Here is a 72,089-nt window from a genome sequence, read left to right as displayed (position 1 = left end):
ATTTATCTGTTTTTTTTAAATAATTGTGTTACTTTCTAATTGGGACTTAGGCTTATCTTACATAGAGTTTTATTAGCGATGCCAGCAGCACATAATCAGTTTCAGCCAATAAATCACACTGCTTTACATGCAGGAGGATTTCAGTGGACTTTATCATCCATTTAATTAGAGAGAGAGAGAAAGTTTGTTGATTTCCATTAACTACAGCGCTCGTAAACATGTGACTTTTCTAACTCTGCCATGGACGTCCAGGAGGAAATCGATAGCTGCATAAAACTTTATTTCTAAAACATGAGCTCGAGTATTGATTTGCCAAGCGGCGCTGAACGGAGGGAAAAGTGATTTACTGTGTATTCTGACGCTGTTTCTCGAGTTTGATTTATATTCCTTAATATGATGTAATGCTCTAATTAAATGTCTGTGCTGTATTTCTGTTCGTGCTGTAATCTGTTATTTAAAAGTTACATGAACAGGCCTGAAAGTTCTCCAGAGTCTAGCCTGCATCAGAACAGGAACAGAAGGAGGAGCTGAGTTTGGTTACTGGGAGCGAAACACAACACCACCTGGTGCAGATTTATTATGTTTAAATTGACTGATACACATCCTTACTATAGGATAACTCTATCCATCCATCCATCCATCCATCCATCCATCCATCCATCCATCCGTCTGCCAGTGCATCTGTTTGTTCATCTATTTATTGTCTTTCTTTCTTTATCCCTCTATTTCTTTGTCTGTTTTAATCAATCCGACTGTCCATGATCTATCTATCTATCTATCTATCTATCTATCTATCTATCTATCTATCTATTTTTAAACCATTTAACTGCTTCAACTCTTCAATGTACTCTCCATTTATTCATCCATCAGGTCATCTATCCATTCATCAAACTGCTTAAATGTTTCTATCTATCTATCTATCTATCTATCTATCTATCTATCTATCTATCTATCTATCTATCTGCCTGTCTATCTGCCTGTCTATCCTTCTTTCTATCCATCCATCCATCCATCTATCTTTAAACCATTTAACTGCTTCAATGTTTCGGTGTATCGGTCTTTTCAATGTATCGGTCTTTCCATTCATCCATCCATCAGGTCATCTAGCCATCCATCAAACTGCTTAAATTTTTCTGTCTGTCTGTCCGTCCATCTATCTATCTATCTATCTATCTATCTATCTATCTATCTATCTATCTGTCTATCTATCTATCTATCTATCTATCGTATGTCTGTCTGTCTGTTTCCGACATTCCATCTGTCTGTCTGTCTATCAAACTCCTTAAACTCTTCAATTCATGTGCTGCCTAAACTATTCTGTCTGTCTTACTTTCTGTCCATCTTCCTTCCTTCTATCCCTCCATCTGTCTGACCATCTGTAATGGTTTCAATAGAAGTGGACTCAAAGGCATTTTTGAATATTGTAAAAGAAAAACAATGCAGAAATGTTCAAGCAAGTGGAAGACGAGTAGCTGAAGTTTCCTTGAAGGCAGATGTTCCAGGATAAGAGTTATGAGTCAGAGGACCCACGCAGTGTAAACAGGTGGGACTGAAAAAAAACCGAGGACGCTGTGGGAAACCAGATCACAGAGACTCGGTGCTGCAGGTGACTTTAGGCACGGCTGAAGGTTGGGACATTTCACAAGGATCTGATGCTGGGGTCTCTCTCTCTCTCTCTCCCTCTCTCTCTCGCTCTTTGACACAACCGGATCAAAAACCAAGACAAACCAGTGTCTTATGTTCTCACAAGGCTGTTCCCTAACGGTGAGCCCTGGTGGTGAGTAGCGGGATGACATGAGCTGTAAAGTCGAATGCTATGACTCAAAAATCAGAGAGCATTGGGTAAGAAAACATCTAAAAGATGTAAGTGTTTATTTCACATTTTAATATTAAGTAAATGCAACATCCAAAAAAACAAATCAATCTGCAGGAAGCAGCTCTAAAAAACCCCAGGCGTGGGGCAATTACAGTTCCAATCTTGTCCGCTGTATTCCTCATAATAAATGTCCCACAAGGCTTTCTGTTCCTGTGTGTGCACCAAGAAGTAGCTTTTAGCTAAGCAGAGGTGACAGGAGAGGTCATGTTCAGGCTTGCTCGACACAGCACGTTACTCAGCAGCGAGTTAACGTTATCGCGCCATTCATCAGGGTTAGCACAAGAGTGGCATTTTACAACGTTATGAGGAGCACAATGCAGGTTTTCAGGGACTAAATCAGCGAGGGCACGTACAGTACACTTCTCGGAAAACTTTATCACTTTTCTCGTTGAATGTCACCATATTTTACACTTTAAACTAATTCTGACAAAATGTCACAATACGACAATATTCTAGACCTCAGATTATAAATAGCTCTGAAAGGACAAAGCTGTCCGTCAGAAAATAAGTGCTTCTGCTATTCGGCTTTGCTTCATGAAATTTATTCTGTCCCGATAAAAATATCTGGAGCTGCTGCTGATTCCCATTCCCGGGCGTTTATTAAGAGCATCTCGCCTCATTTGTCTCCGAGGGCACGATTCAAGGCCGACCCAGAGGAGGTAATGTGATGCCTGTCGTGAGTTTAAGATGGACACAAACACCCACAGATGAAATTATTAGTCCCCTGAAGACACTCAGGATGACAGGGAGGAGAAGTGGTTGTGGACTCCATGGAAGATGGAAGATGTGGAACAGCAACAACTCGCTGGCACATTGGGTAGTTTCAGCAGGGATCAGACTCCCAGATTACTGTTATGTAACGTTCAAATTTACAGGAAAAAAAAAAACTGAGTAGCCTGTAATACTCTCAAAGAGACAATAACTCTCAGGCGAAGTCATATTGTGGAGCTGTACATTCAAAATATTCATGCTTTGTCCTGTATACAAGGTCACAGAGGGCCTGGAGCCAATCTTTTAGGGCATGAGGCAGGCTACACCCTGGACGGGCGGACAATACATCGCAGGGCAAAGACACGCACACACTATGGGCAATTTGGTAACGTCAATCAACCTAATCTGTACGCCTTTGTACTGTGGGAAGAAACTGGAGTACCAGGAGGGAACCCACCAAGTACAGGGAGAACATGCAAACACCTGAGGCAGGAATCGAACCCATACCCTGGAGGTGCAAGGTGACAGTGCTAACGCCACCATTCCGCCATATTTTATTTTATAAACTTGTAACTTTGAATTGTTTTAACTTTCTATATTGCCTGTAGTGCCTATAATCAGAAGGCAGTGTGCACTTTGTCACTAGTTTTGCATTTAGACAAACTCCTTTCTGAATTTATTATAAAATCCTGGGTTGTTTTTTTTCTTATCATCCCACTATTTTTCCAATATTGATGTTAATTATGGACTTGGACAAAGTTAGGAATTATGGACCAAGGAATCGCCAAGTGCGTGGTGAATATTTTCATAATGTTCATATTATATATATATATACCAATAAATATACAAATAATAATATAATGATATAAAACATTTTTATATAATATATTTTTATAATATATATTTTATATTTCATGTTATTTTATTATCAATATGAATTTTAAGTGATTATTGTTTAAGGTGAGACTGTATAACGCTGAAAAATTTCCATTTTTGGGCCGCATATAAAACCATCTCTCCAAAAGAGCTGAAGTTAGCAACTTGAAATTTTAGGGAAAGCAAGACTGCCCACTTCCATGTGGCATAAACTTCAGAAGTAGCTTCTTTGGCTCATACATTTTCTGTTTTACAGTATATATATAACATAAAAAAAAAAGACATAAAATCAGCACCAATACTGTGTTTTGGCCGATGCAGCAGCTCATCACCATGCTTCCCACAATAAATTAAATGTTTTGCATCTCCATATACATACTATCTTCAATTTAAATACAGAAATGAAATGTAACTTGTTTAGAAAAAATTAAAGCAAAAGGAACAGGTGCAATCACCTCCTCAGTGCCAAACAGCCTTCACGCAATTACATTCCTGGGCAGCGTGCCCGAGTCGAGCGGCAGTGTGGCCTTGGAGATCAATATTAGTGTGGATTGTAAGGTCATGTGTTTCTGTCTGCTCAGCCCTGACCTGCTTTGACAAGCACAGCTGTGGTTATTGAGGCTGTAATGATGCATGCTTAATGGTGGCTTGTTGGCAACAGCACTGATGATGAGTGATCACCGGCCCCTCGGAGCAACTCTGTAGGAATTATTTCATCTCTCTCTCTCTCTTTCTCTATCTCTCTGAGTGGGACTCGAACAACTAGTGTTGGACATCATCACAGGGACATTACAAATATATAACAACGCTCATCCAGTGTTGGGGTCCATATTGTGCGGTAATTTTCTACAGTCTACAGTTGGAGACTCGCTGTTTGAGCCTCGAGCTAATGAAAGTCTGGGAGGAGATAATGTCTAATAAAGTGTCTTGTTATAAGAAAATAATGCTGGTCAAATATTTTAAATAATTATAAATAAAAAATCTTTTTTTTTTTCAGTTACTTTATTCAATGTCGGGTACGGTAAGTCAAAAGTGGTTATAAAGTTCAGTGTGTTGAGGTTTTGAATTACTGAGCAAAAGGTTGGTGGCACGGTGGTGTAGTGGTTAGCACTGTCGCCTCGCACCTCAAGGGTCCGGGTTCTATTCCCGCCTCAGGGTCTGTGTGCATGTTCTCCCATGCTTGGTGGGTTTCCTCCAGGTACGCCAGTTTCCAAGGACATGCAGATTAGGCTTATTAGCCTTTACAAATTGCCCATAGTGTGTGAATGTGTAATACAATGGCCTCCACGTCTTGAGTTGGACTATAAAGGTTCCTTGATGGATGGATGGATGGATGGATCAGAAGGTTGGCAGTTGGAGCCTCCAGCTCCATCAAGTTGCTGCTGTTGGGCCCTTGAGCAAGGCCCCTAACCCTGTCTGCTCCTGTGCTGCATCATGCTTGCCGAAGAACCTACAGGAAACCCATCAGAACAGATGATAAAACTCCACTTAAACTTGAATTAGAGACCCTGAAGCTATAAGGCAACACACGCCGAGACTTTCCATGAAACATTTGTCTAGTCATGCATTTATTAGCATTAACTCTGCTGCCTCCCAAACAGAATGTAACAGATGCTGAAATCCATATTATTCTTTTTTAATTACGGAAAGTAGCGACTAGACAGCAACCATGCTGCTGTTTACATTCATTGGAGCTGCTGGAAACATCTGGAGTTTTTTTTATTTTTCATTAAAGTCTGAAAACTTAAATATAAAACACTTTAATCATTGTGGATGATGAATCAGTAATGCTGCTCATGCGTACAATCATAGTTGTAAATCTTTGTAAAAGGAGTAAGACGAGACTACAGTGCGTCTGTCTAAATGGCACGTGTTATATAAATATTGTCCAGCTATAATTGAAAGCTGATGGATAAAATCATTTTTTCGTTACATACTGTAGATGTTTGTGCTGCAGGTTTATTTTTCTTAAGATCTCATTCAGATTTATGTTTGCAGACATTTATCAGGAAGCCCCAACTCCTTGACCTCCTTGATCGCGTATACAAAGAGGTTTTACTCGCGATATACAAAGGAGTGAAGTTGCTACTGTAAGAGAATTTGCTCTGGAAAATGGAATCGTTTTGAAGAATTAGTCTCCAGAACCAAAGTGGCAGGGTGTTTGAGATCTCTCCCGGCGATATATAGAGCTGAGTAATGGGAAAGGAGCACAATCAGGAACTGCTGAGGATGCAATGTCAGCTTTAAGTCGAGTAGTTAAAGGTTAAATGCCTTTGCTTAGGGGTGCGGTGTCGGCTTTCCCTGGCAGTTGTCCAGTTTTCGATGTGTGATCGCCCACTCAGAACCTCGAACACTGAGCCGAATGCTTTTTCGGTTTACAAAGGTGGGAAATATGCAACCAGCTGCTTCTGACGTTGGACTTCAGCCATGCAGTTTAACATCTAAGAGGGTGAGTCAAAAAGTGATCCGCACTTTGGCTGTAAAATTTACTTTAATTAAAGTTTGGAAAAGACAAATATATATATATTTTTTCTACATAATCTTTTTGCTTTCCTATACACTTTGTCCATCTGTCAACAAGTGTTTCATATTCCCTCATTAAAATGTTTTATGCTGAGCTGCGAGCCACGAATGCACCGCTGTCTTCATTTCTTCATCAGAATTGAGTCTCCGTCCCCGTAGGGCTGCTTTCAGGGGACCGAAAAGGTGAAAGTCTGACGGAGTGAGATCGGGACTATAGTGAGGATGCTTTAACACCGCAGAGTGTCAACAGTGTGGGCAGAAATATGCAGATGTGCGTCGTCATGCGAGATCATCACGCCCTCGGATAGCGGTTCGATACAACGGGAGTGCGGATAATAATTGACTAATCCTCATCGTTATATTAAATTGCATTTTTGCAAAATGCATTTAGCCTATTTAAGACTACTTTCTAAACTATGGATACATCAACCTATTTTTTTGGGGTCTGAGTTTGTGATTTTTGTTACTTGTCACTGCTTTTAAAAAAAGTTTCAATAAATCAGTGACTTCATTTTACTTGTCTCTTGTTCTGCCTTCAGCTGTACCATTTGCATAAATTCATTTGTTTTTTATTTTCTATTGTATTTCTTTTTTATTCATATTTATCTCCTATTAATAAGCTTTTATTCTTACGGTCACGGACGGTCGTATAAGCATTTCACTGCATATCGTACTGTGTATGACTGTATGTGATCAATAAAATTTGAATTTGAATTGTTTGCAACAAAGATGCAGCTGTGTATCACAAATATATTAGTCTAGAAAAATCAGCAAAGTAAAAACACACAAAAATGTTATACTAATCATCAATCAGAGGTGGCACGATGGCTTAAAGGTTAGCACTGTCACCTTGCACCTTGAGGTTGGAGGTTCAAATCTCATCTTCCGTCTTTTAGAGTTTAAATGTTCTTCCTGGGCCTGGTGGGTTTCCTCTGGGTACACTGGTTTCCTTACAGTCCAGTAGTGTATCCTTGTGCCCTGTAATGGGTTACCTTTCTTTCTATCTCAAGTTCCCTGGGATAAGCTCCAAGCCCCCTGAGATCCGCGATCAATTACTGGATCCATGTTTTCATTCTCATTGCACAGCGAGACCTTTAAACTAAAATGGAAGTTTTCTTTTCCCCTGGACGTCTGTTCAGAAGGGCGTATAACAACCCGTAGGTGTGAATAAAGTGGTCAAAAACATCTGCGGTAAACATGTCAGGTTGTGCTTGTCACATGATGAAAGCTGTTTACATCCCCTGTTCCGAAATGATTTGTTTAGTTTGACAAGATCGGCTTCTTCACTCTGCCAAAATGTTTTTTTTTCTTCACACAGACAGTCTGTTGTTCTGGAGGTTTAGGATGAATTGGCTCTCCGTTTCTCAGACATGCCCTCACAGAGCCTTATTCTCTTTTCCTATGTCTCTTTTGAGGTGCGAACCGCTGATCTTTTCCATCTGTATTTCTACACTCAATATTATTATTATTATTATTATTAAAGGCAGAGCGCTCATTCACAGACACCCATATGACAAAAGAATCAGTTTTAAGAGCTGTGTTTCCATTAATTCACGATTAAAAGAACTTTATTAATCCCAGAGGGAACTTGCTTATACTTAGTGACAGTTGCCTACAGTCATTTACAGGAGAAAAGGAAAAGAGTAAACACTAAACATAATTCTGTATACTGATATTCCCTTAGTTGCACACTAAACTATACAGATATTGCACATGTGAGGGAAAAAAAAGTAAAGATATTGCACTAGTTATACTGTATGTGCAATGATTATATATGCAGTAGCAATATGTGCAGTTATACTGTATGGGTAATTCATTGAGTGGTGTGCCCAAGGTAAATAAATATTGCACAGGTAAATTATATGTATAAATAAAATCAGAAATTGCACTTTAGAAGCTGCATGAAGAATGACCTTTATGTGTGTGTATGTGATAATACTGTAATATTGTCACTAAAGGCGGCTCTCTCTATAGTGTCCACGTACAGGGAAGGGTTGTATAATTTTATGGCCATAGGGACAAAAGATCTTTTGTGGTGCTCCGCAGAAGCCTTGGTGGTAATCAGTCTCTGGCTAAATTTGCTCTTCTGGTCAGAGAGAACACCGAATAGTGGGTGGGAAGGATTGTTCATGATCAATCAGGTCATCAAATTAGTTTTCTGCTACTGAATGTGTCTCAATCTCAAACATGCTCTCTGATTTTATATTCTCAGCAATAGATTTGTAATACACCCAGGCATTCAATCCATGCTTTGTATTAGAAACACTTACTGCAAGAAAAAAATATGTTGATGGTATGTTGATACAGTATACAGTATGTATATATATTTATATATATATATGTGTGTGTGTGTGTGTGTGATCCAAAGCTGTAATTTAGCTGTCAATCACATTACTTAAACAGCTGCTGTCTAAACAAGCATGTGGGAGAGATGGATAAACTAAATAATTGAACTGTGAATGGTTCAAGGCTTAAGACTGCCTTTTATTTTTGTTGAATTTTTGTAAGTTGTATTTTTTTATTTACTCTCTCTCACTGATTCTTTACACCACTTATCCTGTACAGGGTCTGGAGCTGATACCAGGGGCCTTGGGGCATGAGGTGGGGTACAGCCACTCACTCACAGAATTTAAAGTTGGAAAATGTCTGTCTCAGAGTGAGAAAAATACAAATTGCCAGTCCACTGCAGGGCTTAACCTGTACAGGGTTGCTGGACCCGGTCCCAGGTGACTCGGGACATGAGGTGGGGTACACCGTAGATTGGGTGTCAGTCCATTGCAGGGTTGTGGGAAGTCTGGACCCAACCGCAGGCCACTTGGAGCATGTAGTAGGGTACACCCTACTGTAGATGGGGGGTCAGTCCATTGCGGGGCTTATACTGTACAGGGTTACAGGAAGTCTGGACCCAATCCCAGGCGACTTGGAGCATGTGGTGGGGCACAGCCACCCTCTTACACTATTTAAAATTGGAAAATTCCAAGATTCCCAAGAACCCATCAATAGAAGTAAATATGCAAGCTCCAATCAGACAGACCCAAGGCAAGAATCAAACCCTTAACCCTGGAATTGCCACAACACCACCATGCTGCCTCTGTTATTATTTAGTTTGGTCTATGCTTCTGCTTGAAAGCAGTGATGGCTCAGTTCAAACCCCACCAAAGCCAGGTCACCACTGTAGAGTCCTTGAGCAAGACTCTTAATCCTTTGTCCTGGTTGTGACAGGAAGGGGATCTGAGGATCACATTTGATACGGTAAACCCTAGGATATAAAGGACAAAGTCTGAAAGAGAGAGAGAGATGAAACATCTGCGGCAACATCTGAAACATGCAATGCTGTTCAAAAGTCCCGACAATTAACCTTAGGACAAGTCTTTAGAATAGGAGCTTAGAGGCTTCTAATGTCTGCGTAACTTGACAAGCTGTGTATTTTATCTTATTAACTTCAAAAGAGAGAGAGGCATCGGTGCAACTTAAAAACTTTCAAATCTTTATCTTTGGCTTTTACAAAGCTCTGATGCCAGAGACATTTTCCATCAATGTTAAATAAACATCTTACAGAAAAACCTGAACGCTTTGTGATTCTTTGGTGAAGGTGGACAGAAGACAGGTGGGCAGGAGATCTCGCTCTTGTAGGGGAGCTTTAATTAAAACACAGCAATTGCATCTTTTTGCCTTCAGCTGCAACTGAATACACAAAGCCTACTGTGTGCAGAAGAAATGAAATTCAGTGTCTCAGACATGAGAAAATTGCAATATTTATAAACTGTGCAGCAGCAAAAACTAATAAATAACACTCATGAGTTTGAAGCCTGTCTAAAAAAAGTTTCGAAATAGATTGTAATACTATGATTTATATATTCCTTACACAAGTACACGGTTTCAGCTTAAAGTGGTTCTAGGCTGCTTGCTGTTTCGCCTGAGCTGAATCCCTAAACGAGACTGCAGTGGCACCGGTGTCACGCTGTGTGGGCTTTTGTTCTTCTTGGAATATTTGGGTGGATGACTAATTTTTCTGAAATAGAAAATAAAGCCTTTCCTGCTGTTTGTATCAGCGCAATATTAGTAGACAAATTCTACATGGATACTTGGGTGGAAAATCAACAACCCTGGCAACACTGGCTTCAGGAAACGTTGAAAAAAATCTGTCAAAGAAACTAAGTCATAAGTATGAGGGGGAAAAAAATCATACCTTGCATGGTGTGTATGTATACAGGCTAGCCTACTACTATTTGGGTTTTTTTTTTTTAGCAAGACTTGTATAACAAAATAACTTGTCGTTATGATTTAGTATCCATCCATCCATCCATCCATCCATCCATCCATCCATCCATCCATCCAGTGTCCATGTTGGGTCAAAAGGGGGCTTTGAACCTATTCCAAGGAACTTAGGGCACCATAGTTTATGTGGCTTCATAGTTAGTTCATAGCTTCATAGTTATAATGATGATGTAATTCCCTGGTGGATTAGCGGCTAGTATTTGGCACTTTAAACTTAGTGCACTCTTAATGCTTGTGAAAAACTTGGGCAGGGTTACGTCAGGGATGACATCAGACGTAAAACTCTGTTTGCCAAATTTAACAGAGGTGGGAAATCCTGTACTAGAGTAAAAGTAGACGTTCCCTAGGGCTAATATTTCTCAAGTAAAAGTAGACGTCCTCTATTTACCTGTGTACTTGAGTAAAAGTACTAAAGTACTCATTTTCAAGTGTGAAAAGTACAGGGCCCACAGTACCCTTTTTCACTCTCTCTGACTCTAACTCTTTCATTCCTGATTGTAAACATGCTGTTTTTGTCACCGTCTGCAACCAGGTACACTTCTGATAAAACACCTGTCACGCTATTATTAATCTCATAATTTTGACTTACTGTAGTAGGTAACAATGAATCTGTAGGCGCTCATTGTGTTAAACAGTTTCCCTATGAGTATTGTCGTTTTGTCATCGTATGTTCAAACTCGTCCTCGATCCAAGAGTTTTTCTGCTACGTTCCAACACAGGATAAAAACTATTTTAGCATCTCCTTTTGTATTACACGTCCACACCATTGTGTATTTAAGATCACAAAGGTAAATCAATTCAGGTGGATTAATTGTGCTGTTTTAGCCTCCACACATTTATAAATGTTGTGTCCTTTTTGCTCTGTCCCCTGAGAAAGAGTCCATACCACTCTGATGAGATCTGCTCTGTGCTTCTGTGTGCATCTACTCCATACTGAAACCCCATAGGTTTCTTACTGCTCGGCCAGTTATGACGGCCTCCGGGGTTCTGATGCTGGTTTACTGACTCTCATTTATTTTACAACAAGCTAATTAAAGCAACAGAAGGATTTTAGGACAAAACCCCTGTGGTGTATCTGTGATCCGTAACACAGACAGCTTTAAAAAAAAAACACACACACACACAAGAGGAATGAAGTTATTAGAGAGGATATTCGAAAGGTGATTTAATGTACCTCTAGTGTGCAGTGTGTGCTGTTTAACATCCTGCATGCAGTCGATAATTTGTATTTTGCATGTAGTGTATGTAATTTACAGTATGGGATTAAGAAGTACTGTATGTAGCACGCACTATGGGCTGTATGTACAGTATGTAGTAGGAAAGATAAAGCAGTAAATATATGTATAGTTGCATGCAGTATTTATAGTTATATGTACAGTAGTATGCAATGTATTAAAAACATAGTGTATAGTATGCGTTATCAATACTAAAAAAGATCATGCAGTATATTAGATGTAGTATACTGTACATTGTTTTATGTGTGTTATTACATGGTACAGTAAATGCAAGGAACTGTACAGGCAGTATGAACTGCACTGTGTTTATTAGGCTGCATGATTTATTTTCTGCAATACCATATGCATTGGGTAATATACCGCACGAGGTGTCTCAAAACGTAAAGGAAAATTATCATAATGAAGCAATTACATGCAAAGCACCAAATGTGTCAACATGAGCTCGTCATGAGTGGGAGACACGATTCAAATAGCTTGTTTACCAAGAAGCTCAATCATGTAATGTTTTAATAATGCTTTAACAAAGTGTTCATTTCCACAGCAGTACACATCCAATGTACAGTAGTATGACACAGACCCAGATACACTCATTGCATGTATTGAAATGTAGAACATTATTGTATACATTATTCATTTATAAGGCTTGTGTTATATAGTTGGCATCATAGAGTATTTACTATGCATTAGAGTGTATTGACCACAGTGCTGAATATGTATTTTATGTATCTATATTATATACTGTATATGTCACCATTTCTGAAGGGTCAAATTATTAGGCTGTATTAAGCAAAGAAAACATCTAAGGAGACTTTTAACCCTCGATAAGTTCTTACTGGAAAGGATAGTGATATCAAATCATATTATATCATATCATATCATATTAAATTGTATCATATTTTATAATATTGTAGCACACCATATCATATCGTATTGTATTGTATCATATCACAGCGTATCGTATCATATCATATTGCAGCATATCGTATATCGTATTGTACCGTATCATTTCGTATTGCAGCATATCGTATTGTATCATAAAATTGAATTTGCCAGGGTTAACCCCTAGAGGATGCTTGCGCCCAAAGACCTTTTGACTGTTGAACTTGCTAAAATGCTGTTGTGTTCGGTTTGTTGAAATACTCTTGTTCTGTTTTATTTTTTGCAATTTGTAATGTTTAGTTTGTTTCTGTTTTCTTTATTTTATTAACCTTTGCACCTATGCCTCGCCTACAAACATACAAACGGGACAGAATTGTATTTTATCAAATCACATTGTATCATATATCTTATTGTATTGTATAATATTGTATTGTATCTTATACAACATATATTATATTGCACCGTATCATATCTTATTGTATTAAGTTGTATCATATTGTATACCATTGTAGTTTATCATATTATATATTGTATTGTATGGTATAGTACCAAATCATACTGTACTCTGTTGGAAATAGTATCGTATTGTATCGTATCGTTTTGTATTGTAGTAGTATTGCATTAGATGTAGTGAAAGTTCAGGACCATGGACAGCCATCTTGTGTCATTCTGGCTAATGAAGGATGTTCCTACAGTATGTTCCCAGTGTGTCCCCTCATTAAAAGTGGGATGGGTTTAATTTGGGCTCACTAAAACCCTAGGGCAATTTGAGCCTGCCCAGAAGCCAGACAGGAAAGAATTTATAAATTAAGGTAAAAATAATTTTAGACGTCCTTCAGCATTTAACAGAGGGAATGTCCTCCAATCCAGACAGGTTTGTTATTTACCCAGCTATAGATTTTACCATACAGTGGACTCAATGTTCAAAAATGCAAAGTTTTTTGTTTTTTTTTATGATTTATAGGAAAAACAGATTATGTGATTCGATATATATTCACTGCAAAATTAATCTGGTTTGGGGAATGCAACTACAATATGTCTATTTTCCTAATTATTATCCAGAATGTGCAACTTTTTAATTTTTATTTTTACAGTATAGTATAGTATGGTATGCATGCATATAATTTGCTTAAGGTATGTGTGTGTGGGTTGGTTATTAATCAGAGTTGGCTCAGTTGTGATCATGTGACGCAGAGTCAAACTATTAATGCATTATTAAACTAAAAGCTGAAAGGTTATGGTGGTTCATGGTTAGAAGGCTAAATGTAGCAATGTGTTAATAGTCATGCCATTGCAAGGAACTGCGAGTGTGTGTGTGTGTAAGACTGTGTGTGAGGGAGAGAATGAAAGAGAGATCAAGAGAGCATGTGTGCATATTTATATCTTGGTGAGGACACAATGCAACAACAGTGATAATTTTATCTGTGACATTGTGGTGACCTTGCGGTGACCTGCACATGAGGAAAACTGCTTAAAATCAGAAGCAAATACAGTGCAACCTCGGATTGCGAGTAACAGCGTTTTGCTCCGCAAGACAAGCAAAAATTTTGTCTTGATAAACGAACAAGTCTTAATATACGAGTACCAAGTATCATTGAGAATCATGTATCACGCATGCGCTCCTTGTTTTGACACTGATCGTCTCCAGGTACCTTGGTTTCCTTCCACAGTCCAAAGACATGCAGGGTGTACTAAGCCTATCCCAAAGATGCGCACGTACACCCTTTGGGATAGGCTAAGTCTCCTGGGATAGGCTCCAGTCCCAGCGACCCTGTAAACGGGAAAAAGTGGTATAGACAATGAGTGAGTAATGAGAGAGATGTGTGTCTGTGTGTGAAAGAGAGATGTTTGTGTGAGAGAGAGATGTGTGTGTGTGTGTGTGAGAGAGAGAGAGCTATTTGTGTGTAAATGTGTGTGTAAGAGATGTGTGTGTGTGTGTGTGTGTGTGTGTGTGGAGGGGGGGAGGTGTCTAAGCGTGAGAGAGATGTGTTTGTGTGTGTGTGTAAGAAAGATGTGTGTGTACGTGTGTGAGAGAGAGGCAGAGAGGGAGAGAGAGATGAGGGGTCCAGTCACCACATGGTGGAGCAGATTCAGTTCGAACTTGTCATTAAAACACAATCTTCTGGGATTTTCTTCCACCTCACTTACACACACTGATCCTTCTCTTACATCCCGAAAAACATAGAACTCGGGTATCTGTGTGTGTGTGTGTGTGTGTGTGTGTGTCCAATGACCGGAGATGGTTTGGTCGAACGGGAGCGCGAGCTGCGGATCCCTGATGAACGTGTCGGACCCCGGCGCTGCGCGCGGCTCCCCTGCCAGCCTGAGCCCGCGCGGACACTCCGTGGTGGCCGCCTGCCTGGGGCTCATCTCCAGCTTCGGCATGCTGAGCAACCTGCTCGCGCTGGTGCTGTTCGGGCGGCACCGCGCGCTCCGCTCTCCCATCAACCTGCTGCTCGTGAACATCTGCCTCAGCGACCTGCTCGTGTGCGCGCTCGCTACGCCGCTCAGCCTCGCCGCCAGCGCGCGCGGACGCTGGCTCGCCGGACGCACCGCGTGCGTGTGGTACGGATTCGCCAACTCGCTCTTCGGTGAGTCTGCGGCTTTATTATAAACAGTCTTATTAATAGTCCAAATATATTGTGCACTTTATTATACGAGAGGAAAGTTGCGCGTGCGCTCTCACGTGCGAAACGGTACCGTTCCTCATCACAGGCATATAACCCTGACATATCTACATGTTTCATAATTCATGTGAAATGCGTATCGCAAAGGCAAAACATTCACAGTCATTGTATCCTCATGGGTGCACATTTGGTACTTTTTTTTTTTTTAAAAAACCTGGAATTAGTGCAGCATCCACATAATACCACACCTTTAGTGTCTGGGTTCGATTCCCGACTCTGGGTCTGTGTGCATGGAACAGTTTGCATGTTCTCCCTGTGCCTGGTGGGTTTCCTTCTTCTTCCCACTGTCCAAAAACATGCAGATTAGGTTAATGAGTGTGTGTGTGTGTGCCCTGCTAGGGATTGACACCCCATCCAAAGTGTACCCCGCCTCTGCCCTAAGTCTATAGCATAGGCTCCAGCCTGCACTCCCCCCCCCCCCTCACACACACATATAGACAATGAAGTTGGGGTAAAATGTCCTCATATGAGGTCATTCTGGTCTCAAGAGGACATGCAGTGAAATACTAAAGGATAGACGTAATACAATGAGAAGAAAAGAAAATGCAAATTGCACCTTTATACTGTAAAATATTCTATCTACAAAAATACAGTTAGAATGAAATTAAATTTAAAATATGTATAAAATGAGGTGGTGTGTTAGCACTGTGACCTTGCACCTCCAGGGTCAGGGTCGATTGTCACCTTTCAGGGTCTGTGTGTGTTCATGGAGTTTGCATGTTCTTCCAGTGCTTGATGGAGTACTCCGGTTTCCTCCCACAGACCAAAGACACGCAGATTAGAATAACTGGCGATCCAATTGGCAGTAGTGTACAGTATAAATGACCTTGTGAATGTTGACCGGTGGTTCTACTACGGTTGTAAAAATGGGAATAAATACAATGGTCACCACTAGCCTGCACATTCACTAGTGGACTACATGATGAACGGCACCCCATAATACGGTTTATTTACCAGTATCTTCAAATGTACACCATACATCATTTCCCAGTAAAATGTACATATTAAATATATCAAATAGATGTGCTGAATCAGAAACAAGAAATGGTGCAGTGAGGTACCTCTTTTTTTTGAGGTACACATTTACATAATGCATAATAATAATAATATACAGTATATAATAATATGCATTATTCTGCATAATGCATCACCGCTGACTTTTGGAAATAAGGGTATTAGACAGTACTGTTTCTTGTTGCTGGGTTAGTACTATCATACACCTTTAGTACATATAGTACTGTACCTTTAGTTTATTAATATTTCTTACATAAAAAGTTGAATGTAATGCCGGTTGTCGTTTTTCCTCTAAAAAACTAAATTCTGTTCATGTTTATTCGTTCGTTTATTTTAATGGCACTATAGCCACATTTCCAGGTGGAAGATTAAAAAGGGTTAAAGTTAAAAAGGGAGTAGTGTGGATGGTGCCACCTTAGCTGCAAAGAGGAGTACAGCTCAGTACCATTTTTAATTAGGCTTTTAATATCTTTTAATAAGAAATAAACTCTCAATACATGTTGCCATATAAACATATAAATGTTTATATTTTGTCAGTGCTGTTTAACCATTAATAGCTTAAGTATGTATGTCTTAGTTAGAAAGTAGGCCTACCTGCAGCAAGGAAAAGTATAATTCAGTACCTATTATGAAATTGTTGTTGTTGTTGGTCTCTCGGCTGCTCCCGGCAGGGGGTCGCCACAGCGGAATATCCGGTCCGCACTACACGTGGCTGGGGGTTTGGGCACTGGCTGGGAATCGAACCCAGGCCTTCCGCATGTCAGGCGAAACACCTACCATATAGGACAAATAATTAACTTAAAAGTGTTAAAAGTGTTTCTTCAACCCAATTCTTGATTAGTTTCCTATAACAGATCTAAAAGTCTTGATGAAATGTGAAAAACAAACAGTATTTACAGTTTTTAATTAACTTCCCAAATACTTCCTCAGGACTTGACTTTAATTCATTAACCTCCCTTTATGTTTGCTTTGCTCCCACATGCAAAACGTCCATCTGCTTCACCCTTCACCCACCGTTCTCTCTTCCTGCTTTGCTTAAGCTGAATTCTCCCTCCATCAAGCTGCATTTGAAACCAGACGTTGGCGCATGTAGGATCAAGAGCAACATGCTTAGCTAGATATAAACATACGCAATTAATCTCTTTGCTTCAAATGTAATCGATCAGCCAAGAAAATGTGTTTCTTTAGTTTCTAAAAGAGGCTTAAGTCGATAAGCTTGATTAAGCTGATCAGTTGATTACGATGTAATCTGCACGTTTAAATGATTAACACACGCTCAGATGCAGTGTCGCCTCGCACCTCCAGACACACCCCATCCAGCTGGTTCCCTGCCTTCTAGCCCCAAGTTTCTTCTCCTTCATGATACAGTAAAAAGCATGACATGTTGTTCTTCATAAAATCATCAAATTGTAATCGCCGGCATAGTGCTGGAGTATAGGAGGAATTAAACACTTCAGCATATGGTGGTGTTGTAAAATGATCAACTTTTTGCATGGATGACATTAGCTCTGCTTCAATTCACAACCTCATCACCTATTTCAGAGTCGATACAACAGAATTTTACATTGCTTTGCCTAGAATGTCGTACCAAAATGAGAGTAGTTTATTAAAATATTTTTGTTTTGTTTTTGTTCTGCTTGCTCATCCATGTCTATAAAGTGGGGAAAAAATAAGAGGAAGAAAAGTAATATTTTAACTTAATATTTCGAGTTTTAAAATAAAGTGTCAATACAACAGGAGGAAGTTCATTCTCCGAAGACCCCCGTCTTAGCACTGAGATTTTACCGCTCTAGCCGTTCAATTTGGCAAAAAGTTTAATTAGTCAAGGTTGTTACTTCTAGCAAGCTGAAAAGAAGGATGTTTTGTTCAGACCCAGCAGAAGGAGGTCAGATGTTCAAAGAGGAAATCTTTAGTTCTAATCACATTAAATTTAATGAGCATGAAGTACCCTGTTATGTTCTCACTGGATGTCATTTTTCCAGCCTCGTCTTTTCATTTGCATTCGATTAACACCGTTTTTCATCAATAGAAGCTCCAGAGATTTTCACACCACACGCTCCAGCAGTTAAATGCTTAATGGATTCGTAACAAAAAATAAATAAATAAAGGTAGATCACGTTTCAGGTAGAATAATCATTAAAAAAAAAAGCATCATTGTCAATAACAAAATTTATTTATTAAAGTGTTGAAGTGGGATTCGGAATCGGAATAGAATGCCAAAAAGCGTGTAGGTTTTTTTTTTCCCTGAACAACAGGAACATTGTACTTTTTTAATTAAAAAAGTTCTTCATGTGGAATTCTTTGTTATGGAGGGTGTCTCCAGTGACGGTGCTGTCAGTAACAGTGATGTTACTACACTCCTTAGCAACATAAGCTACTTATTATTATTATTATTATTATTATATCTTATTTTTATTAACTTCAACAGAGGAAGCACTGATTACCAAACGAACTTTGCTTTACAGACATACTACGACATTAGATGTAACAAGAAACCAATGACAAACGTGCCATTTTATTTCCTTAACTCCTCACTGAGAAACAAACAATAAAAAACATTTTTTTCATTTCCTTAAGGCAATAATTAAAACAACAAATAATGTTTTATGGGCTGTTTCCAAATGGTTAAGATGTCACTTCACGGCAAAATATATTGATATACAATTACCAGTACCAATACTGTACAAGTACTCAAAAATTTAATATATAATGTTAGACAAATCTTTATTAATTCTGAGGGAAATTGCAGTTCTGCAGCAGCTCAGACAAAAGCAGAGACAAAAAATTCATACAGTAGTACTAAAGGGTGGGATTTAACAAAACAAAAACAAAAACAACAACAACTACCTTAAGATTTAGCCTTAGATTATTTCTCCTGGAAAACTCCTTAAATGCAAAAAAAATCTTGAGGATTAAAGATAGTATACAGCAACCAAACGGTAGAGATGGCTCAATCAGGTTACATTTAACATATCTTTATTAACATACCGTGACTCTTATAGGATACAGCGTGATTCAGGATCAATAAGGTAGACACCAGACAGCCATCGCTATCTTAAACATCGTACCCAGAATATTCGGGGCCTCTTTTAAGTGATTCACCTGCTATAATATGCTCTACCAAAAAGTTGAGCAGAACATGTTGCTCATCAGGGACGATCTGACCATTTTGATTCATACACATTCACATTCCATACAAACTTAAATAATTATTTTGATTATGTAAAGCTGCTTTGCGACAATGCCAATTGTTAAAAGCGCTATACAAATGAAATTGAATTGAACATTAACGGGTTAAGAAATATATTACTTTGGATAAATTTCTTTAATATAGGAAGTATAAACCACTATGTGATTTCGTGTTGCAGAAAAATATAAATTTTTGTGTGGAATCAGAAGAAACGCTGCTTCATCACACTGTTATGATGTTGATTATGTTCACGAGTTTTACTTAGATAAAGTACTAATTCTCTAAATTAATACTGAAACAGAGTAAGAAGGGATTACCGCTTTAGTGCCTTCCATATTCAATTGCTATCATTTCGTCTGGTTTGAATAACCCTTTATTTCTTCAGCAGACACGTTAACAAACCCGTCTGCACTGTGCGGTGGATTTATTTTCCATTTCTTATCGGTCTTTTTATTTGTCCAGATTTATTCGCACCAGATAAGGAGGCGATTCAGCAGCGAAAACAATAACAACAACAACATTACCGAAGTGGCAGCCGAGTTAATCTGCATTTAAATACACTAATTGACATAAACATGGTAGTTAAGTACTACGGGATCTTTTGTTGTCGGCTAACGAGTAGCTGTATGTTTGAAGCTCTGTCTCTTCGGCAAGCCTTCAGTTCAATCGATCAGAGCACACTACAGAATAGTTTTGCCTCCGAACCTCGGCTGATTCATAATCGCTGTGGATTTGATCGAGACTGTGCATAAGCCAAACGAAACAAGCTGAAGAAAAGATTTGAAGCATTTGGTGACATTTAAAGGCTGTTTTTAGCCATTTGTATATTATTAAAACAGCCTTCCATGTTATACAGGACATCATTATCAATTCAAGTGATTAAGCTGCATTAAAACTACTGTTTGTCTGGTATTAGAAAAAAGATAATAATTGTTTTGATCTTATTGTTCGACTCAAACGTGGGCAGGCTCACTATTCCCCCCCTGCTTCAGGCATGTTAATTAAAATGCAATCATTAAAACTAAAATATTGATAATTACTTTTCTATACAAGCCATAAAAAAAAAAAAAAAAACAGATCCATCTGTCATCCAAGTGTAGTTACGGTCCTGGATAAAAGAAATTAAATAAAAAAAAGGCTTTCATCTAAAGCAGTGCACTGATTGTGGGCTCGAGTCCTGATTGCTGCATTTGAATAGAAATAAGCCCATTTATCTGTGCCCGTTTTCTAAAGGAAAAAAAGTCTAAAATATTTTACGTTGACTGAAACTGTTACTTGAATTCAAACTGAAAATTTTTATTTCACATCTCGACTTTAATGTTAAATAATTTAAGGTCATTGACCCCGTCACGGTTTACCCAAGACTGTCCCTTTTTTATTTACTGGGAAATATTTGGCATTTTCTACGACGTGTAATGCCCTTTATTTTATAAAACAATTATATTTCATACATCTACACTTATACATTATATTTTATACATCTACATTTATAATTATGACACAAGCTATCCTGAATCCTAAACACAAGAAAGCCCAAAGCCCACTCATTGAAAGAGCATAATTAGACTTCACTCTGAAGGTGAATTTGCATTTTTGTACCTTAAGGGTTAAGAACAGCTGTTCTTTTAAAAAAAAAAAACTTTTGGTAAGATTTATGAACTGCATTTTTTAAGGGGCGATCAAGTTAAACCGGGACTTGTGATCAAATTTCTAGTGAATAAAGGGGGCTGTACAGTAATTGACAAGCACATCACGATGATGAGAATCTTAGCCGTAAAACGTGAAGATAATGTTTCCCATCATGCATTTGTGCAGGCATTGTGTCGCTCATCTCACTGGCCGTCCTTTCCTATGAGCGTTACTGTACCATGATGTGCCCGGCCGAGCCTGACGTCACAAACTACAGGAAGGTCATCTTGGGAGTCCTGCTGTCCTGGGTCTACTCCCTCGTCTGGACTCTGCCGCCGTTTTTCGGTTGGAGTCGCTACGGACCCGAGGGACCCGGAACCACCTGCTCGGTTGACTGGACAACCAAGACGACCAACAACATCTCGTACATCATCTGCCTCTTCATCTTCTGCCTCATCCTCCCATTCCTCATCATTGTCTACTCTTATGGGAAGCTGCTACACGCGGTAAAACAGGTGAGGCGCCTTGTTTGGTTCAGGAAGCCTGAAGGTTGTGCTTTTTAATGATGTGTGAGTTCAATAATTCAAAAGGTCTAGACGAGATGGTCATATCACTGGAAGCATGCTGGCTTCTGTTTACATTTAGTATTGAAATCTCTGATGAAAATCAGCATGTAATACTCAACCCTAATATGCAACCTTTTATTTCTTAATTATTCCATCCGCATGCAGTAATACATTGTCAGCCGGTTTTGTCTCCTGTGGAGTCCAATAAAAACAGTCTGAAGTCTCCGTCTCTGCTTATTAATAACACCCCCGCTGTGCTTTTTCCCTCGTGCACTGTCGAATGTGCGCTAATAAAGCCGAGTCAAATCTCCCCCGTTTAATAATAAAGCAGCACTCGGGCTGTTCGACCAGGTGAGATCCGTATCAATTAAATCTCCTTTACACCCTGACACCCTTGCTAAGCAATAACCGATCATAGCAAGACGAACAACATGGGGTGCGAGTCAGGACGAAGCCGTTTCCCTGCAGCCTTCTGTTCTGTTCTGTTCTGTTCGTGGTGCCGTGAGTTATGGGTCCCTCTGCTCTCGATCCAACAGCTGCTCTTGTTGTGAGGTGAGGAAATGATCAATAAAACACAATTTGAATTACAACCAAAGCCGCTGTCATGGAAACCCACGACCATCAACCGACCATCTTCTAACCAATTAGAATCGGATTTTCAATAAAAAAAGCCGGGGTGTTAAATGCTCCTTGAGAGCTTCATTCTGGGTTTCTCGCTCTTTCTGTCTCTAATTACTGCCGTAGTAATAACTCTCAAACCCTCAGAGTCTATAACGCAAGCAGATTCACCTACTGTTGCTCGAGTGGAGAAAATATAATCTAGTCGTAATAATCCGAGGTGGGTAGAGTAGGCAAAAAATGTACTTAAGTAAAGGTAGCTGTACTTCAAAGTAATATTACTCAAGTAAGAGTAAAAAAGTATTTGGTAAAAAGAAACTCAAGTACTGAGTAACTGTTTCATCGTAATGTCTGATTTATTCTTCTTATTATTATTATTATTTATTATGTAAGCAGTCAGACAAAATGATAAAATAATGTACAAATTCTGACATTTCCAAATAAAATGAATGAAAGAAATAAAATAAATGAATAACAATTAATATCTTTACAAAATAGCAAATTAAGAAACACAAATTTCTTAATCTCACTTTTTTCACAACATACAGTACTGTAAAGCTTTTAAAACAAACACTTACTGTAGGTAACATATGTATGTTAGAACAGTGTAAATAATTAATATTATTCAGTTAATGTATAATATATTCACTTTCCTCCAAATGGCTCAGCAGATAACAACATTAAAGATAATAACATTAGGCATACACTATGTACAAGAGGTCTCAGTCTCACTTTACCATAAACTGTATTCAGTAGAACAAATATAAGAAACTTGTATTAGCCTTTAGCTTATTTGCTAATGATATATGTTGACATGGCAACATTAAATAAAGCAGCTAAACTAACCGCGACGTTTCCTCAGGTTAGATTACTTTTTTCCCGCTATGCAGCCAGTTTGTGTGTGGTCATGTGACTACATGTGCTCATTGTTATTGCGGCTGATTGGTCAAAGGGAGTCATGTGATTATTATTGCTACGTCTGATTGGTGAAACACGGTCAGTTACGTGGTAGATCCACCGGCTGCATTCCTCTGGAATAAGTAGAGAAAATCTAATGTGTAGAATAAATTGTTAAAAAAGTAACGAGTCGAGTGTAGAATGTTACTTCTACTCATAGAAGTAATTTTTTTTTCAAAAAAGTTACTTAAGTAAATGTAACTGGCTATTACCCCCTCTGGTAATAATGTGCACTTTGTTGTTTTCTGTTTTTAGTTTAAAGTCAAAGATAAAAGCGTTTGTTGTTTGCAGGTTTGAGACAGCGGGATGAAGGATGAACGGAGCAGATGTGAGTGTTTACTCTGGATTACGATGTCTAGCTGTTCTGGATGCAGTACCGTGTGTGATGAAAGCTCCGGGTAATGTGTTTAACGGATGTTCCTGCTGTGGTAGACATCCATATTTCTGTTACCTTGAATAAAGCACATTTTCAGCTTTCTACAATCCCACAGCAGGGTCGCAAACATTTTATAGGCGTACATTTTGGATAAGTTGCTATGGCGATATGTCAGGGAGACACAATGATAAAACAGTCGGCGTATATATAGTATATATATATAAGGGGAAAGGACATGAGGTGACACCTTACTTCTAGTAAAATTACTTTCATTTAATGCCAGATTTTTTGTGTGAGTTTATGAACCTTGGTCTTGTGATCCAATTGAAAACAAGTAGACTGCCAGTCGGACCTTCCCCATGGTCGTTCCTGATTGTTATTTCTCGCTACACTTAAACAATGCTGAAGGCGTTTATCCAAAACACACAATAATCTCCTTTGAAGAGTTGATATTGAGATGTATATCTGCTACTTCTGCTCTGTAAAGCTTCATAACGGCTCTAATCTGAGGTGCTGGTTGTTGATTTGAGTAATTTGAGGTTTATGACTCTAAATGAACTTCAGTTTTGGTCTTGTTTTCCTGGGAAGGTCTTCATGAGAGACAGTTTCATTATGGAGCTTGATGGGTTTTGCAAATGCACTCGACACAGTAGTGGTCCTGTAGGAACTGTTCCAGAACAGCCGAGCTTCATGTCTTCACTGTTGTTGTTACTAAATTACCGGATGCCGAATAAGTATTGTTCTAAAAGGTAGAAAATAATTACATCGTTGTGTCCAAACTTTTGACTGGTACTGTAGGTGGGACTGTGTTGTCATGAATCAATGAAAAATGGATCTGCTTAGAGTTAACCCTTTATAGTGCACTCAATAAAATACTTTGAAGTTCAAAATGATTTTTTTAAAGGCTTTCCCCAAGCTTTTTTTTTTTTTACTCTGTATCCCTTAATTAAGTGAAGAACCACATTTGGTAAAATCATTTTGCATTTAAAATTGTTTTTTGGGGAGGATTTTGTATTTTTGCATATTTTTATGTTTAAATAAATTAAATAATATAAAATTGTAAATGTTTAATTAAATGTTAATTTAAGTGTATTTTTTATTTTTTATATATATTTATACTTTCATCTATCTATCCTTTAATATCATCTGCAATACAGTTTAACCAGTTGCTACATTACTATATTCTGCATCTATTTGAATTTTTTTATTTTATGTTCAGTTTGTGTATTTTTTATTTTAATTTTATCTATTACTTCACTTAATTGCATGTGTATTCTTTTTACTCTCTGGCAGAAGAATTTCCTTCGGGATTCATAAAGTTTTATCTTATCTAATCTTATCTGTCGAGGGATATGGTTCCTTGCCCATCTAGGCTAATAAGTTTTTAGAAATTAATATATACATACAGTGTTACAGACATAACACGTTACAGAGTACTGTGTTAGAGTACTTGGATTACTTTTTGGTAGGGATGCATCGAAATGAAAATTCTGGGCCGAAAACGAAACCGAAATTTTTGGATGCACTTGGCCGAAAACCGATACCGAAACCGAAAATGGCTTCATTAAAAAAACATGTTTAAAATATTTTCTTTTTGTTTGTATTAAAAAAATGTTGCATATTGCAACTTTGCTGTCCTCATCTGAAACTTTGAAGTGCTTCCAAACCGCCGACATACTCCGTGTTTGATGCGTAATGACAGCGCGAACGAGACGGGAGGATGGGAGAGGCGTGGCGACAATTTCGGCTTTTATTTTCGGCGCTTTCTTACGTTTCGGCCGAAACCGATAATGCTATTTCGGCCGAAAATTTTCGGCGGCCGAAATTTCGGTGCATCCCTACTTTTTGGATGTACCGAGTAATCTAACGCGCTAAGTCCGCCATTTAAGTACTCAGTGATTTAGTTACATTTTCAAAAATGTAATCCGTTATTCAGGCAATTTTTATAATCCGTGAGCCAGACAGCAGTCATTCCTAATTAGTGTTAGTGCGGGTGTGTGTGGGTGTGAAAGTCGTCCTACAAGCCCCGCCCCGCTGTTATTCCTGCTGTTATACCCCTATCTCACCTATGCGGTTTGACTATGCGAGGGCTGACGCGCGGAAAGATGCAAACCTAATCACAGCGCCAAAACTCGCGGGGAATCGTGATGAACCGTACTTACGGCCACCGTGCGAAACCGCGTAGGTGAGATAGGGGTATTAGTAGGTGAGATAGGGGTATTAGTAGTTAACAGATTATGGGCAAAACTTCGCTGAGTGATGATGGTAGAATAATTATAAAGGTCTTGACTAAAACAACCTGCATGAGGAACCACAAAGGAGTTTTCATTTTTTTGCAGTGGAAAAGTACTCGGAACTAGTTACTTTTAACAGAAAGTAACGCTGTAATGTAACTGATTACTTTTTAATGACAGTAATTTTGTAATGTAATTAGTTACTTATTTGAATTGTAACTTTGCCGTGGCATTGCTTGGTGCACATAAAATAGGCCTCTTTATTGAGCTGATATACTGTACAATCTCTGTTTTTGTGTCTTCTCTGTTCAGTGCGAACATCATACATTATTGAAAAGCAAGATACTGATCAACACATTAAAGGATAAATAATTAAATATAGAATCTTTTTATAACACCATATGCTTTTAACCCTGGGAACGCTGGGTGTGAGGTGGGAAAAACCCTGCGTAGGACTCCCTTTGCTTTTCGCGCTCCGCGAGTTAGTTTGCGGTCCGAGGTTCTACAAGATGTATTGCAATGCTGATTGTCAGTAATCGGAATTCTAAACATTCTTAGACGATGACATCATGACACATCTGACATATTCAAGCCTTCCATATATATGTGTAATGTACACATTATTCACCTGGCAGCAAAGCAGAATCATCATACTGTACATGTTTATAGGTTTAGAGCTTCAGGTAACCGACAGTACAACATGAATAATCACAGTCACTCAAATAACTACTTGCTGAGCTGAAAAGCTTCTCAGAGATGCATAGGCAGGAATCCGATCCTATAGGCTACTGTATACCTGGTGCACGCAAACTAGGCAGCTTCAGCTCCTGCCATGTGATTGGCTGATTGAATAAAGTGCTCAGTAAGTGTGTATTCATTGTTGCTACAGAAAAGAGACTCGTCTGTACTCGGATCATTTGCCGAGAGAACGTCTTGACTCCTCTGCTCTCCATCTGCCCTTAGAGTGAAGTTGTATCAGTTGTCGTTTATATCATTGCTTTTGTGCAAACGTTATGCAGACTGTGAGTCTTTTTTATGACTTTAAAGGCAATTCTAATAAGAAAACTTTAAACCACACAAGAGCTGCGAGAGAATTTATCAGCCCTGCTGCTGCGGTGTAAAGGGCGATGGGATTGGCTGTGCTTCTGAGCATCCACACACACACACACACACACACACACAGTCGGAAAATGTGAGCATCTGCTTTCTAATACCTGCCTTTCTAAACAAGAAAATACAATCAATAATTTATAGTGTTATTTATAGCTTCGTAGGAACAGCAGGATGAAAAACTCTTGCAACTTTCACTGTGATTTGATTTCAGAAACGATTCTCAGTAGGAAAATATTGCTCTCTAGTTTATACGTATCTTTTATAGACCCGGGGCTGGATGTGCGTACGCGAGGAGGCGAATTGATGCAGTGCACGTGACATGAACATTTAATCAACTGCGTTGTCTGCATACAAACACCGCAGACCTAGAGTGTGTTTTTTTTTTTTTTTTTTTTAAGGCATGTTAAAGCCTTTTATAATTTCCATTTTGCTCAAGATCAGATTGATAAACAGCGCACAAACAGGTCTCCACATCACAATCAGCTTTACTTCTAGAGCTGAAAACACCGAACTCCTCTCCCTTTTGCACTTCCTGTCCACATCCCACACTCCCGCCACGGATCATCCACAAACAGCTGATTAAATGTCATGCCATTATGAGGTGATGGAACTGCTGAACCACAGGACCGCCATTCAGACTCCTGGTACTAAAGAGGTTAAATGTGATTAAGCGCTTTAATGAGTACTTTGTTCTCCCTCCTGGTGCGCGGCGTTCTCCGGATGTACAGCGACCCTGTCCAGGATTAAGTGCTTACTCAAGATGAGGTTTAGGAGAGAATGTTTAACTGGAGTTGAAGCAGTTTATGGAAGTTCTGTTAGGAGATTAATGTGGACTTCAGGAACGTGTGCTTAATGGTCACAGAAATGTATGGAGTATTCAACACAACAGTTACAGAAGTTCAGGTTCACTAATTTGATTGGACGAGCGACCTTCTTATGCCCCTTTCACACTTGGACAAAGACCAGAAAGTTCCTAAAAGAACCCAGTGGGAACAAGGTCAAAATGGAAAACTGTTCCTAGCTCGTTCCTGTCAGGTTCTCAGTGTCCCAGGTTCTGTCATGTTGTCACAAATTTCCAATCACCATGTCCGATTAGATCAGATCAGCACCACACTCTTACCAGACGCTTATCACCTATCAGTGGGTTGGTATAAATACCACGAGATGCCCAGTGTTTTTCATCGTGAAAGTGATGGTGTAAGAAACTGGATTCAGTATTTATACTAAAATCATCCAAACATAACATGGACGCGCTGATAACCTGCCGCATGCGTACCATAAACGTTTAAAGCGCTAGAAGAACGTCACATTAACCTAATGTGGTCTCCTACAACGTGGTTTGGACCTACCATGGTCATAGCACAAGCCTGAAGATGGTGAACTCCAGTGATGTAACAACAGCGCAGTGACATCATGATAAAAACTCCAAGAAGTAAGAACGCCATCCAGTCTTTCCCGTCTGGTCCGTGCTCGCCTGTGAGAGGTGTTAGTCGTCCATTTACAATTCAGTGCATCTTGTTTTAACACCACGTCCTCACCAGGGTTGTCCAAGTCGTGGCATGTCAAGGGAGACAATACCGCACCATGACCGGTTTCTACTGTGTTGTTCAAGTTCTTACTGCGTTCACTTAATTTTTTTTTTTAACCGTAGTAAGGGCGTGGTCAGTGTGATGGGTGTTATATATTTATTTACTATTTTGTTTGTTGATGCAAATAAACACATACAGTTCGCCTTCATCGATGAACTGTGCTGTTGTACCCAAGTGCTTACTGATGACTGTAAATCTAGTTCTAGTTCTAGTCTAGTCCGTCCCCACTTCCTTGACTGGTTAGCACTGTGGCCTCGCACCTCCTGGGTTGTGCGTTCGAGTCCCGACTCGGATTCTTGAGCCAGGAATTTGCTTGCTCTCCCTGTGTTTGGGGGGCTGATTGGCTTTTCCAAATTGCCTGTCCTTAACTGACCCGGCATGTTGAGGCTCCAGGCTTCCTGTGACCCTGTACAGTGTTATGGAGGATGGCTGAGTGAGTATTTTAATGTGATTATTTCATTTTATTTTTTTATCTATTGGTATGCATTAACAAGTAAATGCTGTCAGTTCTAATTTATTATTTCATCTGTTTATCGCTTCACTTGCCTCTTTTTCTCATGTACGACTCCACTTATAACAACAATCCAATTTAAACAGTTACTATAGCAGATCGATGCATTATTCATGAATAAAATATGAAAGCAGTCAGAAGAAAATGAAAAAGGGAAGAGAAGGGAAGTCATTTTCACCGGAAGCACCTTTTAACAGGAGCGTACAAATCACTGTGAGCTACAGCAGCTATAAATGAATTATTTAACATACTGCCTCTGAAATTACAATTACTCAAAATGAATTTCTTATTTGTAAAAAGTCTTATATTAAAGCAATACCTCATATGCGCCGTTGTTCTGAATATCAGCACAGCTTTGCTTATCTACGGCGCCGACGCCCGAATCACAGCTGCGCTATATTCCATAAATAACCAGTTGGTGTAAATTGAATGAGTTGCATGCTGGGAGCAGTGTCACTGGTCACTGCCAGCCAAAAGCCCTAACTGTTGGTCAACGCTTGTCCAGCTGCATTAACAGAATACAAAAGCTAAAATAAAAGCAAGAATCAGAACACAAGACGCTCTCCTTGAAGTGATGTGAAAGTTACACATCTGTAACAAATCTTTCTTGGATGTTTTCACCGTTGCATCATGACCCACTGGACATCTCCAGGCATTTCTTCCCTGTTGTGAGTGATTGCTATTAAACCGCAGGCTTCTAGAGTTTAGCTTTTGAAATATATTCAGTATGAAATGTGTATCGTGATGCAACGTGGTTGACTAAAACTGTTTTTGATTGTTATGTTACTGGGATTTGTCAGTTATTTATTGCAGGGTTTTTTTTTTTCAGAATAAGATTCAGGTTTACATACAGGTAGAGTTACACACACAAGGAAAGTGTCTGGGTGAAAATGGAGTCTAACCCAGGAGACTTAGGGGACAAGGGGACCTGGGTACACCCTGGACAGGGTGCCAATCCATCACAGGGCACACACATATACACACATAAATACATTTACTCGCACACGACGGGGCAATTTGGGAACACCAGTTAGCTGGTGTTCTAATCTGCATCTTTGAACTGTGGGAGGAAACCGGAGTACCCCGAGGAATCCCACCAAGCACAGGGAATCAAACCCTGACCCAGGATGTGCAAGGCGACAACGCTAACCACTAAGCCACTGTGCCACGTAATAAGAAGCCCTACAAAAGAATAAAAATCATGGAACACGTTATTCTTAGCTAATTATAATAGACTATAGAATGATGAATACATACATGCAGTATATACAGTATGGGTATTTATTTGACCCTATATCATCATATAATATAATTATTTGCATTTGTAGGATTATTACAGTATTGTTTTATAAGGAAAAACAGAACGGGGAGCAAAGTGTTTGCCATGTGTGTTTCTCCGCCGGTTTCATAACAGAGCCGCGTCTCCTAGCAATGCCATGTGCTGAGATCAACAGTTCGGGCTTTCGGACAAGAGTCCGTCTGTCGTGCTCAACATTTTGTCTCCTGTTACTGCAGGGATCGCACAAACTTATGCCATTTCAGCTGGTGCGCTCAGATGACTGCGTGATGAGATTGAATATTTTCTGCATTGTGGGTGGCGCATGGCATTAGCATAGATTTGCCTGAACCGGGTCCTGTGTAGGCTGCAGGCTTCTCTTTGTCTCAAAGAACAAAAAAGATCCATTTTATGAACATCGTTAGAGACTCTCTAGCTGTATGAAGTTTAGTATAATTTCCACCTTCTCAACATGACTTCTGTCACTATTTTAATTTCCGGTCCTTTTGCATTTAATTCGTTTAGCGGTATGATCTAGCGTTAATAGAACCTGGTTAGAGTTTTAAAAATGCAAAGAAGAGAGAGCAGCCGTCCGCCAAAACCTACATTTAAAACCAGTTAGCAAGGAAACACATCTGATAACGTTGATAACATCATCTTAAACAAGTCATTAGTAATTGCTTCTAAGTCGTCCTGAACCGTCCATACTGTACATATATACATGCAGTGGTACCTCGGCATCTAAACAATCCACTGTAAGGCCCGAAATTTCGCACCTACATCCAGCAGCCGTTCAACACCTGTTTGTGTCATTGGAGCCAAGTGAACCAAGTTTATATATATATTTTTCTATTTTGTGCAAGATTAAGTGAAGACAAAGCCCCATGATTCCCAGGACGGTAGCTAGTAGAAAACAGAGCCGTTTGGTTCTTAAAGCAGCCGCTGTAGAGAAGAATCATAAATGAAGGTTAAGTGAGGTTTAATGTCTATTTATTTCGTATTTTATTTATTTGACATGTCTTTTCTAAATGTTTTGATTGGTTTTATATGCAAAAAAAAAAGGTTAATAGAGTTGGAAATGGGGAATATTAGTAAAATTTTTCGGTGGCTGGAACAGATTGTCTGTACATGTATTTACATTATTTCCTATAAAGTTTGAGAAAAATGCGCTTCGCTACAAATGACATTTTTTCCCCTCATTCTACACACAATACTCCACAATGACAACGTAAAAACAGGTGTTTATTTCTTTGCTAATTTATTAGAAAATATTGACTGAAATGTCCCTTTTACATACACAATTATTCAGAACCATCACTTAGTACTTGGTCAAAGAACCTTTGGCAACAGTCGCTCCTGGCAGTTCCAGAGCTAGTTCAGAGCCAGTGCCCAATTTTGAATCAGACAGGGGGGTTGGGTGTGTGTGTGTGTGTGTGTGTGTGTGTGTGATGGCAGCACCGACTTAAAGTGTGTGACAGCCATCTTAATAAAATGGACTGAAACTGCAGTGAACAGCACAAATCCTTTTTAGTTGTAATGTTTTGATCCGAAAGCCAGGAGAAAGCTATGTTGAGGTTAGCCGTTGTTGTTGTTGTTGTTGCTATGCTTGCCGCTAGCATTTTTTCTGCCATTAGCATTGCTGCTAGCTTTGTTGCTAGCATTGCTGGCAAAGTAAAGATAGACACAGCCTTTAGCCCAGTGAAAAAACAAAGCCAGTTCTTAAAAGGTTCGCTACTGAACTGGGTTTAAACCGACACTAACAGGAGATCTCTGGTTAAATGTGCTCCAGTTCATGCTTAGGCTGATTGTGTGGGTTCTCGAGTGAATGTGTTTCCCATGCTGTGTTAATGACTTTGTGAAATAAAGTTCTCCCAGCCATTGCATGGCGCAGCAATCAAGCTCACTTACTTTACCGGCGGTAAAATGCTACAATGTATTGGGTCATATTAGTAACAAAGAAACAAACGAGAGAACATCAAGACCAACAACATATAAATCTATAAAGACAATATTTTAAAAAGAATGGCAATAAAACTGAAGAGGTACAGTAAGCTGAAATAAAATCAGTAGCAGCATTAGCTTACGCTAGTAAACTAGTTACTTATTTTAATTATTATGGTAGTCAATATTAATTTGAAATAATGCTGAGAAACTTTATTTTGAATTAATATTGATTACCATAATAATTACAACACGAGTTAATGCTGCTACTGATTTTATTCCAGCTTACCTGTTCAGTTTGATTGACATCCTTTTCACTTGGCTGTTGGTCATCATCAGCAGGCACAGGTTCATCATCACTGACCTCCTGCACATCCAGCTTACACTGATGAGCGGTATATCTTACACTGATGAGCGGTATATCTTACACTGATGAGTGGTATATCTTAAACTGATGAGTGGTATATCTTACACTGATGAGCGGTATATCTTACACTGATGAGTGGTATATCTTACCCTACATCATGATGATACCCCCTACAAAATGTTCATGATATTTCACAATCAATAAGGCCAATTTGTCTTTTCTTCATAAAGTGTTTAGGTGAAATTCCACCCATACAAGTGTGACAAATATGCAAAGAAAAAAAATCTGAAAGGGGCAAATACTTTTTCATGGCACTGCACATGTAGTCAGATTGTTCCACTGGGATGAAACCGTGCCAGGTGGAGTTATAGCACTTACAAAATCATACTAACTTTACACTGATACTGTATGAATAACTTTGAATGATGAACTTATTGTTCTTTTCTTTGTTTTACAAATATGACCCTATATATGTTCAGTGATACTTTTTTGTTTAGGTTTTTGTTTGTGTTATATTTTTATACTAGTATGTGGTTTTAAAAATGAATCTCCACTTTAATGATCCAGTGTATTATAATGTTGGACGTGGTGGCCTGCTGGATCCGGCCTCGCTGTCCCTGACCGTAATGTTAGAGCCGTCAGAGCGGAACTGGAACTTTCCTTCACACTAAAGGCAGAATCTGTTCATTTGAAGCATTTCACAGCATTAACCTCTGAAGCTTTTTCTTATTTCCGTGTAACTTTCAGCTTTCACCTTTTCTACTTCCTTCTTTTCATTCATTAAAATTATTATTAATTTGCTCAAAGAAATTCGCTGCATGGAGAAAGGATCAATACAGTATCTCTCCCTCCGTAAATTAAAAGTGAAGGTGTCTAATTATTATTATGGCTTTATTTTTAATGTTGCTTGCGGCAGCGTAACAGCTCGAACAGTTAATTCATGCTGGTGTTTTGATGAGATGGACAAACGTTCTTTTATTTACTGCATTGTCAGGTTATAGTACAACCTTTCGGGTGGATCCTGCACTTAAATCCAACAAAAAACTACTAAAAAGAAAACAAAACTCAGGCTCTAAATCCTAGCTTACATCTCGCATACGCGTTCACACACACCGGACCTCATTACCCACAATGCAATGGGAAAACTCCCGGCGCTCCAGATGGCCAGTCCGCCACTGCTCTTGGGTGCGTTCAGAAAGTTTCCTGCAACCTTCCCCAGATCTGTGCCTCGACACAATCACAATGGATAAAAAGATTAGAAATAATCTGAATTTTAATTGAAAGTCTAATAATAATAATAAATAAAAGAATAATTGACTATAATCACTTGTAAGTTACCAAAGCAATAAATAATGATGTAGAAGGCTGGGTTCAAATGCTCTTTCTGCTCTTCACTTGCCCCTGACAACATTTTGAAATCTGTTTCATTTTAAAGGTCATGTTATGTATCCTACTGTAGATAGACGTCTCCTGATCCAACACCTGCCGCTGTAATTCTCCCAGAAGGAGACGTGATCGAATCTTCGTCTAATTCTGAATCTGATCATGTGCCTCGGAGTCTCGCAGGCCGGCAGGAATGTTTACGAGATGAGCGACACATGTCAGTGTTAATCCGCTACGGCTCCGTGTTCGGCTGTGCCTCTGCCACACGCGCTTCGTGCCGCAGCCTGGTCCTGAATTGAAGATTTAATTCCGAGACATTCTGTTCACGGTGCATCGGAATGCTAAGGAGTTTTTTTTCTCCAGCAGCGAGACAGGATAATGACTTACGGCTCTCGTAAATATCGGGCAACGGGGCCGGCGTGTGAGAGCCTTATGAATCTTACCTGCATCTCCTGCTCCGATTATAAACCTTGATCTCGGTGCTGAGAAACTGCTTTCACTTTTTTTGCACAAGGATTTATTTTTCCATGTATCATTAGGTCCAGATCAGGCAAAACTTACTTTTAGAATTACTTTTGCCTTATTTCTGCGAGCCTCGACTTGCCTTGCTTTATTTTTCTTTGCGATAGTTTGGGGATTTACACTTTTATTGGAGTCGTATAAGAGATGCTGAGACACTTCTTTAGCAGAATTTGCATCCGCTTGCCAAGGCTTGTTCAGCATCAGTCTGTTTTATTGTTCTACTACAAAGTCTCTTATTTGTTTATTTATTTATGTATTTATTTATTTATTTAATAAATGATCTTTTGCCTTTATGGACCGGGTTTGCTGATATCACTTTGCATTTAGTGTAGGAGTCAGTCCAAGGCTGTTTTGAATCCCACTTCTACCCACTCCTCAAGGAATTCCTCTTGCAGTTATTATTTGTCTTGCTGAATAAAATGTAAATAAAACCCCCTGAGCTGCGGGTTGCACATCGCCAATCCCACGCAGCTAGCTTTGGCATCCGATCTCAAAAATTGCGCGGTCCTGTCCTGCTCTCGGATTCTACCGAGGCTGGAACTGAACATCCTGAAAAAATTTCTCGGATGCTGTTGGAGATATTCCATCCTCCATCCAGCGTTAATCTATAAACAGCTTTCATGCTGCAGTTTCAGAATCATCAGTTTCTTTTAGCTAGCTCGTCAACAGGATTGATGAAGGATTGGTATTACGTGTACACATTTTTTTGCAGGTGGTGGCACCTTTAGGGTTGAGGGTTCGATATCCACCTCGGGGTCTGTGTGTGTGTGTGTGTGTGTGTGTGTGTGTGTGTGTGTGTGGAGTTTACATGTTCTTACCGTGCTTGGTGCTAAGACATTGCTTTAGATAAGGTTGATTGGCATTCTGAAATAACCCGGAGTGTGTGCACCCTGTCCAGGGTGTCCCCCGCCTTGTTCCCAAAGTCTCCTGGGATAACGTAGAGGAAGAATTGAGAGATGTGTATCATAGGCATCATGTCACCTGTCCGCGAAGCGTACTGTAGGCAAGACTTAGGGATCGTAATGCATCATCTCGCGTCGCCTCATCCTTGTTTGCCGTCGTCACGCTTTTGTTCTATCCGCAAATACTCCTTCAGTGTCGGCTCCCGTTTAAAAATTAGCGAGTTAGCTATCAGCTAACAAGCTTTCACATTCTGAAAAGCAAGACTTCGTTTTGGAGGCGTCTTCTGTCGGTCTACGTTACGTCCCCTATGCGGTGAACTTTGCAGTCTAGAAAGTTGGAGCGGTATTTAGTTTTATAAGCAACAATTTGCGGGAAATTTTTTTACGCATCATTACTTTTGCACTCGTAACATATTTTAAACATTGAACATATTAACTCGTAACATGTTTTAAATCTTTCTGTCACTTTTAAGTTGCTTTAATGTCAGATTTGCTTTGGTTTACACATCTGATTGCATTCGAAAAGTGACATCACTCCAAAAAAATGTTTTAACATGAATGTCTAATCATTTAACAGCAAGTTTAATAAAAGTCATTGGCTTATCACTAATAATCCCGGGCCATTGAGCTTGACTAGAAATCCGATCCGGACCTTAGAATATTAAGTTTAAGAAACGCTGGTTTATGTAAATGAGCTGCTGCTGAGCCACGCCCCCTGAGACTAGCAGAGCTGAGCAACAAGCCAGGGGAGGGGTGGAATCTTTAATGAGGTCACAAAAGGGGGAAAAATATTTTTGTTGTTGTTTGTGCACACACTTTTGAGGACCATCTAAAGGTTTAAAAATCACTTAGTTTTGCATAATAAGTCTGCTTTTAATTATGAATTATGAAAAAGATGACTCTGTGGCTATTAATAGAAATAAACAACAGTAACTTGCATGCTTTGGGGGCATTGCACAGACTAACTTAATATAAATGTATTATATGGTAATTTGTAAGTCATTTTCAGATGAGAGTGCCTTGCACGTTTAATTAAATATGAAATATAACTCGACAGTTGGTTGATTCCGGCGAACAGACCATTTGTGAAACATTTACACCTCATGTAGAAGATTTAAACCCACGATTATGAGCGTCCAACCCACACCAGTCATGAAGGTTTGCCAAAACTCATGGAATGACTCATTAGAATTTAGCTTCCTGATAATTTATTAATCCGATGCCACATTGCGGTGGTGAATAATAAACAGAGTTGAATGAGAGCCAGATGGAGCTGAGATTACTGTGTTCGCGAGACCGCGTTCATGTCTCTCCTGGCTTTTACTCTGCTCTTTCTGAACTGCGACGGCGAACAAAGTTTGAGTAAGATTTCACCCACTAGGCTGCTGTCACAAAGTTTCCATTAGCTGGTACATCGTTATGCTTTGGGCTTTTTGCAGGATGTGTGTTTATGGGTGATTATTGATGTGACGAGGAAATTGCTTCATTTACAAAACGCCTCGGTGAGAACTGCTGGTGTTGGCTGTTCTTTTGTAGGGATGTTTTGCTGTATACTTTATGTAGGACTTAAGGACAGAACAGAATTTTATACACATACAGCACACACACACATGCCGATGCAACACACAAGGCCCTAACTAAAGTACCCATACCATTGGAACTTTTTCACATTTTGTCACATTACAACCACAAATGTGAATGTATCAACACAACCAACACAAAGTGGCACATACAGTAATAGTGAAGTGGAAGGAAAACGATGATGGGTTTTCCAATTATTTTTACAAATAAAATCTGAAAAGCATGCATTTGTGTTCAGCCCCCTTTTACAGTACTTTGATACCCCTAATTAAACTCCAGTGGAACGAATTGCCTTCAGAGGTCACCTACTTAGTAAATAGACTCCACCTAAGTGTAATGTAATCTCAATATAAATAGAGCTGTTCTGTGAAGCCCTCAGAGGTTTGTTAGAGAACATTAGTGAAGAAACAGCATCATGAAGCACGAGGAACACACCAAACAAGTTATTAGTTTAAAGTCGGGTTAGATTAGAAAAAAATATCCCCAGCTTTCAGACAACATCTCACGGAGCACTGTTAAATCCGTCATCTGAAAACCTACCAAGACATGGACGTCCACCTAAACTGACATAATAGAGCATTATTCAGAGAAACAGCCAAGAGGTAACCCCATGGTAACTCAGAGATCCACAGCTCAGGAGGGAGAATCTGTCCACAGGACAACGACAGTATTAATCATGCACTCTGCCAAATATGGCCTTTATGGAAGAGTGACAAGAAGAAAGCCATAAGAAGTTCTGTTTGCATGGCATGTGTGGGACACAACAAACATGTGGAAGCATGTGCTCTGGTCAGATGAGACCAAAATCTAACTTGTTGGCCTAAATTCAATATGCTACAGTGTGTGTAGCGGAAAACTAACGCTGTCCATGGTGGTGGTAGCATCATGTTGTGGGGACGCAGTTTTTCAGCAGGGCCAGGGAAGCTAAAGATGGATGTAGCCAAATACTGTACAGGCCAATCTTAGAAGAAAACCTGATAGAGTCTGCAAACGAAACGTGAGATTGGGGCGGAGCTTCACCTTCCAGCGAGACAACGTCCAACAGCCTAAACACACAGCCAGAGCTACAGAGGGAATGGTTTCGATCGAACAGATCAAACCTTATCATTGCATGTTTTTCGAGTTTAAATGGCAGCTTCATTGTGGATCAACAAATTTCCATTTATTCAACATTTTTGTTCCAGTATCAGCAGGATCTCACATGTTTGGAGCCATTGACATTCTCCTCACATCTTTTCAATCCTTAATAAAAAAAAAATTAATAAAAAAACTGAATGTTTTTCTGAGAAGCAGTACCAGGCTGATGCATTCATCTTCAAAATGTATTCAGCGAAACGCCACGCTGTCAGACTGTAATTCTTACGATATCGAGTCACTAGAGCTTGAAAACCTCCCCTGATTTAATATTTAAATGTTTACATGTGAGACATTCAAAGCCTTTGCCTACACACCTGATCCTTAGGACCTCGGTAGTGTGTGTAGTCACTTTAAATTTGTCAGGTTGCTACTGTACCAGAACGACATGAAAGTGTAATATCTGTCATTTGATCTCTTTGCTCCTTGGGAAAAGTTCGAAACTTAAAACGAGAAGTGCTTGACAGTGTGATCATTTCCAGCTCCTTTAGTGACTTTTAGTAACGTGGCTTACTGATGTATTTTATTACGCTGCCCAGAAGGATGGAGGCTTACTGTATGGTGATGTTCAAACAGACTTAAGACCAATAGTCGAGTCAGGTTACAAGGATTTCCTCGACTCGCCGTTCAGACTATTGAAATGACCTGCGTGAGGTTTACTGGCTGAAGGTGCCAGGTATTTCTTGTAAAGATGTTGCATGAATGAAAGGCCCTCGATCCATCCTGTTTCTGAGTAAAATAGTTGTTAGGCTTTACTGAGCCTGCTGGAGAATGTAACGTACGAGTTCTTTACAGGAGAGTGCATCAAATTAACAGATTATTTTAATAAAGAAGTGTAAATTTTGATGCACACATTGTGTTATCGTGACTTCATTTTGGATTTTATTCTGTATATTTTTGGCAAAGATGAATTTATCCGAAATGAGGTCATGATCTCATAATGTGTGCATCTTTTGAAAACATTTCTGCACATAAGAAACTTTTATAAAGAGCAATAAAGAGTAATAAAATAAACAGTCAATATTTGAAGTAAAAACTCGTTACTTAAAATCAGGAGTTTTAGACACTGTTAGGTTTTACTGAGCATGCTGGAGAATACGAGTTCTTCTGGTAACTTTGTCACACTCGCTCCTTTCTATTTTTATGCAAATCCCAGGAGCGTACATTAGGTTTCTTGTTTCTATCTGAAAACTGGTCGGTCTCGTACTATATTTTTTTCTTTACAGCCATGCATATATTCTCCTGTAATGTTATTCATATTAATTTATATAAATTATCTAATATTATATAATTATATTTATATTATATTAATATTTAAATTATATATGGGAATACTGAATGATTTGGCACATAATTATGCAGACATGATAAACATATATAATAAAATTGTTACAGCATAAAATATGGTGCCTAAGACTTTTACACAGTACTATATAATTCGGAAAAATACTATTTTCGAAACTTGTTCTAGATGGAGCGTTCCAACACTTTTGCCACTTTGTGTTGGGGGTTTTTCTTTAATTTGTCACCCAAGTGGATGTTAATTAAAACTCATGCAGCATAGATCAAAGACGATTAAAATATGTGCTTACAGTATATAGAAGTCTTGCTGGTGTGTGTTAATGCGGAGGCTTCAGATCTTCAAACTGTGCATTTGGGTTTTCGATACGTTAGGTAGAACAAAAGAAATCACTCACTTATCTTCTATACGGCTTTATCCTGTATTCAGAGTCACTGGGACCAGGGTACACCCTGGACAGGTCCCAGTCCATCGCAGGGCACACACACACATACACACACACTACAGGCAATTGGGGAACACCAGTTAGCCTAACCTGCAGGTCTTTGGACTGTGGGAGGAAACCCACCAAGGACGGGGAAAACATGCAAACTCCATGCACACAGAGCCGGTAATCGAGCCTGGCTGGGAATCGAACCTAGGTCCTGGAGGTGCAAACCGCCCGAAAGATATCATTACTTTGATAACATAAACATGTAAATGTAACCACTACAGAGATATGGAAATGACATCGCTAAAATGTAGAACTCGCAAAATTAGCAGATTATCATAATTTTTTTGGTCATAGAAACAATTTTAAAAAACCCAACAATGTTTGCTATTTCTTTGCTTATGTGACTTATTTAAAATTTTTTTTTGCTTAGTCATGTTTGTATATTGAAATAATATTCAGTTCATCATATGACCTACTTTGTGCTGAAAAAAAAGGTATGTCACTCTATACTGCACAATCCTGAGCCCCCTATATATCACTCTCTCTCACTCACTCACTCACTCACCCATCGTCTATACCGCTTTATCCTCTACAGGGTCCCAGGAGACTTACTGTAGGGCACGAGTCGGGATCTCAATCCATCACAGGGCGCACACACGCAAACACACTCTCACACGCTTATTCACACACTACGGGCAATTTGGGAACGCTGATTAGCCTAATACGCATGTCTTTAAACTGTGGTAAGAAACCAGAGTACCCAGAGGAAACCCACCAAGCACTGGGCAGGACATGCACATAGACCCGAGGTGGGAATCGAACCCGGACCCTGGAGGTGCAAGGCTACAGCACCGTGCCGCCCTGAGCTTATATATGTTTATTTAAATAAAAAACCCGCACAAAAGTAAAACATTTCAGAGAAAGTTCAAAGAAAGAAGAAGCATATGAGAGAGAATAAGAGAGAGAAAGAATAAGAGAGAGAGAGAGAGAGTCAGTGGGGTGAGAAAATCTATTCTGACAATATTTAACTGACACCAGACACCTTCTCGGTTGCCGAACTGCTATCGTAAACAGTTATAATTGAAATGGAAATAATTGAAATGCAGCGTGCTGTGGTGCCTCATTACCCCAGAAATGAGGCGTCAGGTATTTTTCTGCCCATGCACGAGGGACGATGAAATTATTTCTGCAACATATGCGTAAACTGAGTATTGAGAGGTGACAGATAAAAACTGCATCGCGTCCGGGTTCCCGTACAGAACTTTAAATCTTGCTGAATTCACACTGTGTTTGTCCCGTTTGGTCCTGAAGGTGAGCGGCTTGAAGTCGTCCACCGTCCGAAAGCGGGAGCACCACGTCCTCCTCATGGTCATCACTATGGTGGTGTGTTACCTGCTCTGCTGGCTGCCGTATGGCATCATGGCGCTGCTGGCTACGTTCGGGGCGCCGGGTCTGGTGACGGCCGAGGCTAGCATCGTGCCCTCGCTCCTGGCCAAGACCAGCACCGTCATCAACCCCGTCATCTACATCTTCATGAACAAGCAGGTGAGGAACAGGATCTCTCATTAAGCTCCAGTACATTTCTGCTTCCACAATGCTTTCGATGACGTTTCCCCAAACACAATGACACTGAAGCACAAAAACGCTTCATAAATCAGAAATAATGCAAAAAAAATTCCTTTATTTTTTGTGATTTTACATTTTTTTTGTTTTGTCTTTCTAACCAGAAAGATTTGTTTTATAATATGACCTGTATTAGAGAGACTTTTTCAAGCTCATGTGCTGATTATTATAATTATACAGTACAGTAACTAAGCTACCATGTTATCATAGCAGTAAGCGCCGTCGCCTTGCACCTCCGGGTTCCGGGTTCGATTCCCACCTCGGGTTCTGTGCATGTTCTACCTGTGCTTGGTGGGTTTCCTCCCACAGTCCAACGATTGGGGTAATTGGAGTTGATAAAATTGCCTGTAGTGCATGAATGTGTGTGTGTGTGTGTGTGTGTGTGTGAGTGTTGACCGAAGGTCCTACCACAATTGTATAATGGGAATAAATACAATGATCAGCATTGGCCTCCACGGTCCCTAGTCGGACCGCAGAGATTCCTAGATGGATGGAAGGAAGATTATTATATACTGTAGGATATCATATATAGTTTTAAAGGTGAAATTTTGTGTATAAAATGTTTTCTATAGGAAATGATGTAAGTGCAGAAAATCCGTTCCAGCCACACAATATTGTTACCAATATTACCCATATCCAAGACTATAATTGTACTTTTGTATATAAAAACAATCAAAACTGTGTATCAAAACTTTAATTGACTGCTGGACAGAATTTAATGAGACACATTTGCACGTGCAGTTTATGTTGTTTTTTCCTGCCTTTTTTTATAGTATTTGGACAGTTTGGTTAGTTTATGGTGTTCATTTTTTGTCTTAGCTAGTCAGCTAATTAAGCGTCGTAGCTAGCTGGTTAGTTTTATGTTTATCTTGTACTGTATGTGGTTAAAATGACAATAAAAGCTTCGACTTGACTTGACTAATAATCTACTTTAAAATAAGCTACTAATGCGCTACTGTCTCAATGTAAACAAACACCCGCACCAATAGATATTAATTAGAAAAGATAAATTGAATATTTTTACTGGGATTAGTTCATATTTTCACTTTGGCTGAAATAACAGCGCTGAAGTGGTACAGTATAAGTGAACTTTTACGTGAGTTAAAATGGAGTCGTTTTACGACAAAACTTTATCTTTATTCGATCTACGTTTAGCTTTAGCGTTTTATAGTACCTATTTCTACTAATTCTTTTCCCATCACCCACAAGTGCTTACACTAGTGTATACGGTAGCTACGTATAATAACTAACCCCTATGAATAAATTAGCCATGGGCGGAAAAAAACGTAATGCTAGCGTTACTAAGTTTAAGTTTTCTCTAACTCGTGTAGTAGAAATGATTCTCAAGCTATAGGACTCTCGAGCTCACTGTTTATCAGACTGTGTTCTTGTTCTACTTCATTTTTATATTAGAAAACACCACTTTTTTATTATTTACAAACATTGGTAGCAATTTGATTTCCAGCTTTTCTCATTTCACATATCCGCGCCTGGGGAGGTGCTCCGACAGACGGGAAGTGTTGTAAGATATTGTACTCTTCAAACATTACATTACATTACTAGGATTTAAAATCATTCTTTTTTTATTTGCATGGATGTGTGACTCTGGTCTAAGCCACACAAGGAATTATTCAGCACAAAAAAACAAAAAAAAAACCCAGATGCAACCCTGTAGTGTCGAGTATGCTGTAGTGTCGACCCACAGCGACCAATTTGCTCGACACTGCAGTGGAATGATGACTGACAGAACATAGCAAAAACTTTTCAGGTGCATATAAAACCTCCTGGGAGTAAATGAGGATTATGCGCTAGCCTTGGATGCTCTTGCACTCCGCATTAAGATGGATATTGTTCTGGTAATTTATCTGCATCGTGTTAATACAAAGTTTGAATCTGTGCCTGTTTTGCCAAAAATCAGTTCTTCTGCATGTTGATCGTCCTGTACTATATAGAGAGACGTTCAACTTACTTTCTCCGCGCTGCCAGCTTAATAAAGACGTCTAATGTGTCCACGGTGCTGTTGCGCTTCCACGTGAAGTGATTCCATTCATCATAACATCAGTCAAACTGTCAGCCGTGTGATTAGGCACAGAAGATAAAGAGCGAGTTAAATGGCAGTGCCACTCCCGCTGTTAAAGGAATTCAAAGCTTTTACCTTGGAACTGAAAGTGTATTTAGATTAGTGTTTTTTGGTCTGACTCATGTGGCCATGAGAACTGGTTTAAGAAACACAGCTTCAGGGTGATAAAAAATGTAAATATCTAGGCTATTTTAGCATATATATATAGCATATACAGGGTGGGCTATTTATATGGATACACCTTAATAAAATGGGAATGGTTGGTGATATTAACTTCCTGTTTGAGGCACATTAGTATATGTGAGGGGGAAACTTTTCAAGATGGTGGCCATTTTGAAGTCGGCCATTTTGGATCCAACTTTTGTTTTTTCAATAGGAAGAATAGCAGTTATTAGCGGTTTGCTAACTGTAGCATGGGAGATGGTACAGTTAGAGATGGTCTTAGGGTGTCTTGCATTGAAATCTGCTGCCATGACCCGGTTACTGCGTTCACCAGACATCAACACACAATTTCTATCCGCTCTTCACGTGTCATTAGTATGTAAATATGTAAGTTACGTTACAACCAAGCACACCATTCTTTTTCTTGTGAAATTCCCAATAAGTTTGATGTGTCACATGACCCTCTTGCTATTGAAGAAACAAAAGTTGGATATATATATTTTATATTGAGGTTTGGTTTAAGACCCATTAGGCAAGGAAAGCAAATAGATGCGATTCTATTATTTGCCCCAGAAATTAATTATATAATTATTTACAGTGGTACTTCGGCATACGAATGGCCCACCTCATGGACTAAATTTTTTCAATAAATTAGCACTTGGCATATGGGCGAACAAACCGAACCGAACGCAGGCTAAGTTGCGCGTACGGTCTGGGAGCCGTTCAAAACATGTTGCGTCAGTGGAAACACTGGGAGGTGAGTTTATATATTTTTCTCTGAGTTTTTATTTTGCATTAAGTGCAAGTTTAAGTGAAGCACCATGGGTCCTGAGAATGTTATTTAGGATGGAAGCAAGAAGAAAAGGGAGTCGCTTTCAGTTTGGTTTTTTAAGCAGCCGGTGCCAAGAGGAATGATAAATTAAGGTTAAGTAAGGTTTACCGGCTGTTTATTTCATATTTTACTAAATTTGCAAATCCTTTCTAAATGTTTTGATTGCAAAATATATTTATAGTGTTGGAAATTTTGATATTATTGGTAATATCTTTGGGCGTCCGGAACGGATTCTCTGCATTTACATTATTTCCCATGGGAAAATGTGTTTCACAATATGAAATTTCACCCTGAGAACTCGCCACCGGAATGGATTAATTTCATACGTCGAGGTTCCGCTGTAGTTGGACACAATCTTTCACAATCAAGAAGTCTCATCTATCACACAACGGTTCTCAAACCAGAGCACATTTCCATCTTGTTGGAATGGAGAGAAAATAAAACTGCAGACAATGTGTGAGCCCTGAGTATTGGTTTGAGAGCCCTGTATTGGGAAGCTTCCCTTACTCCTGGAATGCGAGTCAAGTCTCCTTGGGCTTTTGATCAGATAATGGAATTTGATGGACCTGTTGCATAATTGACCTTGGAATCGATCCTGGGTTTCCTCATCCCTCCACTGACCAAAAACATTGCAGTAAGTGGATTGGATATGCCAAATTGCCCCTAGATCAATCAATCCAAGTGTTTCTGGCATATCCTCCAGATCCAGCATGACCCTAACCAGGATAAAGCACTGAATAAAAGCTGAATGAAAGAAAGAAATGCTGTCGTCAGTGATTTCCATTCGTTATGTTAATAGACTGTAATGCACTCAAGACGCAGCATCGACAGCGCTCATGTGTGATTAAATGAAACGAAATACACACAGTAAAAGCTTTACGTTGTGATAAACACCAGGGACAGGTTTTCTACCCACAGAGTGTGCTGCTCTGATGATATTTAAACCTCTAATTAGATTTCCATATGGGCTACAGAGCAGAAAACGCGACACAAGCCTTACTTTCCAGTCTGCTGGGGGACGCGGTGAACAAAACGAAGCCGAAATGACGGAAAATTATTCCCGTCTCCATCCAGCCGTGCTAAACTGATCTGACAGCTGCTTTAATGCATTTTGTTTGTGAATGTCTGAAGCTATTTTTATTATGCCGTACAGCGAGTACACACCGCAACACATTATTGTGTTCGAATTCTGTCCTTCACATCAATTTTTAAATTACCCCCCAAAAGAAAAAAAAAAAGTCTGTAGTTACTTTTGGAGTTCGAACTCACCGTATTGTACTACGCTAAGCTTCAGGATGCCACCAAAGGATTATATTATCCACATTATCTCAGATAATCCCCAGACTAACAAAAAAAAAAAAGCAAGCCATGGAAACCTTTCGGCCGTCTGAGTTATTAATTATGGCTCCATTTAACGAGGATCGCAGCTGTGTTAATCCTAAAGCTGAATAATTACTTCTACACTGCCGCTAAAGCCTGGGCAAAAGTACAGAAAATCTGCTACGGAGTGATTCGGAGTCGAAGAGGTGATCGGTGTACAGCATGGATTGTGATGTGAAGCTGCTGATTTCATGTGAAGCATTGCTTTGGGGTCGACCAGTAAAGTAATCCATGTGGGAAAAGTATGAATTGCAAGTAAGGGCACATTTGCAAGAATCCAAGTCTTAATTCTGCGTAATAAGGATGAAATTCTGAAAAATAAAGTCGGAATTCTGGAAAATAAGTTCAGAATTTAAGAATAAGAAATAAGTTTCGAAAATAAAATTTAAAATTGAGAACGAAATAAAGTTAAAATTGCAAAAATCAGGTTACAGTTCTAAAATAAATAAAATAAAATAAAGTTGATATTTTTATAATTAGAAGTTGAAATAAAAATTTTATTTGTCACATACACAGCCGTCCACCGTATGTTATGCAGTGAAATTCTTATTGCAAATGAAATGCATGTAAGTCTGAATCCTGAAGGAAAAAATCTAAATTGTGAGAAAGGAAGTCAGAATTATAATATACTATATCAGGTTAAAATTCTAAAAAAAATTGTAAAACAATTTAAAAAGTAAATAAATATACGTAAGTAATATAGGAGAATATAATAATATTAACATAATAAATATAAGAGAAATAAAATTGGAATTCTAAAACAAATTTTGGAATTCTGTAAAATAAATACGAATACGAATTCTTTGGGATACATTTATGCATGGAACGAGGGTTGTGGAATTTGGCTTCAATTACTGACTCAGTGTCTATTTCGGAATTACTGATCAGAAGGTTGACGGTTCGAGCCCCAGCTCTGCCACATTGTCGCTGTTGGGGTCTGAAGCAAGGCCCTTAATCCTGTCTGCTCCAGGGGTGAGAATCTGGGGACGAATAAGGAACTTTACTCTGCAGTGATATATATATTAAATATATGCATATTTACTTATATGCAACTCAATTTTGTTTTTAGACAGACTTGGAAAAATCTGAACTATCCCTTTAATGCTTTGATGGCTTAAATTCGAGTTAGTTGCCAATATTATTATAGTGATGTTTTATAATGTAAAGGAAAAAAAAATGTCACTAGAATTTGTAGATATTTTTATTCACTTTTACTTATGTTCTGTTGAGGAACCTCGATGAAATAAGACAATTCCTGTTTTTCCTTCTGTTATGGCAGGTGTCCTTAGGGAAGCCTGTTTCCAGCACATTGAAAAGTTTTTTTAAATTGCAACTTCATTTCTCACAATTCTGACTTTATTTCCTGTATGTCTAATCTTCCCCCTCCAATTATGACTTTATTTCTTGCCACTCTGGCTTTATAAACCACATAAATCAACTCCACTTCCCTCCATCAGGCTGACGAAGTGACAGTCAGTCATTATCCCGGTCCTCTTACTGTTACGGTGCATCTCTTGACAAGCATGCTGTCTAAATAAGGTTTGAACCTGCTTTCATTATCTACAAGGACGATACTACTTCATCTGTTTTTTTTTTTGTTTTTTGCCTAAACTGATTGTTAGACAGTTTTCTCCAAGGACTGGAGGTTTAGACTAATACAAAGCAGTTCATCAAGTGACAGTGAGATTCTTACTGCTGGTGAAACCACACCTAAAATAGTCCTCTGTGATTGGATCCATGCTCATTTTAATGTTGTAAAGCTTTCTGTCTATTATACAAAAGAGGAAAAAGAAGTGCCATTGCCTGATTGCAAGGGGGAAAATTTTAATTACAAGACAAGAGTTAGAATTACAAGTCATAATTGTGAGGAATGAAGATGGAATTGCAAAAATCTGTTTATATTTCCAAGTAATCAAGTCAGAATTCTGAGAAAAGTAAGAATTTTAAGTAATGTCACATTTGCAAGAATGGAAGTCTTTAATCTGCGTATTAAAGCCGGAATTCTGATAAATAAGTGCAGAATTTAAGAATGAAAAATAAAAAGAATTAAATAAATAAATCAGAATTCTGAGAAATCACAGTTCTAAAATAAATAAAATAAAATACAGTTCAAATTCAAATTTTATTTGTCACATACACAGTTATACACCATATGATATGCAGGGAAATACTTATTGCAATAAAATGCTCTTAAGTCAGAATTCTGAAGGGGAAAAATCTGAATTGTAATAAATCAGGTTTAACTTCTAAAAACAAAAATTAATTCTAAGAAATAAAGTTGAAATTATGTGCAATAAATTCAGGATTTTGAGAATAAATGCCATAACTAAGTTTTTGATTTTTTTCATTACATGGACAAATAATCTGGAGCCTCCAAGGTTCCTGCTAAAACCCCTTTGAAGACCATAATACTGTAGTATACTGTGTGTTTATGATGATATTTGGCTCCAATTTCAATTTATGAACATTATTATATATTCAAAGGCACTGTTTATAAACAGTTGAAAATACATGCAAACCAGAGATCTGTATTTTAGTCATCATAATTGTATTATGTAGTCGCTATAATTATTTGCCACATTGTCAAAAGCTGAAAAAGATTTTCTGGAGGTCTTCACAATTTAAATTCAGTAACGATAATAATTTAGTTGAACAAATTGTCGAGTTACAGTAGTGTGTTAGACCTGGTGAGCTCAATCCCCCTGAGCTTCATCAAAAACAGTCTATGGAGAGAGAGAAAGAGAGAGAGAGAGAGTTTTCACAGAGTTGTACAAATATGGACTTACAAATCACTTTTATAAGAAGGCTCCTTTGGGTTTTTAGCTCAGAATTGCATTTTGAAAAACTTATGAAAGGAAACTGTCTAAAACATTCACGGGACAAAAGACGCCTTTTAGGTAGAACATCGCTTTTTTCAAATAATTCAATTTTCCTTTTTTATTTGTGGATCATTCCAACAATACAGTACAGTTTACTCCAATGCATTATTTTATTGATTTTACGCTGGTTTTATTCACCAGGCACTAGACATTACCCCGTGCCCTTAGGGTGGTGTGTCCTGATTTTCTTGAAGATATGATGTATAATTATAAAATAGAAGCTAATAGTCTCATCACCGTTCTGTGCTTGTCTTCTGTAAAGTTCAATCAGTTTTTCATGAGAAATTTCACAAGGAAGTCTTGGTTTGTTCTCGAAAGATACAACGGCAGTTTGGACAGCGTTAATAAAAGGCAGGCAGACAAATCCATCCTGGTCGGCTAAACAGGCAATGCAGGAGGTCAGGTGAACCACCAACAACAAATTGGGGGCAAAAACAAAGTGATACAGTAAATACTGGAGAGAATCAATGTTGTAAGCAGAACAGACAAAAAATAGAGTAACAAGGCTCAGGAAAGTCGCGTGCAGGAACACTAAGCGTCCCAATTATTTTAATGTGTATTTCAGTCCAGAGTTCATTTCTATACATGGTGAAGGAAAATGGGAACAGATGAACATAATTAGTACTGAACATGCCAGGAGAGTGAGGTGCTGGGGGTTGCAGTCTGGGGCGGTCATGTTTGTAGGCCACGGGGTACTTTGAAAAATAGAGCTGTTTTTTGACATGAAGAGTTTTCTGTCATTGTTATGAAGTTCTGTGGGAGTTTGTAAATGCAGCTCATTCGTGCCGTACACAGACCTACCGTAGTAATGTAAGGGTAATTTGGATTCATTGACATACCCAAGCGACGAAAAGCGACGAAGTACAACTTTTTAGTTCAGGTTGGGTTACACAGTCATTAACACACAACTTTAATTTAATCCGCTCCGGAGGCAAGTTCGAGACAAGGCGAAATTTCGTATTGTGAGACGCATTGTCCCACAGGAAATAATGTAAATGCAGATAATCCGTTCCAGCCACCCAAAAATATTACCAATATAACCAATTTCCAAGATTAGAATCCTATTTTTGCATATAAAAACAATCAAAACATTTAGAACAGACCTGTAAATTAAGTAAGACATGCAATAAGTAGACATTAAACCACACTTTACCTTAATTTTATGATTCCTCTTTGCACAGGCTGCTTTAAAAACCAAACTGAAAGCGTCTCCCTTTTCTTCTTGCTACCGTCCTTGCTAACATTTTCGGGACCCATGGTGCTATGACTTTACAAAATGCAAAAAAATCTACAAAAGATATGTAATGCTTAGCTTTCCACTGACGCAGACAAGTTTTGATCGACTCTCAGGTGTACGTGCAACTTAGTCAGCGCTCGGTTCCGATCAGTTCAGTTGCATGAAATGGTTCGTATGCCGAGGCAAAGTTTTTGCAAAATTTTCAGTTTTTACGGCGAAATTTCATGAGGGGGGCACGTTCGTATGCCGAGGTACCACTGTAACATGTTGTATGTGGCATGTTTATATTACATGTAAGTACATATTTTAGAGAATGGTGTGGTTACATTATGTTGGAGCAGAACATGACATGCTGGAGAAAAAAAAAAGTCGGTTATTAACCGTAACCAACTATGAATTTTGCTCCTACACAAAGCTATGCAGCAACATTTTACATGTTTCATCAACATATTCTAGTAACACTCTTGGGTCTGATGTAATCCCCTTCCAGCTCAAGGACAATGCAGTTTTGTAGCACTGTTATCTCAGGGGCTGTGATCGATAGAGCAGCGTGCAGCAAGGACGTGACTCGACCACGCATCAGAACAGTGGGAGGGAAACTGAGATCAATATTATATCACTGAAAGATCAAATGTTACTCGGTCTGAACAAGTAGGAAAGCATGAAAAAAACCTCTGAGAAGATGTTTATAATTTCGTTTTATACACAAGGATGGTTCGAGTCAAACTGGGACTTGTGTGACAAAATGTCTGGTGAATGAGATGCATGGTACAGTATGATGATGAGACTCTCAGCCGCAGTACAAGATTTGATTAGTGCAAACGTGCCTCGGAGCCCGCTGCAGTCGTTCCCTTGAGCATTCAAGTGAGTGGAACACCTGTCTCTTGAAAATTACCAACGTGCAGAAGAGACGCATCTGTCTGTACACGTGATCATTCACCAACAACACTTGCACGTTACAGGAACTCAACTGGCAGTTATCTGACCTCGCTCCAAGCCATTCCCACGTGTTTGGGCCATTAAAGGAGTTCCTGGGAGGCCAGAGTTTCAGACGTGAATGAGCCTCGTGGTCTGATCGTACTAAGAAGCACTAGTGAAACACTGGGATAAGTGCATTAGTGTATCAGGGGATTATATAGAGAAATAAAGAGAGTTTTAACTTTCTTAAACTGAACACCCCTCGTATGAGAAGTCCACCTTTATATATTTTGTTATCGTTTTCATGAATCAGATTTCTTGTGTACTGTAAATGCTCCTCCGAGTCAATTAAGATTAAATCTGTTTACATTCAGCTTGATAAATGAGGCTCGGTTCATGCTTATGTTTTTTTTTTGTTTTATAACATGTGATTAGACTTAAAGACTCATGAATTAAACCTAATTTATATGGTATATTTTAACACAGTACAGTAATACAGTAAATACGCCCCCACATGTATCCACTGGTTCTGTAGAGCTACGGAGAATTAGACACAAAACAAACATAAACTAAGTGGTAAACATACATAATCAGGTAATATGCAATAATAATGAAAGACGATATGGAAGATGATATTTCGTTATTTTAAAAGAGTGGAGCCTCATAAGGCTAGCTGAAAAGCTTTGGTGGAAACAAGAACACAGATGGCTCCCGTGATAAATTGAGTGTTACTCTTTGTTATGCTTCAAGCTGACAACTAAATGAGTCTGGGAAACTGGATTTGATGAAGATCCATGTCTACCACCCATTGCAAAATAAAAAAAACCTCTGTAGTGGATTCCTAGAGTGTCCTGTCTTGTTTGTAGCCGAGGCATCTGTTCAGCACACACACACACACACGCACACACACGCACCGTTAAGGCGAACACTGTCTGACTTTGTTATGGCAGTTCGTCTAATGAGCACTGACTAATATTTCAGGATGTCTCAGGAACTTCTCCGTCCTCCAGCCTAAAAAAAAACACCCCACGATTCTCCTGTATGTCATTTTCAGTCTTCAATTCCTCCCAGCCCGTAACTATGGAAACTGTGAGTTGAGGCGAGTTGAAGACTAAAAATGCTGTACAGATCCATGAACGATTTTCTGCCCGGCCGAGATCCTCGACCTGCACGGTAGTAAGTGTTTTAATCAGACTCCAAATGAATTTTTTTAATACATACACACACACACACACACACTTTCTGGCCACTTTAAGAGGAACACGGGGTTCTTCATGCAATTAGTTAAATCAGTGTCTAGAATAAGCGCAGTGCATTAAATCATACAGATACACATGAAGAGCTGCTGTGTTTACTTTAAACATTTAAATGGGGATCGAATATGTCCAGGTGAAGAAAAAGTCCAGGTTTAAACCTCCACTTTGGGTGATCCTAATCCCACTGACTGGTGTATGGAGATGCTTGTCTGCTCACAGCGGTCGTACAAACTGGTTATGAATTACTGTTTTTCCTTCTTAGCGTCCTTTTTCTTTAAAATCTTGAAGGATCAAACAGAAGCACTTGCATTTCTTGGGGAAATGTAGTTGACTTAAGGTATACATGATACATATATAGTATACTAAGTACACTACGTTTTCTCAAGGAAGGTAGCATCAACTTTTTACATTTAAGAAAAAATGCCTGCTTGCCATTTTTATTTTTAATTTTTTATTTTATATGTTACAAATAATACAGGAAATGTGTGTGGCAAAGAAGCTGCTTCTAAAGTTTATGCAACATGGAAGTAACCCATCTTGCTTGCATGAAAATCTAAATTAGCCAAGTTTCATCTGAATGACAATTAAGATCATTGAAAGATTTGAATTCCAAAGAGTTACTGACACTACATAAAGTGGGCCAGGAAAATGTATTTAGCATGTGTTTCATTTTATCGGATAAAAATATAAATATGTATGCATATTTACAAAAAAATCGGGAGATATGATACTATCTGGAAATTATCACTGGAAGTATCACCTAGGTGAGACTATATTTTATCCTAGATGGATTCGGGGTAATGCGTAGGTTGGATATGGCCAAACCTTCACTACAAACAATTCAGAGTCCAGAATAACCAGAGCGGGAGCTTTAATGTTTTCAGACATGTTTGATTTGTTTTGTCTGGAAAGTGTTTATGAGTGAAAGAGTGCGAGGCGAAAAAGCATGCTTGTGGAACTTCATCAATCATTCACCATCATTGATATCGATTCATGTAACCAAAGAGCAGCCAGACGATACAGAAACCCATTCGGGCAACTTATGATGATCTTTATTTGTGTGTTGTTTGGTTTGTTGTTTTTGTCCAGTAACATAGTAAACACATATTTTTTTGAACTGCTGCTCACGCACTATCAGGCGCAGCATAACACGCTTAAAGGTAGGCGCTATTCAATCCCCTCCACCTGTGTTAACTCACAGAAGCACACCAGGATTGGTGCAAGACTACAAGTATACCACCCTTCCCTGCCGAGAGCACGGCCAATTTGCTCCCTAGAACTCCTAAGGCTCAACAGGGATCTAAACTTGTATTCTTTAGTTATTAGGGCAAATACTTTTCTGTTGTGCCACTCAGGAACCCCAGGAACTCATTTATGTGTTTCCATCTACTGTAGTCTGCATGCTTACAACCGAAAATAAATAAATAAATAATAAAAAATAACCAGCTCAGAAATATTAAACATTAAAATGCCTTTTGTTGGGCATAAAAGAAGTCCAGTTCCAGGGTGACAGCAAATCAGAAAGAGAGCATGAGGGTGAAAGGATGAGTCTTTTGTTACGTCCAAAATGGATACATGAAGCTAGCCGATGATAACGGATGGTATTATACTGTACGATATCAGTCTCCTGCTTTAAGATAGCTTTTTGAATCTATATACAGTAACTGATTAGTCAGTTTCAGACTAGTGTTAGTCACTTTGAATGTCTGCTTGTCCATCTGTCCATACGAACAGTATTTTTCAGACTCTACTTATACTGGCAAATTATTTTGCTCTAGAACACAAGGTTGTCTATTACCCCGCCTTTAATTAGAAAATCACTGTGTATTGTTAGATTAAAAGCTTTTAAACTTTGAAACATTTTAGGCAAACCATAACATAGAACCGCTGTAAAACATGAAACACATGACGCTTCTTTTGCATCGCTTCTTATATTTGTTAAACGATCAGAGAAGTGAAAGAAACAGCTATGCAGAATAGTGGCTGCCGTAAGTGAGCTAAATGCATTTATTGGATTTTTGGAGAATGTTCAAGCCAAGAAAAAAAGACACTTTTACACTTTATTACCCCAGCATTCATGGACTACAGGTACGTGTGGCTTAACATCCACTATACATGGATTTTGTGGAGGACTTTGCAATTTCGATACTGTAATGTAACCTTCTGCTTCACTTCTACCTGCTTCAGCAATCACAGGTGTGGATTTTGCTGCATTTGTAAGTCATGGTGGTCTTACAGGAATATTTTCAAAAGAAAATTAAGCAGAGAGATCTTTACATCATTCACGAGACGAATGCACGTGTTGAGTGTAATGTGTTTGCTACAATACATCTGGTTCTGTCTGTTACTCCTGTTATCCACTGGAATTTTTTAAATACTGTATAATGTAACCTCAAGGAGGTATGGAGGTTTATGCGCTTAAACAGTGCACAATTTGAACAGTGTACAGTGCAAACTTCTACTATGGTAGTAAGCTTAAAGTTGGTAGAGCAGGAGCCTGATGGGTTTGCTTTATTTTATAATAAAACAACATATTATTTTTCCTAAATAACACACTTATCACAAACAGAACTGCAGACTAATTTATCCATTGTGACAAAACGGTTTGAGATGGAGATTTTTGGAAAATCATACAAAATTCTAACTGATATAAACAAATAAGTTTTGATGAAATTCTTTGCCATTTGTGCTTTTTGTCTCCCTTGTGACTTTAAAAAAAAAAGAAGAAGCACAAAATACTCTCTATCAGTTTGCAGTTTACCCATGTGGCTTAGCGGGTAGCACTGTGGCCTTGCACCGTCCGGGTTCGATTCTTGTTTCAGGTCTGTGTGCTAAGAGTTTGCATGTTTCCCCAGGCTTGGTGAGTTTCCTTCCACAGTCCAAAGACATGCAGGTTAGGCTAATTGTTGTTCCCAACAATGTCGTGTGTGAATGAGTGAGCGAGTGAGTGTGTGTGTGCTCTGTGATGGATTGTCCAGGGTGTACCCCACCTTGTGTCCTCTGTATACAGGATAAAGAGCAGTGATCGTTGGCTTTCTGCACTGAATTTCTTTCTGTAAGTTGCAAGAGTTAGCAGCTCAAGTGGTGTAGACACTTATTACTAGCGTAGATCTTCAGGAGTCGCGTTTTCAATACTTACTGTACTCTACATTTCTAACTGAGTCACAGTCCATGCGCATATTTACTTAATAAAACTCCCATTTAGAGATCTTTAGAGCTGCATTAAGCTTTTTTTTCTTCAAAGCAGCAAAGTTAATAAGTCGTAACCCACAGGGATTTAGATCTTTGGTGGTTGTTTAATATTCGTTCTCCCTTAATAGCTGCGCTGTTTACAGTACTGTATTTTGCCTGTGGTAGAAATAAATTACAATTTTTCAGCTATTTAGCGTTATCCAGTGAGTGTGATGTCAGACATGTTAAATATTACTCATGGCCAAACACAAAGACAATCAGCAGTTGGAAACGATGAGATGCTTCGGGCTGTAATCTGTCCAAACCGAGATAAAGCATTTTGGCCGGTCTGGGAAACTGCACACAACATAATCCTTACTGCCGAGCTTTTCTCTTCCTCAGGCCCGAGGCTCTTCTGACTGAGAACCAACTCAGTTCTGAATGTAGAATCTAGAATTTTATAGTTCAACATGAAGTGATGAGTTATAACTATTAGTTTCGATTAATGTAACCTTTTTCGGTTTTGTGTTCTGCCCTTTCGGCACTTTAGATATGACCCAAAAGTCTGTTATCTCTGAGGTTAAGTCTGTAATTTAAAGGTCAGGAAAGCACAATCACTTTAAACTAATGCTGCTGATGCACTTGGAGGCGTACTGTGTATATAGTGTGTATATATATATATACACTCACCTAAAGGATTATTAGGAACACCACACTAATACTCCAGGACATTACGACATTACGAACCATCTGACTGGCGGTAAGTCATACCTCAGATTCTTTAGATATCAGCCACAATACAACTCACCATACTAATAGACGCACACACATAGCTTGTACTATAGAAACTGTGTCTGTTCCCCGAATAGTGAGAAAAAAGAATAAATTTGTTAAATCCAGCCGAAACAATCTGGTAACCATTAAACCAGAAAAAGGCCAAATAAGTAACCGAAATCTACCTCTAAAGTTTGGACTTCTCAACATTAGATCCCTTACGCCTAAAGCACTTATTGTTAATGAAATGGTATCAGATTATTGCCTTGACGCACTCTGCCTCACTGAAACCTGGCTTAAACCAAATGAATATATTGGTCTGAATGAGTCGACTCCGTCAGGATATTTTTATAAGCACGAGCCCCGTCTAACTGGTCATGGTAGTGGTGTCGCCACTATCTACAATGATGTACTCACTGTTACTCAGAAAATAAGGCCCAGGTTTAACTCATTTGAAGTGCTCGTCATTAATGTTGCACTTAATGAAATACATAATAAACTCGCGCTATATTTTACTCTGGCCACCGTGTACAGACCCCCAGGGCCATATGCCGATTTTCTTAAAGAATTTGGACATCTGCTATCAGACCTAATTGTTAACTCTGACAAAGTGTTGATAGTAGGTGACTTTAACATTCATGTAGATGATGCTAACGACACTTTAGCCCTCGCATTTATGGACTTACTAAATTCCTTTGGGGTTAAACAAAATATAAATAGATCAACTCACCTCTGTAATCATACACTAGATTTTATTATATCTCATGGTATAGATGTCACTAATATAGAGATTTTACCTCAAAGTGATGATATCACAGATCATCACCTCCTGATATATACTCTACCCGTAGAACAGATTAGCTGTGTCTCTCCACGTTATCGATTTGTTAGAAATATGAATCCGACTACTAAAGACAGATTCACAAGTAATCTACTGGATCTGTCCCAAATTCTTATTAGACCCCTAAATGCAGACGATCTAGACGAAGTGACCAGCAGCATGGGTACTATTTTTACCAGTACATTAGACACTGTTGCTCCCATCAGATTAAAAAAAGCTAGAGATAAAACACTTGCTCCTTGGTACAATAGTCATACTCGCGCCCTAAAGAGAGCAACCCGTAACCTTGAGCGAAAATGGAGAAAAACTAAATTAGAAGTTTTTCGAATTGCGTTTAAAGACAGTATGTGCAGCTATAGACGGGCTCTAAAAACCGCTAGGACCGAGCATCTTAGCCAACTGATAGCAAGAAACCAAAACAATCCCAAGTTCTTATTTAGTACAGTGGCTCGCCTAACAAAACCTAAGATGCCTGCAGAGAGTACTCCACAACATTTTAGTAGTGAAGATTTTATGGACTTCTTTAATGAATAAAAATCGATAGCATAAGGAAGAAAATAACAGAGGTTCAACGTCTAATAGCATCTCATGATCTAGTTCAGCCTAGAGCTTCACATTTAGATTTTCAGTGCTTTACAGGTATAGGACAGGAAGAGCTGTATAAACTTATCACCTCAGCTAAATCAACAACGTGCCTGTTAGACCCAATACCAACCAGATTTTTAAAAGAAGTGATGCTTACAGTTGGAGAGCCACTTCTAAACATTATTAATTCTTCATTATATCTGGGTCACGTCCCTAAACCTTCGAAACTGGCAGTTATTAAGCCGCTTCTTAAAAAATCTAATTTGGACGCGAATGAAATAACAAATTATAAACCGATTTCAAACCTTCTGTTCATATCAAAAATATTAGAAAAAGTAGTATCAGCTCAAATATGCACATTCTTGCAGGAAAACAACATCCTAGAAGAATTTCAGTCAGGTTTCAGGCCCCATCATAGTACAGAAACTGCACTAGTTAAGATTGCAAACGACTTATTTTTAGCTTCAGACCAAGGCTGCATCTCAATACTAGTCTTACTTGATCTAAGTGCTGCATTCGACACCATAGATCATAATATTCTCATAGATCGCCTACAAAATCATATAGGTATTCAGGGGCAGGCATTAAAATGGTTTAGATCATATCTGTCTGATCTATACCATTTTGTAGATCTAAATGGAGTACCGTCTGACGTAATGCCTGTGAAATATGGGGTCCCACAAGGGTCAGTTTTAGGACCTCTCCTGTTCTCAATTTACATGCTTCCCCTGGGAAACATCATTAGAAGGCATGGGATTAGTTTCCATTGTTATGCTGATGATACTCAATTATACATCTCAACAAAGCCAGATGAAATACCCAAGTTGTCTAGATTAACAGAGTGTGTCCAGGACATAAAAGATTGGATGACCAATAACTTTCTTTTACTAAATTCAGATAAGACAGAGATATTGCTCATCGGCCCAAAAACCAACACACAACAGCTTTCACAATTCAGCCTGCGTTTAGAAGGATGTACTGTTACTACTAGCTCAACAGTAAAAGACCTGGGCGTGATATTAGACAGTAACTTGTCTTTTGAAAATCATATTTCCAATATCACAAAAACAGCCTTTTTCCATCTTAGAAATATTGCCAAACTTAGGAGTATCCTATCCGTATCTGATGCAGAAAAACTAGTTCATGCATTCATGACCTCCAGACTGGACTATTGTAATGCATTACTAGGTGGTTGTCCTGCATCCTCAATAAACAAGCTACAGTTAGTCCAAAATGCAGCCGCCAGGGTTCTCACTAGATCCAGAAAATATGATCATATAACACCTATATTATCATCCCTGCACTGGCTACCTGTTCAATTTAGAATTAATTACAAAATAGTACTACTTACATACAAGGCTTTAAATGGTTTAGCTCCCTCATACCTAACCAGTCTTCTAAAACGCTATAATCCACCACGTCCCTTAAGATCACAAAACTCCGGACATCTGGTAATTCCCAGAATTTTTAAATCTACAAAAGGGGGCAGGGCATTTTCATATTTGGCTTCAAAGCTTTGGAATAGCCTTCCAGACAGTGTTCGGGGAGCAGACACAGTTTCCCAATTCAAAAGTAGACTCAAGACGCATCTCTTTAATCTGGCATACGCGTAACTCATCCCAAAACCTCATACTCCAGTACACCTATCCTGAATGGCAACTACGCTAATTCTCTCCACCTGTTCTGTATTTTTCTACCCATCCTGAGGCATCGGGAGATTGTGCCAGCTTCAGTAGACAAAGGCCAGCCCTGCGAGGATCCTGAGGCATCCAGAGAAGGACCTGCTCCAGCTAGATTCTGCTTTATGATGGCTGGAGCTACCATCCTGCTCCTGTGCTTCCAGTGATCCAGACCCCATCTGCCCTCTGCACTTACTGCTGAACTGAATCTACACAACTTCTGTTATATTGAACTTTCACCTGCACAACACACTTGATGTTATTTCTATCCGTTATCACCCAGATGAGGATGGGTTCCCTGTTGAGTCTGGTTCCTCTCAAGGTTTCTTCCTATTGCCATCTCAGGGAGTTTTTCCTTGCCACTGTCGCCGTCACCCTTGGCTTGCTCATCAGAGATATTTCATTCATCATTCATTCATTTCATTATTATCTAGACACATTTTTCTCACACATACACACTTCCAAATATTTTCTTTTCTTTTCTTTTCTAAAAAAAAAAAAAAAAAAAATCTTTAATTTTTTTTTTTTTTTTGTGAAGCTGCTTTGGGACAATGACCATTGTTAAAAGCGCTATATAAATAAAATTGAATTGAATTGAATTGAATTAATACGGTGTTTGACCCCCTTTCGTCTTCAGAACTGCCTTAATTCTACGTGGCATTGATTCAACAAGGTGCTGAAAGCATTCTTTAGAAATGTTGGCCCATATTGATAGGATAGAATCTTGCAGTTGATGGAGATTTGTGGGATGCACATCCAGGGCACGAAGCTCCCGTTCCACCACATCCCAAAGATGCTCTATTGGGTTGAGATCTGGTGACTGTGGGGGCCATTTTAGTACAGTGAACTCATTGTCATGTTCAAGAAACCAATTTGAAATGATTCGAGCTTTGTGACATGGTGTATTATCCTGCTGGAAGTAACCATCAGAGGATGGGTACATGGTGGTCATAAAGGGATGGACATGGTCAGAAACAATGCTCAGGTAGCCTGTGGCATTAAAATGATGCCCAATTGGCACTAAGGGGCCTAAAGTGTGCCAAGAAAACATCCCCCACACCATTACACCACCACCACCAGCCTGCAGAGTGGTAACAAGGCATGATGGATTCATGTTCTCATTCTGTTTACGCCAAATTCTGACTCTACCATTTGAATGTCTCAACAGAAATCGAGACTCATCAGACCAGGCAACATTTTTCCAGTCTTCAACTGTCCAATTTTGGTGAGCTCGTGCAAATTGTAGCCTCTTTTTCCTATTTGTAGTGGAGATGAGTGGTACCCGGTGGGGTCTTCTGCTGTTGTAGCCCATCCGCCTCAAGGTTGTGTGTGTTGTGGCTTCACAAATGCTTTGCTGCATACCTCGGTTGTAGGTGGTTATTTCAGTCAAAGTTGCTCTTCTATCAGCTTGAATCAGTCGGCCCATTCTCCTCTGACCTCTAGCATCAACAAGGCATTTTCGCCCACAGGACTGCCGCATACTGGATGTTTTCCCCTTTTCACACCATTCTTTGTAAACCCTAGAAATGGTTGTGCGTGAAAATCCCAGTAACTGAGCAGATTGTGAAATACTCAGACCGGCCCGTCTGGCACCAACAACCATGCCACGCTCAAAATCGCTTAAATCACCTTTCTTTCCCATTCTGACATTCAGTTTGGAATTCAGGAGATTGTCTTGACCAGGACCACACCCCTAAATGCATTGAAGCAACAGCCATGTGATTGGTTGATTAGATAATTGCATTAATGAGAAATGTAACTGGTGTTTCTAATAATCCTTTAGGTTAGTGTATATATATATACAGTGTTGGGGAAGCTACTCTGAAACTGTAGTTTGACAAGCTACAAGCTACTCGTAAGTTAAAGTAGTTAAACTACAGTCAAGCTACCCTTTTGGAAAAGTAGTTAGCTACACTACAAGTTACTATCAAAAAGTAGCTAGCTACATTGAAACTACTTTTGATTTTTTTGAACAACGTATATTATAAATAACTGAATAAGTGTCTGAGGAATGTTTTAAGTAAAATATTTAGTGTTTAAAACAATACTCTTTAAAATCATAATTGTATTGCATTGTTTTATTACACACAACACTCAAATATCTCAGACTGTTTGTCAAAAGTGCAAAATTGCAACAAATACAACATTGCAAGAACAAAATATACATCCAACGTAAATTGCATGTAGAACATTTTCTCAAAAATACAGATTGTGAGATGGTTGCATTTTGGCAAGAAAATACATTGAACAACCGCTCACATGTGGCACTGGCAGGGAAAGAACTATCTGGTGTAGTTGCAGTAGACTGAAACCTCATCCAAAACATTAACCTCCAAAGGGTCAAAATGTTATAGTTTGTAATGTTACAAAAGCCTCAACTGAAGAGTAAGAACGCTTGGAAAATGTTAAGTATTTTAGTTGAACTAGCATAGTTAGTCACTGTTATTGTTATACCACTCAAGCAAAACAGGAATGGTTTCACACCATCAGTCGAGAATTGAGGTGCAGTGTCCTTCTAATAAGAGCAGGCAATAACAAAATTTATAGGCAACTCAATTTGTTCTCTTAACTAAACTGAAGCAGAAGTGCCTGACCTGTTAATTCGACACAAGAGAAGTTTCTCAAAATGACTGTCGGAAAGACGGTTGCGTTTTGGCAGGAAAATGTCCTTTCCAACACTAAACAACCGCTCACATGCGGCACTGGCAGGGACACCAGTATTGCACTTAATGAAGACTCTCTTCATTTTTGATAGATGCTGGAAAGCACTATCAGGTGTGTTTGCTGTAGACTGTAGATAAATGTTCAATTCATCCAAAACATTCTCCTGGTTTCTGGAGAAGTAGTCTGTGATCTCATCGCTTTCATTTTCTGGCTTCCTTGAAACAATTGTCTCTTCAACATGTGGACTGTGTGCTGCTGAAAGCTTCTGTTTTAGTCTTAAGATGATGTCATCTTTTTGTTCATTTGGTATGTAAGACATACGAAACATAGGATGTGAAGCCGTTGCCATGAGATACTTTTTACCAGAAAGGTAACTGAACCTTCTGTTCACACCACTGATGATGGCATTAACTAATGGCCCACAATATTGGAGGTTTTCTTGCTTGAGTGACTGCAACTTCTCAACAAGAATGTTGATTGTGGGGACCAAGACTCCGAGGTATGCCATTTTGTCTGACTGGAGAACATCTAGGGCCTTGGACACTGGTGCCATCACCTGTGAAATTACACATAAAACATGGCTGTATGCATGAGTGCAAAAATACATGATGAAAATCACAGGATGCATAAGTCATGTTGATTATTATATTCTTAAGAGTTAATAGGTAATTTACTGTAAAATAATTTACTAAAGAATTAGGCTACTAAAGTCATTGGTTTTAATACAATTTGTATTTAATGTACAGTATATACCAAAAATATTTTTATTTTACAAATATGGGATTCTATGAAACACTAAAAAATATTTACATAAAATGATTGATTCAATACATCTTAGACAGTTCAAACTCACCATGACATATTCTTTGATGAATGTAATCTCTGATGGCTTCAGTCGTGGAATGTCCATTTTCTCACAAACATCATGGAGCTCCTGAGGTTTCTCTTCAATGCAAGTTTTCAAACGATCCATTGCATTATATGTAGAGTTCCAACGTGTTACATTAGGCACAACCAGCATGCATCCAAGTCTGTCTTTAATGTTGTCAGAAGCTTGGGTGCTTCTACTCTGCTTATTCCAAAGGCTTTGACATTTGGCGAAAGCTGCCCTTGAAATCTTTTTAAATGAAGAATCTTCCACAGCTGCCTCAGCATCTTTGGTTGCAACCAAGTGGAGAGAATGGCAGGCACAGCGTTGATGGGCTGGCAAGTGGTAGTCATCCTTTTTGGTCTCTTGTAGAAATGCTGCAACATCAGTGAACTCAACATCTGCCTCTTCATCATTTTCTTCATCATCTTCAGTCACTTTTTCTTCAGCTGCGAACACACTAAATGCTTTTACAAAATTTGAACCGTTGTCTGTAGTGGTTAACACAACTTTGTTTTGAATGCTGAATTCCATGTGGACACTTCCAAGCATCTCTGCCAGAGTGTCATAAGTGTGCCTTCCCTTGATCCTTCGGCAAGCTAAAGCCCTGGAAGAGATGGTAAGTGTGTCTGAATCTATCCAATGGACAGTGACTCCCAGATAGCTCTTGTGATTTGTAGACCATGCATCTGTGGTTGTTGCTACAAATTCCTGCTCAGACAAAACTTTACACATATCTGTCTTCATGGAAATGTATTGATCCTCTAGCATTCTGACTAATGTCTTTCTAGACATCACATGCCTTGAAGGCAGTACCTGCTTGAATAATTCATTAAATTCTGCCCTTTCAACAATACTGAGGGGATGAAGCCCCTGAATAACAAAATTCAGAACCAGCTTGTTGAATTTTTCCTGGGAAACTGGTGCCACCTCCCTCATGAAATACTGAATTGGTCTTGATGAGCTTGAGGAACTCTGTTCTTGAATGGAGGGTGTTGTTATCTTTTTACTGAATTGTTGCTGCATTCTCAGTAACTCATTCAGTTTAGTTGGATGCAGTCTCTGATAGGCATAGGATAAAGGGAAGAAAAACAAATTAGAAAGAAAAACACATTTTAAATGCCATACTTTTAAATTATTATTATGCAAGACAGAAATATATAAGCCTACTAATAATACAACTGCGCAACAACATAAAGGAATGTTTCCTTTCTATATTAATTTCCATTTTACACTAAGGTAGCTAAATGATAACACTTGTCTTAATTTCTCCACTTGAAAGGATTAAACACTTGAGCTTTTATTTTGGCGGAAAACTGTGACGAGACCTTTACGTTTCTATAACATTAAAAACGCTTTTATATGACAAATCGAGTGAAATGCTGTAATTATCTGGCTGCCCACACAAATGTTGGAAGTTATGTGAATGTTAAACAGCATAACTGCTATTTGAAAAATGCACGTTAAACTCGCTCACATGCAGTTCAGCTGCTCTGAATCCAGTCACAACAAATCTATACAGCAATTTAATTAGATCAAAGCCTTTGTCGTGCAATAAAAAACTAAGATTAAATTTTTTGTTCAACTGACAAACACGATGGCGCAAACGTTAACGTTAGTGGTCTTTTATGTTCATTACCAAACTGGCGGACAGATCATGGCAGGTCATTGTAATTAAATCAGAAATAGAAATTTGATGTAACATAGAGAGCAATAAAGCAGGATAATTAATACATTTAAAATGGCCATTACTCACCTGTATGTGCGTCCTTAAATTTGTGCTTGAGGTCTTCGACGTAGACAGCGTTTTAAACTTTGGTTTGCAAAGATTGCATACAAAAGTGTAACTTTTACTTGTTGTTTCTTTGAGAGACATGAACTTGGACAAATAAGGCCATGGGTAATTAACGTTAGTTGTTTCTCCATCCTCCAAATCTGCCGCCACGTCTTGCTCCATCATGGATGGGTGTGTCAACCCACTTCTGTACGTCAGTGAACCGTTAGCCGCAAGATGCGTGATTAAACAACAGGTGGCGGTAATGGCAAAAAATGAGTTTGTAATCTAACAAGAAGAATATCTTTGCATCGCGCTGATTCGCGCAGCTACACCGCTACTTGCTGCAAAAAGTAGTTAGCTACTGGAAAAGCTACACTGTTTAAAAAGCAACTGAGCTACTGCCAAGCTACTGAAAAATGTAGTTAAGTTAGTAGCGTCGCTACTTGTAGTTAACTACTCCCCAACACTGTATATATACAGTAAAAGTCTCTTTTTATGCACTATGTGTTGAAGGACATTGAACATTGCAATTCAATAGAGTGTACAGAACCTTGCAAAAGTATTTATACCCTTTGAACCTTTCCACATTTTTTTTACTTTACAACCGCAAACATAAACATATTTTATGAGGAGTTTATGTGACAGATCAGCACAAAATAGCACATTATTGTGAAGTGGAAGGAAAATGATAGACGGTTTTCAATTTATTTATTTATTTATTTTTTACTAATAAATATCTGAAAAGTGTGGCGAGCATTTATATTCATCCCTCCTGAGTCAACACTTTGTAGAAACACCTTTCACTGCAATTACAGCTCCAAGGCTTTTGGGGTGTGTCTCTACCAGCTTTGCACATATATAGAGTGAAACTTTTTTTCTTCTTCTTTGCAAAAAAGCTCAAGCTCAGTATCTGAGCTGGTGTGTGACTTCTGTTTACAAGGTCTCCCACAATTTCAAGCCAAAACATCTTTCCTAATATATTTTTTTAACAAAAACAAATGGAAAAATTAAGGATGTTTTAGGGGAAAGTATTGAGACAAAACTGAAGTTCAGTGTTTTAATGATAATTTGTTATTTTATGAAATGAAAGTGCTTTATAACAATCAGTATTTAGTATGAAGTCATTTATTCTTGAGAACCTATTGGGTTCGACTAGACATAGAGTTAAAAAGTCGTCTGCAGTACTCCTGCCTGCTTGAGGATCGTGTACAGAAGATGATTTTTTTTTTCATCATCGTCCAAAAGTTTTATATTGGGTTTAGATCTGGAGATGACGCAGGCCATGGCTCCAAAACCTGAACACCATTCTCTGTCATATAGCTTTTCAGTTAATTAGCATGAATCTTCAGTCAGACAGGCTAGACCTAATTAGTGACATCATATGTTTTGTACACAGGGAGAACTATAATACAAGGCATACTGTATGCTGTGTTCATCACTGCACGTTGTTTGATTTGCTTTAACTATATAAAACCTTCGTAAATAAACAAAACTGACATTAAAGCATGAGTTAAAGTATTAGTACATTATTTGAAACTGCAGTAATTATAAATATTAACCAGAATGAAATATGTCCACATCATTAATGCTTGCTGTATCAGATAAAGTTTAGTGTAATGCATTTCTCCGTTCTGTGTTTGTATCAGTTCAACAGATGTTTCCGTGCATTTCTCAAATGCGAAACACGCCAGCAAGGCTCCGGTCTGAAGAGCTGCTCGAAAGCGAACAAGCTCATGAGACGCACCGACAACAACCTGACGTTCGTGGCTGCGTCAGTGGATCAGAGATCGGCAGCGCCCAGTACATCAAAGAGCAACAAGGAGGCTGGATAGAGAGACTCGGCCCAACCGCTGGCGCCGTCCCTGCTGGCTCGTTACAGCGGCTGAGGGTACGACACGAGACGATGTGGCACGAGGCGATGATGTGCCTTCTGTCTTTCTGCAGAATCAGATAATGTGTGTCTCGTGCATCACGAACCGCAAACTGGATTAAAAACAAAAAATAAGCAACATGAAAGACAAAAGAAGAAAGCCATTGATTACAACTGATTACCTCAATTTATTTTATTTTGCTTTTTTTTTTTATATCTAATCTTTGGCACTCCATGTGCCGAAAAAAACCTTGTGTGCGAACAAATGTGGCCTATTTGATAAAAAGTATTTCCCAGGGCCTAGATCTTTTTTTTTTAATTATTATTCTTTTAATTTCCTCAAAGATGCTTTATTATATTTATATATAAATCTTCTCTCTTTGGCAGAACACAGAAGCAGGCTTTGTGCTACATCATAGACTGCAAGAAACCGTTTGTAAATCCAATATGCATTAGGAAAGAGAATTGCAATTTTCTAAATGTACAGAAAAAAAACCCCAAATAATATTACGAAAACCGTCACAACCAAATTCATTTCTAATTCAGATTCAGGGAGAGATCCAGTGCTCGTTAAATGGGTTTGAAGTCTGAAGCAGAGGCTCGTTCTGTCTGATATCATGCATTTTAAGCGTCCTGATCTGCTGCAAGTAAAAAATGGTGGCATTAATTAAAAAAAAAGTCCTACATTCCTGTTCAGAAGCTTATGATCTGTAATCAGCATAGACAAAAATTTTGCTATTTTTGTTAGACTTTATAAAGGTTAGACAAAACACAGTACCACCATTAGCACAATTTTAATACAACTGTTAACTTTTTTGTGTTTTACAAAGAAAGTATAGAGTGTAAGAGTTTGTGCAAGAAGGTTTGTATAATCTGTTAAAAAGAACATTTTCTCTAACCATGCAACAAGGCAAAATATATTTTGTACAGTTTTTGTGTTTGTTGTACAATTAAAATACAGCTCATCATACGTAACGCTTGGTTTATTAGTGTAAACATAAAGTTAATTGGAAACACAATGCCAGCGTCACCTCTTTTGGGTAAGTACATGGTTACAGAATCCAGCAGGAACTCTAACGCTGGATGAATGTTGTTGTATAGTTGTAATGATGTTGTGATGTCATTCACCCAAAACACACTAAATTTAAAAGTGATGTTGAGAGAACATTGAGTAAGTGATGCAACATTGCAAATACACCCTTAAAACATCACAACCTTTATGTGGATCATTTACGTTGATTAACATTTATTCGCACAACACACAACCACATCCATGGACCCTCAAGTTTCTAACAGGGTTTAGGATTCCGATCAGAGGTTGGGACGGCCACAACAGCTTCCCGCACGCAACGTGTCATGCATCTCTTACAGTATGTGGTGTAACATTAGCTCCCTGCTGAATTTTCATTATGAATTACAGCGCTATCTCTGCGTACGAAGGCGACATTTCATATTGCAAAACGTATTTTTCCATAGGATATAATGTAAACTCCGATAATCTGTTCCAGCCCCTCAAAAATATTACCAATATTTCCAATTTCCAACACTATAATCATATTTTTGCATAAAAAAAACACTCAACATTTAGAAAAGGCATTTAAATAAAGTAAAATATGAAATAAATAGACATTAAACCTTACTTAACCTGAATTTATGATTCCTCTTGGTACAGGCTGCTTTAAAAAACAAACTGAAAGCGGCTCCCTTTTCTTCTTGCTAACATTCCTGGGACCCATTTTGCTTTGTCTTCACTAAATCTTGCCCAAAATGGGAAAATAACATGTTCGTTCATGTGCTGAAAGTGCTTCGTAGTGCTGATTTAATGGTGCTTGTTATTTGATCTCGTTTATCTCATTTATTATTTTTTTTTTCCATCTGAGCGATTGAGGTTTAAGGGCCGTGCTCAAGGGCCCAACAGGGACAGCTTGGTAGTGCTGGAGTTTGGAGTTTGAACCTGGGACCTTCTGATCAGAGTAGTCCAATGCTTTACCCACTGAGGTCCCCCTGACCCCTGGTGTTGAATTACTTGTATAAAGGCAGAGAGACACGCCAGAGTCAGCACAGTTGACAGTCACAGTTAAATTGAGTCATTCGTTCAACATTCTTCCAATGTGGTGTAGTCAACAGTGATCCAACTTAATTTCATCAAAGTTATTCTAACTTTCTAACCTCCATAATGGTGTGTTTATACAATTCTTTTGCCTTTAAAAAAAAAAAAAAAATCTCTTCTATTGTCCCCTTGTTTGTTTTTTGTCTCGAAGAAACCCTTTTCTTATAGTAATCCTATATACAGTACCTTTAACGATATCTTCAGAGGGACAAATCAACTTCACCGTGCATTATTTAGAAATGCATACTGTATGTGACATATGGGACACACACTGTTCTCAAGTCAACCTAATTAGCCTCGAGTCCCATTCTCCTTTACACAATTAGTTTTATTTTTAGCCGTCTCAAAAGGTCAGTTTGTTTGCTCTCCTCATCAGATAGCACTCCGTAGGAGTTAAATTTGACATTTGTTCTTTTGGAAATATGATTAGCAACAGACTTGGAACGAATTGGAGGTTTTATTGCTTTAAGAGGTTTTGGGCCTTGTGGACACTTAGGGACACATGGAACTGTGATCTAATGAAGGTCACAACTCTAAAACATGTAGACTATTCAATGTCTTTAAAGGACAAGGAGTTTGATTTGATGGATATCAGCACCATGAGGCCAAACTAGGACACGCTGGAGGTGTTACTGTATATCTCTCAGCTGGCCTGACAGTGGTTGGTTAGGGTTCTGCCAGGAGAAGCTGGAGAAGGTCTCTAAAGGTCTCTCTACCACTGCAACCCTGAAATGAATTAGGTGAAGTACAGTAGATGATGGATGGATGGATGGATGGATTTCAGCAATTTTTTTCCATTATGTGAAACCAAAGATATATTATATATATCGCATCTGTTCACTTTTTGTTTTCATTCCCAATTTCCATTCCATTTTTTAAACTAAAATATAAAGTAAATACATTTTTTTCCTAGAATATTCGTATGTTGTGTCTGTCTGTTCGTCTGTCTGTCTATTTGTCTAGATAAATACCATTTGTTAGCACTGTCACCCTATACCCCCAGGTTGTTCTTGTTGTGCTTAATGGGTTTCCTTCACAATATGTTTCCTCCCATAGTCTAAAGACATGTGGTGTCACAGCATTAAAACCATTATCATTAAAACCATCAAGCTGTGTGTAAACCTTGTGCCCCTTGTCACCCTACATAGGGACACTGGTGGCTCAAACAGTTAAGGGTTACTCTGGGTTACTGCTCAGAAGGTTGGTGGTTTACGCTGCCACTGCTGAACCCTTACACAAAGCCTTTAACCCTATCTGCTCCAAGGGCCCGCTGTATTGCATGCATGTAACACACATAATGATCACGTTTGTGGCACAGTAGCACTGTTACAGTAACTCCACCATGGACCAGATTGAGTCAGATGATGAGCTTCGTCATGGCTTTGTCTTGAGGTAAGCAAAATCTGACCCTCATACATTATCCAAACTCTCAGCCTCGGGGTGCTCGTGTTCCCTCAGGCTGGGTCATGATTACAGACAGCTTTCACTGCAGGGTTGCTGAGGATTCGAGATAACTCTCCATCCTGCCTCCTGTGTGTGTGTGTGTGAACTGGAAATGATGCTAACTAGCCCTGTCTAAAGTCACAGCCTGATCGCGGTTGTGGTTTGGCTTTTGGCACACAATATTAAACTTTTATTACTGTATAGGACATGTTTACATTGCTGATGATTTCTTTATTCTGATTGGTCAGACTGTGTCGAGTTCACTTTCTAGACCTGAATACATCCCTATTGTACATTATTTCAATTGAATACATTATTGTTGCCATGGAAACAACTTATTCATGGGGAGTTATATGGCAAACAAATTACATCATCTAAACAAATAAATGCATGTCAATGAACAAAAGAACATCTAGCACACCTACTGGTAGGAATATGTTAATGGAAGGAGTCTCCAGTGTCAGTGAGAGTTCCTCTATGGGGTGCTATAATGATGTGTAATTCTTAATTAAATAGAAAAGTGTAATTATTGGCAAATTGCTGTAGTATAAGTGAAACAAGACCCATCAGGCTTTTTTCCCATAAAACAGCACACAGCCTGTAGTATTAATTCAGTACTTAATGGCATCTAGGAAATAAATAATAATAATAATAATAATAATAATAATATTTTAAAAATCACCCCTTAAAGAATAAACTGATACATAAATAAGTTTATACAGTAGTGTATCATCTTGGCAGAATCGGCTCACAGTGTTACACTGTATTATGATGTTTACTCTTTGCTTGTCTTGTGTGTTGGATTTTTAACATGACTTTCACTTTGAGTTAAATCCCAGGCAGGCTCACGCTGGTCTGAGTGCCTGAGTGTGTCTGAAAAAAAGAGGTTTTTACTTACCATGGAGCGAGAAAGCTAAAAAGGAAAAAAGTGGAAATTTTGGTCATAGACAAAAAAAAAATAAAATAAAAATTCCTCTTAATGTCAGACATTCACATTCGTTTTACTTTTTTTTTCTAAAGCTAGTTCCTGAAAAATGGCAAGAAAACACTAAGAATTTGTCTTTCATTCTGCCAGTTTATGGATCTCATGCATTAGTCACCAGATGTTGACTAAATCATTTCTTTCCTTCTGCAAATGTCTGAAAGAGTGCAAAGGGCAAGGCAAATAATCACACAAACCCACAGATGTGTACAGAATGTGTGTGAGAGAGAGAGAGAGGGGGGGGGGGTGTACTGTACGAATTTATGTAAGGCCAGAAAAAATACCCCATGAGGCACAATTTCTAACCACAGGCTCCTGAAAAAAATGAAGCGCTGAAATCTAAATGATAAAAACCACAGTGAAAAACATCACACATTTCATCAGCTGCTTTCTGAAGGTGGGTGTAAATGCAAAGAGATTTTCGGACATTCACATGATAATCAGATGTTTTACAAAAAAACAAACAACAAAAAAAAAGAACAAAAAGGAAAACAATACTGAGTTTAAGGCATATCAAGATGAGCAAAAAAGAATTGCTGCAGGAAGGTCAAATCATCACCTGGTAACAAACATGATTAGAACTGGGTTATGAACTGTACTGTAGATTATTAAAACATAATGAAGAAACGTGGTCAGACCATAAAACACAAAGGAAACGTGGTCAGACAAATTAAACGCTTGGTGAAGTGGTATAGTTAGAAAAATGTCATGTGACTCGTCTGATGAGTCCAGAGTGATCCTGTCCCAGAGTGATGGGCGTGTCAGGGTAAGAAGGGAAGTGCATGAAGCGATGCCCCCATCATGCACATGGTTCCACTGTACGAGCCTCTGGAGACAGTGTTATGATCTGGAGTTACTTCAGTCGCTCAGGTCTAGACTCTGCTACGTTATGAGGCAATGAAATAAAGTCAGCTTCATGTTGTACCGACAGCTGACATGAAGTCAGACTCATAAATTTCAGAATCAAGATGTGAGCAAAGTCAGGACTTTCAGCTTTAATTCAAGGGGTTTGACAAAAGCGTGGTATTAACCATTTCAGTGAATTTTAGCCATTTTTATACACACACCCACAATCCATAAGTAACGGAACAAACTGACATAGTCACGAACATAAGGATTGCCTTTAATGCTTGGATAAAAATATTTTACAATCAACATGACCATGGACACACAGAGACCAAAATGCATATATATATATATATATATATATATATATATATATATATATATATAAAAATGCATATATATATATATATA

At 38.7% G+C, this 72,089-nt stretch overlaps 1 protein-coding gene across 1 annotated transcript; it reads left to right on the top strand.

Annotated features, from left to right (window-relative positions):
• The first annotated feature begins 14,617 nt into the window (after positions 1-14,617).
• Positions 14,618-66,351, top strand: tmtopsa (teleost multiple tissue opsin a). Its single transcript, XM_053486151.1, has 4 exons — positions 14,618-14,969; positions 21,085-21,413; positions 41,013-41,246; positions 66,074-66,351. The coding sequence occupies exons 1-4, from the start codon at positions 14,618-14,620 to the stop codon at positions 66,257-66,259; spliced, it is 1,101 nt and encodes a 366-aa protein (XP_053342126.1). The 3' UTR covers positions 66,260-66,351.
• Positions 66,352-72,089: the final 5,738 nt, after the last annotated feature.

This window comes from Clarias gariepinus, chromosome 25 (assembly GCF_024256425.1).
Source record: "Clarias gariepinus isolate MV-2021 ecotype Netherlands chromosome 25, CGAR_prim_01v2, whole genome shotgun sequence".
Taxonomy (NCBI): Eukaryota; Metazoa; Chordata; class Actinopteri; order Siluriformes; family Clariidae; genus Clarias; species Clarias gariepinus.
The sequence above is the reverse complement of the archived record's forward strand: the minus strand, read 5'-3'. Positions and strand labels throughout refer to the sequence as shown.

Excerpts from the sequence above, each read along its gene's own strand:
- tmtopsa (XM_053486151.1), top strand. The coding sequence starts at position 14,618 with ATGGTTTGGTCGAACGGGAGCGCGAGCTGCGGATCCCTGATGAACGTG. Across the intron at positions 14,970-21,084 it reads ATTCGCCAACTCGCTCTTCG|GCATTGTGTCGCTCATCTCA; the intron begins GTGAGTCTGCGG and ends GCATTTGTGCAG. Across the intron at positions 41,247-66,073 it reads ACATCTTCATGAACAAGCAG|TTCAACAGATGTTTCCGTGC; the intron begins GTGAGGAACAGG and ends TGTTTGTATCAG.